Source organism: Lissotriton vulgaris, chromosome 4_1, assembly GCF_964263255.1.
Source record: "Lissotriton vulgaris chromosome 4_1, aLisVul1.2, whole genome shotgun sequence".
NCBI lineage: Eukaryota > Metazoa > Chordata > Amphibia > Caudata > Salamandridae > Lissotriton > Lissotriton vulgaris.
Window position 1 is genome coordinate 76,416,745 of NC_141691.1, and position 72,089 is coordinate 76,488,833.

Consider the following 72,089-nt stretch of genomic DNA (forward strand, 5'->3'; position numbering starts at 1 on the left):
CATGCACGTAACCTGGGCTTCATCCTAGACTCCTCCCTCTCGATGACCAGACAAGTCAACGCCGTCTCATCTTCATGCTTCAACATCCTTCGCATGCTTAAAAAAAAATTCCGTTGGATCCCCACCGAAACAAGAAAGACAGTCACCCGCGCTCTGGTCACTAGCCGACTGCATTATGGAAATACCCTCTACGCCGGAACCACAGCCAAACTACAGAAAAAACTCCAAAGCATCCAAAACGCCTCAGCCAGACTCATATTGGACATCCCCCGTCAAGCTCACATTTCCGGTCACCTGAAAGACCTCCACTGGCTTCCCGTCAACAAGAGAATAACATTCCGCCTCCTCACCCACGCACACAAGGCCCTCTACGACCTAGGACCCGAATGCCTCAACACACGACTGTCCTTCTACACACCCACCCGCCAACAACGATCATCCAATCTAGCCCTCGCCGCAATTCCGCTTATACATAGATCCACCATGGGAGGAAGATCCTTCTCATACTTAGCGGCCAAAACCTGGAATTCTATCCCCACTCACCTCCGCCTTACACAGAACCACCTCTCCTTCAGAAAACAACTAAAAACCTGGCTATTCGATAAGTAATGCACACTCCCTCCCTCAAGCGCCTTGAGACCCTCTGGGTGAGTAGTGCGCTATACAAATTTCTGAACCTGAACTTGAACTTTTCGACCTGGCCAGTGAACTTCGCTCCGTTCGCGGAGTTTGCAGAGTTTTCTGCACTTCGCACTCCGCAGAGTTCGCGGAGTGCAGAAAACTCTGCTTCGTGATGTACAGCGGAGTTTTATCCCCACTCGAGATAGCGAACGGTAGAACATGAGCTGCCGCTCGGGTGTAATTTCTAGCTGAGCTGCAGGAATACCAACACAAAACTGCAGTTCGCACTGCACTCCACCACTTGCGTAACTTCGCAGAGTTTTTTTGTAACTTCGTGGAGTTTTTCATAGCAAAACTCCGCAAACTATGTCCAGGCCTGCGTACTTTCTCAGCTGATGGGGTAAGATTCACGGAAGCACTACTATCCAACTATCGCATGGCTCAGACAAGGAGAGAGGCCCGGACTACTGCCTGTCCACCCCCTAACTGTGGCTGCCCCTGCCAGATGCACTCACGAAAAACCTGCCCCTGCAATGTCTAACTCATACCAGGGCAAATGGAAAGCAAGTGCATGAGCAAAGCCCCAACTGACTTCATGTGCCCTGAAGACGCAAACAATTTCAGAGATTTAGGTCAATTACTCTTTGGTCTGACTCAGGGTTGGCTGACAATGGAAAATCCCACATTCATGGAAGAAGTTCTAAGTCCTGAGGTGGAACCATAAGCAGAGTTTTGTTCATAATATGTATGGGATTTTGGAGGAAAATACACAGATGGATTTTCCATCAGATTTTGCACTCCCTCTGCAAATAAAAAAAGAACAGTTGTGGAAAAAGTGTGAGATTCTTGTAGTTTTTGTGCATAAAGTTCAGCTTTAAAAGACAGATTATATTGTAATCGTAATTGTAATTGTATAGTGGTTAGTATCCCTGACGAGGCGGTGAAGCGCTTTTTCGGCGAGTAGCACGCTAATCCGGAACCCAAAAAGGATTAGTGGTGAATTACTATAGTGAGATACGAAATTCATTTGAGCGGTAGATATGCTAGTCTGTTATTTGGATTGAAAAGGATAGTGGAGGAATAGAATAGGGAAGGGTCTAGAAAGTGTTTTTTTTTGGGATCAGTAAAGAGGAGGTGGAGGGGGAAAGTCAAAGGGAAGGGATTAGAAAGACTTGTTTGGTAGATCTAAATAGTAAAAGAGGTACGCGATGATGCAAGGAGGGGTAGAGAAGAGAAGAGTCTGGAAACTGTTATTTTGGGAATCATATTATTGGTTTGGGGTTTGGGATGAATGAGAGAGTGGAGGTAGAGGATATATTGAGAGCAATATAGGGTGAGAAATTGGGTATTGAATTGGAGAGAGTAGTAGAATGAGGTTTGAGATGAGTCAGAGTGGAGGTAGAGCATGTATTTGAAGGGATGTAGGGTGAAATATAGGGTAGTGCATTGGAAATGCTGAATTAGAAGCACCGTGATAAATATAAAGATACAGAACATGGAAGGTACATATGTATAAGAGAGGTAGTATATGTAGATTAAAGTTGCATTTAATACACTCAGACTTTCAAGTGTTCCTGTACGTTAAATTAATGTATCATAGATTTTTTTGTATTTCATTATTGAAGCAATTGTTGATCAATAGTTATATAAAAGATTTACTTATTTATGCGACCACTTATATTCTTGTTAAACACAGAATAAGTAATATGTACGTTTGTTAAGCAGAACTAACGATTATCTATATCTTTAAAACATAATTATAATTCATGTTTATACAAAGCAATACACATATGACGGTACAGATCTGTAGTCCAAATAAATGCTTATATAAAGAGGGATATGCTCTACATTTATGTTTGAATATGTTGGTAATGTGGGGAAGAGCCAATTCTTGATTAAGCTTCTAAAAATAGGGTCGTTATCCATGGATCTAATGTTTGGGGGTAAGGAGCTCCATAGTTTGGCTGCTTGAACAGAGAAGGATGTTTTTGTTGTAAGGTGGGATTTAGAGGCAAGGTGACAGTCTAGAATGGAGGTTCCATTGTTGACTGTATTTCGTGATTTTATTCCTGAGGAAGAGTGGTCCTGTTCAATGTATCGCTTTGCGTGTGATTCAAAACAGCTTGAATGTAGATCTTCTGGCAACCGGTAACCAATATAGGGCTCTCAAGACAAGGGAGATGTGGGCTGGAGGCTTTATGTGCAAGAGTAGCCTGGCAGCGGAGTTCTGAATCAGTTGTAGACTTATCATAGTTGTTAAAGGTGATCCGTGGGAAAGCCTATTGGCGTAATCGAGTCGGACAGAACAGCACAGAACAAGAGAGATGGTAGCCTGGACCTGTTGTGGGAATCCCAGGTAGGGGAAGATGCGTTGCTTAGTTTTTATAGTAACAAAGCATGATCTTGCTAGTTTGTCCACTGGGGCATTCATTGATAGCTTGGAGTCCATGGTCATTCTGAGGTACCTACTTCCTTTGATACTTTAGGCGGTGATCCCAGATCGTCAGGCCATGCGGTGAGTGAGTCGTAATGTTTCCAATCGCCACACATATTTCCATTTCAAAAGCATTCAATTTGAGATGGCTCCATGACATCCATTGATCCATGACTCTGAGACAACTGAAAATTGGAGAGTTTCCAATGTCATTGGTGCATTCCAGTTGAAGAAGCATTTGCATGACATTGGCATAGTTAGGTTTCTTCATAAATTTCGTGATGCTTCAGTCTTTTTTTCAAATGAAACACTCAAATCTTTCTTTAACTCATCATGTAGAATTTATTTAATTCCAAAAGGATATTCTTTGGCAAAATTGCTAGTCGAAATTCATTTCAGTCATGAATGATTAATTGCATTACTTCATGCCCGCCCAATGCATTTCGGGTTAAACGAAGTAACCCTTCGTCAGGGGCCTAAAATGAAAGCATACAGGACCTTAGCGTTCAGCATGCGAAACCTTAAGTAATTCAAATCAATAGTACATAATGAAACTAAACATATTGCATGCAAAGTTTTCAAACGTTAATCCACCCTCTCAAAATAATTAGCGATCGTCAAAGTAGATTATATAGAGTGTATGTGTTGGGGGAATCATAAGCGAGTGAAAGAAAATTAAACGGCATGACAACTATACATGTTGCACTGTAATGCGGGAAAAAATGCACTGAAATAAACAAGTTCGGGTGCAAAAGTAAAGATAACGGGTTTGGGTGCACAAATACGGGAAACTGGGTAAAGGGAACCCTGATGAACTTACCGAGAAGGTGACGCACGGTGCTCACACAGTTCCAAACGCGGAACCGGTCGGATTCACTAAGGACCAATCAGGTGGCATGTTATAGGCCTGTATTGTGGTCACGTGATGGAACGAACGCGGAGTGAAATGTGAAGAATTGAGTATACAAACCGAATATAATGCAAGTGTGGTTTGTGGAAAGTTAAACAATAAAATACAGTGATCCAAATACAATTGAGACGAAAGGATCAACGTTTTAAAACCACGGTTGCGATAACCGTAAAGAATATATACAACGCGCTCTGTGATAGGGTCGAAGTTAGTCACGTGGTCGGCCATCAGGATGTAAACAAAGGCTCGTGGAGAAGGCTAATGGGGAGTAAACAAACACTCGTGAGAAGATTATTGATCGAAGATCCGATCGGAATGAAAATGTAGGAGGAAAGTCGGGTGTGGGTTGAGAACAATAAAGGAATTAAACAAATACCATTGAACAAATACCATAAATTGCCGAAAAACACACACTGATGAAGAATGTATGTAAACAACAGATGTATATGATTCATGGGGTACATTGCCAAGGAAAAAACCAATGTAAATAGGCTAAAATCAAATGGAAATTAATAGAAAAACATCGTGAAGAACCAAAGTCTAGCAATCTGCGGTTCCAGCATATGTAATATGCAGATATACACAGAGGAGTGAAAAGTCTCTCATAGTACCAAGTGTTGTGCTCAGAGTTATAGGAAACATGAATATTCAATTCTGTCATTAATCCCTGTTGGTTGGAGGGAATTGAGTTTTTTGATCCAGTAGAATTCTGCCTGTAAACGTTGTTTGGTGGGTTCCATTGTTGACTGTATTTCGTGATTTTATTCCTGATGAAGAGTGGTCCTGTTCAATGTATCGCTTTGCGTGTGATTCAAAACAGCTTGAATGTAGATCTTCTGGCAACCGGTAACCAATATAGGGCTCTCAAGACAAGGGAGATGTGGGCTTGAGGCTTTATGTGCAAGAGTAGCCTGGCAGCGGAGTTCTGAATCAGTTGTAGACTTATCATAGTTGTTAAAGGTGATCCGTGGGAAAGCCTATTGGCGTAATCGAGTCGGACAGAACAGCACAGAACAAGAGAGATGGTAGCCTGGACCTGTTGTGGGAATCCCAGGTAGGGGAAGATGCGTTGCGGAGTTTTTATAGTAACAAAGCATGATCTTGCTAGTTTGTCCACTGGGGCATTCATTGATAGCTTGGAGTCCATGGTCATTCTGAGGTACCTACTTCCTTTGATACTTTAGGCGGTGATCCCAGATCGTCAGGCCATGCGGTGAGTGAGTCGTAATGTTTCCAATCGCCACACATATTTCCATTTCAAAAGCATTCAATTTGAGATGGCTCCATGACATCCATTGATCCATGACTCTGAGACAACTGAAAATTGGAGAGTTTCCAATGTCATTGGTGCATTCCAGTTGAAGAAGCATTTGCATGACATTGGCATAGTTAGGTTTCTTCATAAATTTCGTGATGCTTCAGTCTTTTTTTCAAATGAAACACTCAAATCTTTCTTGAACTCATCATGTAGAATTTATTTAATTCCAAAAGGATATTCTTTGGCAAAATTGCTAGTCGAAATTCATTTCAGTCATGAATGATTAATTGCATTACTTCATGCCCGCCCAATGCATTTCGGGTTAAACGAAGTAACCCTTCGTCAGGGGCCTAAAATGAAAGCATACAGGACCTTAGCGTTCAGCATGCGAAACCTTAAGTAATTCAAATCAATAGTACATAATGAAACTAAACATATTGCATGCAAAGTTTTCAAACGTTAATCCACCTTCTCAAAATAATTAGCGATCGTCAAAGTAGATTATATAGAGTGTATGTGTTGGGGGAATCATAAGCGAGTGAAAGAAAATTAAACGGCATGACAACTATACATGTTGCACTGTAATGCGGGAAAAAATGCACTGAAATAAACAAGTTCGGGTGCAAAAGTAAAGATAACGGGTTTGGGTGCACAAATACGGGAAACTGGGTAAAGGGAACCCTGATGAACTTACCGAGAAGGTGACGCACGGTGCTCACACAGTTCCAAACGCGGAACCGGTCGGATTTACTAAGGACCAATCAGGTGGCATGTTATAGGCCTGTATTGTGGTCACGTGATGGAACGAACGCGGAGTGAAATGTGAAGAATTGAGTATACAAACCGAATATAATGCAAGTGTGGTTTGTGGAAAGTTAAACAATAAAATACAGTGATCCAAATACAATTGAGACGAAAGGATCAACGTTTTAAAACCACGGTTGCGATAACCGTAAAGAATATATACAACGCGCTCTGTGATAGGGTCGAAGTTAGTCATGTGGTCGGCCATCAGGATGTAAACAAAGGCTCGTGGAGAAGGCTAATGGGGAGTAAACAAACACTCGTGAGAAGATTATTGATCGAAGATCCGATCGGAATGAAAATGTAGGAGGAAAGTCGGGTGTGGGTTGAGAACAATAAAGGAATTAAACAAATACCATTGAACAAATACCATAAATTGCCAAAAAACACACACTGATGAAGAATGTATGTAAACAACAGATGTATATGATTCATGGGGTACATTGCCAAGGAAAAAACCAATGTAAATAGGCTAAAATCAAATGGAAATTAATAGAAAAACATCGTGAAGAACCAAAGTCTAGCAGTCTGCGGTTCCAGCATATGTAATATGCAGATATACACAGAGGAGTGAAAAGTCTCTCATAGTACCAAGTGTTGTGCTCAGAGTTATAGGAAACATGAATATTCAATTCTGTCATTAATCCCTGTTGGTTGGAGGGAATTGAGTTTTTTGATCCAGTAGAATTCTGCCTGTAAACGTTGTTTGGTGGGTTCCATTGTTGACTGTATTTCGTGATTTTATTCCTGATGAAGAGTGGTCCTGTTCAATGTATCGCTTTGCGTGTGATTCAAAACAGCTTGAATGTAGATCTTCTGGCAACCGGTAACCAATATAGGGCTCTCAAGACAAGGGAGATGTGGGCTTGAGGCTTTATGTGCAAGAGTAGCCTGGCAGCGGAGTTCTGAATCAGTTGTAGACTTATCATAGTTGTTAAAGGTGATCCGTGGGAAAGCCTATTGGCGTAATCGAGTCGGACAGAACAGCACAGAACAAGAGAGATGGTAGCCTGGACCTGTTGTGGGAATCCCAGGTAGGGGAAGATGCGTTGCGGAGTTTTTATAGTAACAAAGCATGATCTTGCTAGTTTGTCCACTGGGGCATTCATTGATAGCTTGGAGTCCATGGTCATTCTGAGGTACCTACTTCCTTTGATACTTTAGGCGGTGATCCCAGATCGTCAGGCCATGCGGTGAGTGAGTCGTAATGTTTCCAATCGCCACACATATTTCCATTTCAAAAGCATTCAATTTGAGATGGCTCCATGACATCCATTGATCCATGACTCTGAGACAACTGAAAATTGGAGAGTTTCCAATGTCATTGGTGCATTCCAGTTGAAGAAGCATTTGCATGACATTGGCATAGTTAGGTTTCTTCATAAATTTCGTGATGCTTCAGTCTTTTTTTCAAATGAAACACTCAAATCTTTCTTGAACTCATCATGTAGAATTTATTTAATTCCAAAAGGATATTCTTTGGCAAAATTGCTAGTCGAAATTCATTTCAGTCATGAATGATTAATTGCATTACTTCATGCCCGCCCAATGCATTTCGGGTTAAACGAAGTAACCCTTCGTCAGGGGCCTAAAATGAAAGCATACAGGACCTTAGCGTTCAGCATGCGAAACCTTAAGTAATTCAAATCAATAGTACATAATGAAACTAAACATATTGCATGCAAAGTTTTCAAACGTTAATCCACCTTCTCAAAATAATTAGCGATCGTCAAAGTAGATTATATAGAGTGTATGTGTTGGGGGAATCATAAGCGAGTGAAAGAAAATTAAACGGCATGACAACTATACATGTTGCACTGTAATGCGGGAAAAAATGCACTGAAATAAACAAGTTCGGGTGCAAAAGTAAAGATAACGGGTTTGGGTGCACAAATACGGGAAACTGGGTACAGGGAACCCTGATGAACTTACCGAGAAGGTGACGCACGGTGCTCACACAGTTCCAAACGCGGAACCGGTCGGATTTACTAAGGACCAATCAGGTGGCATGTTATAGGCCTGTATTGTGGTCACGTGATGGAACGAACGCGGAGTGAAATGTGAAGAATTGAGTATACAAACCGAATATAATGCAAGTGTGGTTTGTGGAAAGTTAAACAATAAAATACAGTGATCCAAATACAATTGAGACGAAAGGATCAACGTTTTAAAACCACGGTTGCGATAACCGTAAAGAATATATACAACGCGCTCTGTGATAGGGTCGAAGTTAGTCATGTGGTCGGCCATCAGGATGTAAACAAAGGCTCGTGGAGAAGGCTAATGGGGAGTAAACAAACACTCGTGAGAAGATTATTGATCGAAGATCCGATCGGAATGAAAATGTAGGAGGAAAGTCGGGTGTGGGTTGAGAACAATAAAGGAATTAAACAAATACCATTGAACAAATACCATAAATTGCCGAAAAACACACACTGATGAAGAATGTATGTAAACAACAGATGTATATGATTCATGGGGTACATTGCCAAGGAAAAAACCAATGTAAATAGGCTAAAATCAAATGGAAATTAATAGAAAAACATCGTGAAGAACCAAAGTCTAGCAATCTGCGGTTCCAGCATATGTAATATGCAGATATACACAGAGGAGTGAAAAGTCTCTCATAGTACCAAGTGTTGTGCTCAGAGTTATAGGAAACATGAATATTCAATTCTGTCATTAATCCCTGTTGGTTGGAGGGAATTGAGTTTTTTGATCCAGTAGAATTCTGCCTGTAAACGTTGTTTGGTGGGGTCTGTGTCATATCGTTGCTGGAGTATCTCCAGTATGGTAAATTTAAGTTGTGCAATTTGATGGTTACATTCAAGCCAATGTGTTGCCACCGCTGATTTCAGGTTTTTAGTACGGATATTACTTTTATGTTCTGACATTCTTATTTTTATCTTCCTTTCTGTCTGTCCGACATATATTTTGCCACACGGGCATTTGATCGCGTAAATCACATTTTTCGTGTCGCAGGTACCTGTATATTGAAGATCAATTTTGTGGCCTTTTAAAGGGTGCATGAATGTGTTTTCGGGTATTACATTATTGCAATGTATGCAATTTAGATATTTCGACATGCCTTTGTGCTGAGTTTTGATTGCTTTTTTTTGAAGTGAGAACCTCCTTTAGGTACTTTGATCTCTTGAATGCGAAAGTTAATTGATCACTGTAGAGGTTTGTCAAATCTGGTTCATCCTTGATCAAGGCCCAATGTTGATTAATGATTTTCTTGATTCATGTAAAACCAGCGCGCCTTTCAGTGATTTTCCAATCACACTTTGGTTCCACAACGCAAGGCACTAACAGGCATAGTGCAACAAGGAAACGCGCCCTAATTTCCTCTAATTCAGACCCACACACAAGGAGTGCACGGAGATACAATAACCTGATTGGCATAGTTAGAGCACGTGAGGTGAAACTGATTAAATAGTGCCAGTAATGACTTCATGTAGATGTTGAAAAGCATGGGTGAATTGATAGAGCCTTGAGAGACACCTGCGTTTGTGCAGTCTGTTTGGAAGAGAAAGGTGGGGAATGGATTACATTAGTTCTGTTGGGAAGGTAAGGATGTGATCCAGTCAAGAGCAGTCCCCTCTATCCTGGCTTTGCAGAGTGTATCAGAGTGTCATGGTCAACCGTATCAAAGGCAGCTAAGAGGTCCAAGAGAAGTAGTGCGTCAACTCTGTTCCGGTCACCTGTGTTTTTAAGGTCTTCCCAGATGGCAACAAGGGCATTCTATGCCTCTTCCTGGACTGAATCCCGTTTTGAAGTCTGAAAGTATGGCATTATCTTCAATGAATTGTGACATCTGGGCAAATGCTGCTCTTTCTATCAGTTTGCCTAAGAAAGGACCATTTGTAATCAGTCTGTAGTTGTCGGGGTTCAGCTGGGTCCAGGTTTGTTTTCTTTAGTAATGAGCGTATGTATGACTTTTTTAGTTCTTCTGGAAATATTCCATAGTTAAGGAATTGTTGACGATTCTTCTTACTGGTGTGGCAGCATAGGTTGTTAGAAGAATTTTCTTGAAAGTTTGTGGTGGACAGGGGTCAGAAGGCCCACTTAATTTTACCAGGTCCATAAATTCATTGTGTGAAATTTGTTGGAAGGATTGGAGTGGCTGGGGTAGCGTATTCTTGAATTGTTGTTTTGGAAAAGGGGCAGTGCTGTTGTTTTTTCTTTGTTTAAAATAAAAATATGAGTCCAACATGTCTGCTTTGGCCGTGTAATGAATTGCCAGTTTGTCTGTAAATCTTCAGTAATGGGATGAGCTTCTTCTAGGCAATTTGGTTTGCGAAATTCAGTGAGAATGTTATTCAATTCTTTATTTGCACATTTAGAATTTTGAATTCTGTCTGAATAGTATCTTTCTTTAGCTTTTTTGATAGCTGACTTGTATAATCTGTTAAGTTTCTGTAGGCAAAGTTTGCATTGGTTGGTGTTTGTTTTGAGCCAGGCACATTGCAGCTTTCTAATTTGATGTGTTGTCTCTTTTAGCTCTGTATTTTTCAAAGGTGCCTGTTTTCTTTTGTTGTGTTGTTTTTAGCTTAGGATATCAAAATCTTCCAGTAGCCACTCATGTAGTTTTTGTTTGGAATTTATTGTGTCTAGATTTGTGCTGGATGTTACCTGTGTTTCTAAGTGTTAACACTGAGTTTGTTCCAAAATCCATAGGTGGATGCACATAACGTGGTTTTAGGTGTGTTGCTTAGTGTTGTTTTATGTTGGAAAGCAAGCAATTGGTGGTCTGACTATGTGAGTGGAGTCATTGTTTGAAAGTTACCTAGTTCTGTATTTGCGAAAATTGCATCTAAGATGTGTCCAGCAATGTGTGTGGGTTCGTGGACGATCTGATGCAGGTTCAGTGCTTCTAGGCCAGTGATGATTGTTTTTGGATGGCGAACATTGGGTTTATCAAATCAAATGTTGAGGTCACTCAGAATGCATAGGTAGGAGTGTAGTGTGATAAGGTTTGAAACCGTGTCTAGAAGTGTATTTGGGAATGTTTTATTGCTAGGTGGAGGTCTGTAAAGGAGCAGGAAGTTACAGGGGGATGATGGTGTGGGGTTGCATCTGGTAGAGAGGCACTCACAACCTTGCATGGAGATGTTGTCAGTTTTAGTGATATTTAATGTTTGCCTGAACACAACAGCTAGGCCACCTCCTCTTTTGCCTATACGATTTGGGTGATAGTTTGATGCAAGACTAAAGCCATATCCTCTGCCAACCATGATTCAGTTATGAAGAGGATGTCAGGTTGTGTGTAAATGAGAATGTCATAGATGTGATGCTTGTTTTTAGAGAGCGATTGAGCATTTATTAGTAGGCAGTTTAGAGAATGTGTTTTGGTGACGGGATGGCTTTGTTTTGTAGGAGAGTGAGCAAAATTTTGTGGGCTTGTAACTGGTGTGTCTTTAGTGCTAGTATTAGCTGTATGAGTAGAGCAATAGTGTAGCTCTTCTGTATTGTGTTCTTCGTCCAGCAGGCTAAGAAGGCATTTTGATGGGTGTATGTGTGTAGGTCGTGGAGTGGTGGTTGAGAGTGAGTTGGTGTGCTGTGTTGTTTTTGTAATGTAGCATTGTTGTGCAGCAGACAAGGGAGGAGCAAAGTTGTGAGGAGTGGCATGTTGCTTATTTTGTTTGCGTCTGTTTAAGGCGGAAGGTGTATGAGTTAGGGGAGGTAGTGCAGCTGTGAGTCATGTTGTAAGGTTCTAAATTGTCCAGTGGATGAGAGGCAGTTGAAAGAGAGTCACTGAGTTGCTGTATATGTGTTAGGTGTGGGGAAAATTTGGCATTGGCGTTTGTTCAATTTTGCATATCATTTGTGTAGTAAGGAAGGTGGGAGTGGGTGTATCTTTATAGTTTATGATGGAAAGTATTAGGAGCTGTTGTGTGTGAGAGACTCTGTTGTGCTGGTGTGTGTGTTATGTTTTGTTCTTGAAGAGGTGTGAAAGAAGGTGCTGATGTATTTGTTTTCTGAGATGGATTTGTATGTAAAGTATTGTTGGTGAGTGGAATTTGTAAGGTAAAGGGGTGGTGATGTGTTTGTGAATAGAGTGTGTGGTTTGTAAGAGGAGATGAACTAGAATTAAGAGTGTTTGTGTTTGATTTGATTGCTGAAAGAAGTCATAAATGTGGTGCAGTGGAGTGTAAGTGTTGTGTGAATATGTTATTGTGGTAGAAAGAAGAGGAGGGTGTTGGTGGATAAAAAGATGGAACGGAGAGCATACTTTTGTTGGTTACAAACAAGGGTCTGTTTGGAGTAATTTGAGCAGGGAGTGTGTGTCTGGATGAGATATAATTAAATGTGTGAATTTGGGTTGTGTTTGCAAAGAGTGAATTGATCTGTGGTATAGGATAGAGTGGTATATTGTTTGTAAGTGATGGTGCAAATGTGTGGTAGCTGGGGTGGGAGGGTGTATAGGTGTGGTTTATGGGGTTCTGTAGTGGGTGTTGATAAATTGATCTTTGTGTAGGGTTAGTTTGTGGTAAATGAGTGGAGTACATTTGCTGTGAGTGTGTTAATCTGGTTGTGGCTGTGGATGGGGTAGGATGGGTGCTGGTGTATGTTAATTTGGGCAGAATTTCTGGAACTAGGCCTGACCAGTCTCAAACAGGCTCAAACAGGAAACTTCCCTTGTCCTCTCCGCCCTTAGCCTCGATGTCCTGGCTGATGTTCACTGATCCCTCAGCTTTATTAGCCCTACTGATCAGGTGATCGATTTGGCCAATAGAAACTCTAGCCCTAACCAATAACAACATAAGCCCCAAGCCCTAGAACCAATAGGACACCAGCCTCGTACAGCCAATGACAACCCTAGTCCCAGCAGCCAATAAGGTACGGAACCCTAAACGCTATCTCCAATGGAAACCCTATGCCCAACACTAGTCCAAGCAGCCAATCAGGCACTAAACCCTATGCCCTACATCCAATAGAAACCCTAGCCCCCAGAACCAATCAGAAATTCTAAACTAAACCACCAATCAGAACCCTAAGTCCTTCATCCAATAAGACACTGACTAAGGGACCAATCAGAACTCTAGACATATCAGCCCAATCACAACCACAACCCTAAGCCCAATAGAAACAGCAGATGCAGCCACCAATCACTGAACAAAGGTAACATCCAATAGCATCTTATATAAGGGGTGTGTGACCACAAACACAGGCTACTGGGCAGGGGGCTGGCAGCTACTCCTCTATTCAGAATCTCCTTGGAGACAGACAGGCTCAATCCACACTCTGGAGTGCTGCAGGTAAGGGCCTAAAACCAGGCCTCTAAGACTACTGCATTTCCCACACTTAAGCAACTCACTCTCCTAGCCAAAACATTTGTGTTACATGCACTTTCTAAACACAGTTTAAAATCTGAGAGCAGATTACTGCAGTCATAGAGCGCCCTCTGATTAATCTCTGAAGTATAATATGACGCTCTGGTACTTGTGGGGAGGCAGGAGTTTAATCTTTATTTACTCACTTGCTAAGACAAAAGGGAGCTCAGGTGGATTGCTTACACCCAGGTCTGAGCACAGATTGGGGGAGAAATCAGGATTGAAAAGTAAAGCAGTCACAGGTAAATAAAAACACAGGTCATCAACAGTAAAATCCAACAACAAACAGGGGAAAGTGAAGCCTTCCCGAGCAGGTAAAACAACAGATTATCAACAGCCATGCCCACCAACAAGTAAGGGATATTGAGCTCTTCAGAGGCAGAACAACAGCAGATTATAAATAAGGCTCCCTTTTCCCCGTTTTTACTGGTTTTTACAGATAAATACATTTATTTTCGTGTCTGTGTTTATTTTTAAATGTGGATAAAAAACAGAAATTGGTTTGATTTTTGAGTAATTCTAAATACTGTCTGCCATGAGTGCCAGACCAATAGCTGTGTGGATTTATAGGTAGAGGGGCTAAAAGAGAAAGGACTTTTAGTAAATAGGCTTCAACAGCAGTAGATATGCACAAGGTTGATATTGAAATTTGCATATTTTCTTATAAGTGCATTGATTTATCTTCTGCAGGTGTTTACAGCATTGAAACCCAGTAAGCATTCAAGCATAAGTGCCTATTTACCAGGTAAAATAAACATGGAAATATTCTAATTTCAGCTTAATTTTTCCACAAATCCTCAAATAAATATGGATGAATGCAGATAAAATTAGCAAAAAGTAAATATGGGTAAAGACAGCCGAAATAAAAAAATACCATAAACCCGGAAGCACTAATTATAAACTACAAGGCCCACAATGCAACTGGTAAAATAGAGGCAGTCATGGGTAGAGGAAAATCACTTTTTAAAGTATCAAGGAAAAGACAGCACAAAGACTGGTCCTTCAAATATGTAGTATTATTGGGTATTCGTCTAGTGTCTCTTTGCCAATTGCTTGACCTCTAGGCACTTTGTACTTTATTTCTGCAGCTGTGATTCATCCAGCAGGGTTCTAAACTATAATATACCTACATGAATCACTGTTCATAGGTGCTCCACTTTCTCGTTGAGTGAGGAATGAGGTGTCTCTGCTTGTATTCCTGGCATGTTTGACCAACTTCTTACCATTGACATGTGTTGTGTTCTTTAAATCCAATCTCCTATTAAAATAAAATACCAGCTCAGCTTTTTAGCAGATAATAGCCTATTCCTGGTGTCAATAGATAGCACTGGATGGTATTTGACAAAATAATATTGTGATACAAAAATATTGTAAAGCAGAAATATTGTTATCAAGAATATTGATTTTTCAGGTAAGTAATATTGTTTTCAATAATATTGTTGTTAATATCATTTTCAATAATATAGCTGTGAATATATTGTTGTTTAATTATCTTTATATGTGTTAGTTAATATAGTAATATTATGAGTTATTGTTTGTATAAATGTTAATAATATTTTTTTAATATAGTTTGTAATTTTAAGTGACATCAGTTTTTAATTAAATTGCTAATAGGATGGTATATTGTCATAGCAGGTTGCTAGATTTGTAGGGGTGGGGGGTGGGAAGGTAATTAATTATAATAAATTAATAATTAATGTATTATTTAATTGATTAATAAATTGAAAATTAAGTAATAATTATATTTTATGGTATTTATTAGGTGTGGGCAGGTGCAAATGTAGGGGTATAGGGTGAGAAGGTAAATAATATTTAACAATTAGTTAACAATGTATTCATTATTTAATTGATTAATAAATATGTAAACTGTGTAAATTCAATGTTTTAAGTTATATATTAGGTGTGGGCTGATGGGTTTGTAGGGGTATAGGGAGGAAGTTAATTAAATAGTAAATATGTAACCATGTATTATTGCTTATTTAATTGATTATTAATTATGTTAATTGTGCAATCATTTATTTTTTATGTTATATATTAGGTGTGGGTTGCTGGGTTTGTAGGGGCATAGGGTGGGAAGTTAATTATGAATTAATAATCAATTACTAATTTGTATTGAATTGAATAATAATTATGTTAATTGTGTTACATTTATTTATTTTAGTTATATTTAAGTGTGGACTGGTAGGCCTGATGGGGTATAGTGTTGTAAGTCAATGAAGTAATAAATAAATGAAACATTTTTAATTGCTAATTAATTATTTGTTTATTTACCAATCATGTTTATTGTTTAGTTGTTAAGGTTCATATTAAGGGTTTTATATTTGTTTTAAATTAATAGGGTTATGTTTTATATATGTTATATGTTTGAAATAAAGTACTTTCCGTACTGTTACACAGACTTGAGTGGGAATAGTAATTGTTACCCCTCCGAAGTCCAACACTTTCCCTACTGTTGCACAGACTGGAGTGGGAATAGGAACCTTTACCTCTCCGAAGTCCAACGATTTGCCTACTGTTGCACAGATTGGAGTGGGAATCGTAAATGTTACCCCTCTGGAGTCAAACGCTTTTCCTTCTGTTGCACAGACTGCAGTGTGAATAGAGAAGTGTACCCCTCCGGAGTTCAAAGGTTTACCTGCTGTTGCAAAGACTGGAGTGGGAATAGTAAATATTACCCATTCGGAGTCCAACACTTTCCCTACTGTTGTACAGACTGTAGTGGGAATTGTAAAATTAACTCCTCCGAAGTTCAACACTTTCCCTACTGTTGCACTGACTGGAGTGGGTATATCTATTGTTCCCAGATTGTAATATCTTTTTATGTTGTTTATATATATTTAATATTATTAGTTGTTCATTTCTATTATTTGGGTATATATATATATATATATATATATATATATATATATATATATATATATATATATATATATATATATATATATATATGTGTGTGTGTGTGTGTGTTTTTTGTATACATTTCTTTTAAATATTTTTGGAAATTGTTTTCAATATTTATTTTAATTTGTAATGTTTTTTATATTTTGCATTTGCTTTCTTGATGTTTTCGATGTTTTATGTATTTACATAAATATGCTTTTTATAGTGGTACATTTTAAAAAACGTAATATAATGTAAAACAGAATTTAATAAGTGTTATATTATATATATGCATATATAAAAACACATGCATATATATAAAATACCAAATCGCACTGGTATGTACTAATGTTTTGCTACCGAAATGTGGTTTTAAAACATTCGTACTTTACCACCAACAGTAAGTTAGAGGTAACCCATTCACAAATGGGAAGGGGTTTCCTTGGGACCCCTTCCTCTTTAAGAATGTTTCAGAATAATATTTCTTATTTTTAAACGCATCCCTTTTAGGGGTGGGCGGAACTTCTGCGGTGTTACATGAAAACGCACGTCACACTGCTCGCACTGATTTTTAGCACTGGGATCTCATTCTGCGCTGAAAAGTTAAGTTAAGCTGATTTATAAAGCGCTCGGCTGCCCCAGCAAAGGGGCGTCCCGGCGCTGAAACCAGATTATCGCAGCTGGTAACAACTGAACAACTTATAGCGGAGTGAACAAAAACCTTTTAATAGCTTTACGGAAGGGCAGATAAAGCTTTAGGCTGCGGATGGAAATAGGAAGGGAATTCCAGAGTCTAGAAGCCAGCATCCGGAAGGAGCGGCCACCTGCACGAGCCCTCCTCACTCTGGGGACAACCACAAAATTCTGCGTGAACGGCACCACGCGGCACGCCAGAGGGTGCCGCTTTTTGGGATGGTTTTGCTGAAGCTCTAGTAGATTTTCTACTTGGGGGCAGCTTTCTCACCACAAACGGTTGAGACAGCCCGAGTTGGGAAAATCTAGGCGAGTGCCCTCCTAGCTCCCAAACATCTTGCTAGGGACACAAATTCTCGCTTGCTAACTTACAGTTCATGAGCCACGCTGAAGAAAAAGCTCCCCCATGTGGCGGTTGGCAGAGTTTGGATGGAACTCTGCGTTACAAGCATACTGTGGAGTGTGCAAAACTCTGCAAACTCTGCCAGAGGAGCAGAATTCATCACCGACCATTAATCCCAATTACTTTAAGGAAAATGGCTTGCATTAAAAAAAAATGTTTATTTTAAAGCAATCACAGACATGGTGGTCTGCTGACCCTGGCAGGCTACCATCTCTGTGATGGCAGTAAATCCTAGTGTTTCACAAATTGCAACCCAACACCAATCGGGAGTTTGAAAAACGACCTATTAGTACACAGGTTCGCTTTGCAACTTAACACACTGGTCGCAAATTGAGACCAGTATTTTGCGACCAGTTGTAGGTACAACTAGCCCTGATGTCTGGGGTACTGGTCTTGTGAAATACGCATCAAAGTTGGTGGCAAATATTTTGATGTGTTCTGCAGGCAAACTTTCGAAATGGATTTCAACCCCTTTTCATTAAAATTCGCAGCAGTCTCGGTCGGGGTCAGGGGAGTGCACTGGTGAGAATAAGGTTTGGGTTAGTGCCTGGGACGGGCTCCAGCCGCTAGATTCCGGTCTAGAGTTTCTCGTGGATTTGATTTCGGTCCAGAAAGAACTGTACATTTTCCATCTGCTGCGGATTTTTTTTCTTTGAACGCTGGATATAATGCATTCTGTATTAATGTAAAATAAATCTGACAATATATAAAATATCACCAACTGGACAACTTTCATAGGATTAAAAATCCGCAGAATTGCACGATGCATTCTGAATTTCTGAAGTCCTGCAGTGTTCCTCCCCCAGACGCTGCCTAAAACGTCTGAAAACAAAAGTGCAGCTCAACTCCCAGACATGGAGGATGCTGCAGGTTTCAAGAGCCTGGAGGCTTCTCTGAAAACATGACACCGTGCCCGAGTGGAGGTCTTAGGCAGGACTTGTAGGGGGTCTAAGCTGCCTATGCCCCAGGAGCACAGACACCGCCCTTCTCGGCTCAGCTGGGAACTTGTACATTTGAGAAAGAGCAAAGAAGGAACAATATTCACAGATGCGTTCTGGGTGCTCCGTTTATGACGTGACACGTCAAAGAAAGAGAAAACACGTCCCCCTCCTGCCTGGGGCCTTTTCTCTCTTTTCTAAAGTCATGTAAGGGGTTTCGGATCATTGCCACCTTCTCTTCCACACCCTGCTTTTGAGGTGGCATGAAGATGGCGCCCAAAGCCCTGGGAGACACCCTCACTGGAGACCAGATGATGTCACAATCGGTCAGGTCATCATTCGGTAGGGTGCACGCACCCCAAGAATGTATGTGGGTGAGAAGATGGCAGGTAGGTAAGGCGGTCTGCCAATAAAGTCCTCAGTAAGTAACTGCTCCTTAGTGAAAAGGGAGGTGGTTGTGGGGTGGTGGGGGAGGGGGGAGGACAATGCTTCAGACAGGTAGAAGAAAGGGATGTCTTCTATTGCAATCTATGGCCCTGCTTCTATCATTGACCTTTTCCGGGCTAAAAAACATCAGAATGAGAAGATGCTCTTACACAGATGTTTACTTGTCATTAATGGCGGACACAGTTCATCATGAAACATATTCCATTATAAAACTAATTAAAAAAAATAAACAAAAATTTTTAACATCGAGTTTGTGGGCGGGGAAGACTAGTAACGCCAACATGGATCAGGGTGCTCTGCGAGGTTCTGGGAAGATCTGGAGTGAGGCTCTTACAGATGAACACAGGATGCTACAGGATGCTGTCACTTCAAAGCTGTCACTGGTGTGGATGCCTCTAGCAGGAGATCTGGATGGCTGGACAGCACATGACAAGAATGTGTCATATATCTAAGAAGCGTTGAGCACTGAGTGAGAGGGCCAGAGTTGTGCTCCAAGTGTGTCGCATGCGGATAAAGTTAGAAGCGTAGCATAGTATTAGAGACAGAAAAGTGCATGGGGGAGGGGAGTGATCAATGGAAGTGCTAAGCAGCATGCATGATGGCCAGAGGTCTTGTCTCATCAATTTCGCAGCAGATGATGTGTGTGATCAGATGGTAGAGACTTTTACCTTTATATCTTGGGTAGCCCTATGTACTTAGTTAAGGGGTCATGTAACCACCAAATTAGATTTTGCACCAATATACGACCGTGAAGGGGCTAAAAGAGTGTGTGGTATAATAGATAAGAACATAAAACTTGAACGTCTAGAGAGGAGTACTGGTCCAGATAATATAGGAACTAAACATATATCTTGGTATGTTTTCCATCTCTATAGATCACATATGGTTAGCATCTCGAGGACAGAGGAAAAATCCCTTATTTATTTACTGTCCTGAGGAAGGTGGTTTTTAGTAGCTATACCCACCGAAACATGTCGACGCTGAGCACTGCTGAATCCGACCACAAGGAACTACTAGAATTAATGGACTCTCACATTCACCAGGACATAAACTTGATTTGAACTGTTGGATCAGCAACTGCAACAGCTTTTTTTGAACTGTGCAAAAAGGGTTCCCCGTTAAGATATTCTTCTTTGGTCATTTTAGATATTTAAGAACAGTGTTTTTATATAAGGCACACATTGTTTTTAAACTGTATACTGCATGTCAAATATTCATTTTATGAAATTTTAAAGGTTTTGACTGTAAGAAGTAAACAATAACAATCTGATATAAAGTAAAAAAAAACTTTTTTTAAAGTAAACACTTAAAAAAATACCCCTTTATGCTTGATATCATAATTGGCGGTATACAAGGCTGGAGGGTGGGTTCCACTATACCTTTATGCTAAGTCTATTCACAGGGAATAGGTAACTGAAGGTAATTTGTGTATGAGTGTGTTTGGTGTAGGGTTTCCAAGGGGAATGGCTGAGATGGGGATGGCTTTGTAAATGATGCCACTAGTTTTGAGGATTGTGCGGGGTAGCAAGGGGATCCAGTGGGTTTTCATCAGAATGGGGTAATGTGATCATATTTCTTCAGGCCCTGAATGAGAGGTGCTGCTCTACGTGAGTAGGATGCCCGTAATGGTGGACAGTGTTTACTCCGAGATCCTATGTGCATCTTCAGCATACACAAGCAAGACTACAGGTGAAAGAAGAGCAGTTCTGAAGTCGCTTTTTTGGAGGAATAGTTTCAATTTCTTCAGTAGACACTTAATAGCTTGCTCCTTGGGGGTGAGGCAGATGACTCGGGTTAATCCAAGTGACCTGTCTCTATGTGAAAGTTGGATTTTGAAGCAATGAAGGTTCAGGTTATTGAGCCGGATAGGGTCAGTTTCTTTAGGATTGGGAGGATCTTGCATGATGTGAGAGCTTCTATGAAGATGCTGTGAGTGATGGCGGCATTGGAAATGTCCAGTAGAGGTGCTAAAGCTGCTGGGTCAAGAGTTTTGATCAATTACAAGGGGGAGATTTATGATCTTCATAGGCAGATGCCTTTAGGAGGTTGAATAAGTCAGCAAGATCTGCAAGAGATAGAACTTTGAAGGACAATCAGTGTTGGATGCTACGAGAGTGGGTGGGTCTACTGTGATGAGTTGTCTACATGTTGCCCAGAGAGACCCCACAAGTGTGAGGTCATTGGGTGATCTGTTTTTCTTCTATTTCTTTTCCTGTCTGCAGTTAGTGCATTTGTTGTTGGTTAGGTCTTGGTAATGCAAAGGTGCTGAAAGTTTTGGCTTGCACTTCATGTTTTAATTGGAGCCTGAGTGTTCACAAGGCTTGCCAAAAAAGTGTTAATGTTGTTTAGATGGCTGTTGGCTTTAAATATGGAGTTGTCAGGGCGGGAACTGAATTCAAGCTTTAGATTGTCGATGGGAGGTGTTTGAAGGAACTGTAGGTGTGGTGTTTTTTATTTTGGACTGACATCAGTTTGTTGGCTGGACACCGAGCAGGGAGGTAGTGATGGAGAGGTGGTCAGTCAGTCCTGAGGCACGGGTGATTTGTACTGGATTGTTGAATAGGTTGAGAAGACAAGGTCAAGGATATGGCCTTTGGAATATGTTGGCTTGCTGATGTGCTGTACCACATAGAGTGTGTCAATGTGGTTGAAGACAGCGTCTATGTTTTTTTCCGATCATGCACTTTCTGTGAAGTTTAAGTTACCCAAGAGAACGGTGTTGACGTGTCAGAAAGATGATGTGGAAAGGAGATCTGAGTATTCTATAATGATATCCTTGTCTTGCCTCTACGGCCTGTACATGAGATGGACAACAGTGGACTGAGTTGCAGAGAGTGAGAGGTGGCATGTCAGGATCTCCATAGAGTTTAGTCTTGCTTGCCTAGGAGGTAGGACCAGGAGGACTTAAAGATGAGAGTAAGGCCTTATCTCTTCTTATGCGCACGATGCATTGGAACCATATTGCTAGGATGCGTAAGGGTGAGGAGAAGGACCATGTTTCTGTGATAAATAGCATGTCAAGTTTGTAATAGGTGATCAGGTCTGAAATACCTGGAGCATGGAGTGTGGCAGACACTCCGTTAATGAGCGTGAGCTGGAATACATGTTTTGTAGTCTGAGGGTGTGTGGTCGTTCATACATGAGGAAGAGTGCGTATGTTGTGAGGCTGCTATCTGAGTGTGGTCTGGGTGTGATTGTGGGGAATGTGATGTGCGGGGTGCTGAGTGAGGCACAGGATGGTATCTTACTTGGGTTGCAGGAAAGGAGGTTCTGGTGTGAAACATACATTTAGGAAAATAAGATTAATAATTCTGAACGTAAACAACCAGCACGATACAACACAATCAATTACAGTGTAAATACAGCTTGTCTAGTGCACAATGGACAACCATAAATACTGTTTGTTTCCTTATTTGAATTTTCTTTTTATTATAAATAACCAGTAGAAAAATTATCTTAGCAGTTACACTTATCAAAAAGTTTTTTTGTTGCCCAATACAAATGATATAACTGTGTTTCAATGTTATTGCTTATTTTCACAGTTTCAAAGTTCAAGTGTAACTTTCTAAATTCATTAAACTAAATAACACATTTACAATGTCAGAACAATATTCGATGATAGCATGGCTTTACTTTTGGTAGATCTAAGGCATGTTTCGGCTATCAGCCTTCATCAGGAAGCCATGAGTATATTTCAATAGAACCTTAACAGGGTGCAAATAACCAGAAATCCATATCAGTGCTGGGAAACGGTCCTATATACATAGAATAGCCTCTTTGACAACATGAGGTCAATGACAATAATCACAGTCAACTACCATTAAAAACTACTAGTCGTTACACATTCATTAAAAACAACCTAACTAAAAAACTTAAATAGGTTTGTGACACTTAATCTATATCACCCACATACCATCACCAAGTGAGCATTTCATTGCAAATTCATTAAATGAAACCTTTTAAAACATATATATATAACTTCTTAACCAAATGAGAAAAGATATTAGATAAGAGGAAAGCAGGGATGATAAAAAGATCAGAAAATGAAGAGAAATTAGTGAACAGTGTCTCCATGATCTTAAGAGTGGTCAAGTCACCCAATAGCCATATGGCCACTTCATGATACCTTGCAATAGATGTAGAATGCTCTAACATCAGGGTAAAATACCCGGCTCGTGTCACATTTCCAGTATATTGATGCCCAACTCTACCAAAAGAGAAACCAACAATGTAGGAAATTGGGCCATCAATTGTCATGGGTACCGAAAAAACAACAAGGCCCTAATTATTGTGCTAAGTTGATAACCATGTTGCGACTTAATAAATAATACAGTGATGAAAAACCACTTACCAATAACACAGTGCAAGAATGTCACTGAAGGAGATGAAAAATGCTTGTGATGGACGCTCGCGGCGATGGTAGAACTGGAAGGCGGCAGTGACTTTAAACCTACACCAGGCACAAAAAGGTAATGCCCTCGTATGTGTCCCCCGTTTGCTGGGCGCCAGGCTTGTGAGAGGTCCTGAGAATGTGACTGAAGTAGGGAGAAGATAGGAGGCAATGTCACTTCCTGAAAAGGGGGATACTGGGAAATGCAGTTGAATGATGGAGGATGAAACCGGTGTGCCTGGATACTTCTTTTAAAGATGGTTTTGGCTAGAAATCCAGTGATGTTGATTTCTGGTTTGAGATGGATGTAGGTAAATGTAGTGATGTTGCTTACTGTAGCTTTGGAGGTTGGGAAATGCAATAGTGCCACTTCCTGTGGAGAGGTTGTATGTTGTCAATACAACGCAGTGTTTACACCGCACTACCATTACAACGCTGGTTTTACAACGCAAGTCGTTACCACGACTTGCGCTGTAGGGTGCTGGACTTAGGAATAGTAAAATTTACTATTCCAACACCAGCCTACGTACAGTAGGGAAGGTGTTGATATAGTATATCTAGTATTCCTTAGCCTAGAGCGCCCTCCAGCGCAAGTCGTGGTAACGACTTTCATTGTAAAACCAGCGTTGTAATGGTAGTGCGGTGTAAACACTGCGTCGTAATGGATGTTCCCCCTGTGGAGATGTAGTGGGAGGCGAGCATTGCTTAATCTACTTATCCTCGTGTATGAGATACTTTATACAAAGGCAGAAGTAGATTACTTAGGCCATCAGTCCTTTATTAGGTGACCCAAGTGACAGTTACCCAGAGGAGAGACTCTGTAATGAGATCTGCTGAGAAATATTGAGGCATGTGAGACCTACACTCCACAAAACCTGTGCTTAGTTTTGTTAATGAAAAATAAAAAGAAACAAACAAGCAATAGCAACAACAAAAGATCTTGCTGTAGCAAGATGCTCAGATGTTTACAGTTTTTAATTACAAATTTATGTCGCAAAAATTAAAAATAGAAGAAAATAAAGAAAAATGCCACCACTTAAACATGTGGTACAAAAGGGTGTGGTGATGGACGGAGCATCTGAATCAATCAAACACTCACACCCAGTCAAAAGATCTGGGTTTAATCCATCACCGTTCTTTAGCCCACTCTGCCACCCTAGTTCAGACATGGCTATATGCAAATCAGTCTGACCCTGTGCCTCATGGGAACAGTGCAGCCCGAACTACCAAGCCACATCTTCCCTGGACCGGAAACAAGCTTCCGAGGACCGGTTTCTGGCATTCCAGCCGTCTTCAGCCCGGCTTGCTTGAATCCATTGGCAAAGTGAGCAAGGGACTCACGTCTGAGCATACCCTGCCACACTTATGGCAGCCAAAAGTGGTACAAAAGGGGGTGGTGATGGACGGAGCATCTGAATCAATCAAACACTCACACCCAGTCAAAAGATCTGGGTTTAATCCATCACCGTTCTTTAGCCCACTCTGCCACCCCAGTTCAGACAGGCTATATGGAAATCAGTCTGACCCTGTGCCTCATGGGAAAAGTCCAGCCCGAACTACCAAGCCACGTCTTCCCTGGACCGGAAAAAAGCTTCAGAGGATCGGTTTCTGGCATTCCAGCCGTCTTCAGCCCGGCTTGCTTGAATCCAGTGGCAAAGTGAGCAAGGGACTCACGTCTGAGCATACCCTGCCGCACTTATGGTGGCCAAAAGTGGTACAAAAGGGGGTGGTGATGGACGGAGCATCTGAATCAATCAAACACTCACACCCAGTCAAAAGATCTGGGTTTAATCCATCACCGTTCTAAAGCCCACTCTGCCACCCCAGTTAAGACATGGCTATATGCAAATCAGTCTGACCCTGTGCCTCATGGGAACAGTCCAGCCCGAACTACCAAGCCACGTCTTCCCTGGACCCGAAACAAGCTTCAGAGGACCGGTTTCTGGCATTCCAGCCATCTTCAGCCCGGCTTGCTTGAATCCAGTGGCAAAGTGAGCAAGGGACTCACATCTGAGCATACCCTGCCACACGTATGGCGGCCAAAAGAGGTACAAAAGGGGGTGGTGATGGACGGAGCATCTGAATCAATCAAACACTCACACCCAGTCAAAAGATCTGGGTTTAATCCATCACCGTTCTTTAACCCACTCTGCCACCCCAGTTCAGACATGGCTATATGCAAATCAGTCTGACCCTGTGCCTCATGGGAACAGTCCAGCCCGAACTACCAAGCCACGTCTTCCCTGGACCGGAAACAAGCTTCCGAGGACCGTCTTCAGCCCGGCTTGCTTGAATCCAGTGGCAAAGTGAGCAAGGGACTTAGGTCTGAGCATACCCTGCCACACTTATGGCGGCCAAAAGTGGTACAAAAGGGGGTGGTGATGGACGGAGCATCTGAATCAATCAAACACTCACACCCAGTCAAAAGATCTGGGTTTAATCCATCACTGTTCTTTAGCCCACTCTGCCACCCCAGTTCAGACATGGCTATATGCAAATCAGTCTGACCCTGTGCCTCATGGGAACAGTCCAGCCCGAACTACCAAGCCACGTCTTCCCTGGACTGGAAACAAGCTTCCGAGGACCGGTTTCTGGCATTCCAGCCGTCTTCAGCCCGGCTTGCTTGAATCCAGTGGCAAAGTGAGCAAGGGACTCACGTCTGAGCATACCCTGCCACACTTATGGCAGCCAAAAGTGGTACAAAAGGGGGTGGTGATGGACGTAGCATCTGAATCAATCAAACACTCACACCCAGTCAAAAGATCTGGGTTTAATCCATCACCGTTCTTTAGCCCACTCTGCCACCCCAGTTCAGACATGGCGATATGCAAATCAGTCTGACCCTGTGCCTCATGGGAACAGTCCAGCCCGAACTACCAAGCCACGTCTTCCATGGACCGGAAACAAGCTTCAGAGGACCGGTTTCTGGCATTCCAGCCATCTTCAGCCCGGCTTGCTTGAATCCAGTGGCAAAGTGAGCAAGGGACTCACGTCTGAGCATACCCTGCCACACTTATGGCGGCCAAAAGTGGTACAAAAGGGGGTGGTGATGGACGGAGCATCTGAATCAATCAAACACTCACACCCAATCAAAAGATCTGGGTTTAATCCATCACCGTCCATCACTTAAACATGCCTGCTATATGCTTGCAATGGAAGTTTTATATTAAATAAATACATTGCAAGAAGTTCAGTTCAAATAACTTTATTCGATTCTTTAGAATCATAAAAGTTTATATATATATACATAATAAAAACTGTTAAAAGCATTTACGAAGCTTGCACATGTTCCCTTCCATTCATCTTAGTATGCCAACAGAAATTAATCAACTTTAAAATCATCATACCCTTCCCTAACACAATTTATACAATCGACTAATTCTTAGTAGTGCCTACAATAAGTATAAAATTTAGAATCCTTTCACAATTCATAGCGTTTTCTGATTGAAAATGCAATTCTAATAAAACTAAGCACTGCACTTGAAATTGCAGCCCTAGATAATGACCTCAGGTAGTCAAAGCCCTCCTGATAGGAATAGGGTCGAATAGCTTTCAGTATAGGCTTAATAAAGCGTGCTCTAGGGTCTGTATAAAGTGAACAAAACAGCATGAAGTGCATTGTACTCCGTTTGGCCAGATTGTTACAAGGACAGGGGGCTAGTCTCCCACACCAGCCAACCTGTTTAGGATAGGCCACTAAAAAGTGCAATGTGCCCAACCGAAATCTAGTTAACAAAAAACGTGATTGTACATGCAAAGTAAAAGACAGGTAAAATTGCTGGTGTCTTAACGCCCCACCATCTAACATTCCCCGGTCCTGGTTAGACATACTTAATTCAATACAGGATGCACTTTTTATAATCGTTTTCATGTTAGATTGGATGGTATCTGGGTTATTGTAATATTCATCTAGGCCAATTTTATAAATGGTATCCTTAACATAAGGTATCTAAGGGAGTGACATTGCATTATCCAAATTCATACAATCTTTATGGATACTCCTAGAGAAAGTCGAATCTACTGAGGACCAGATTTTCCCCCATAAAATAAGTGCTGCAATATTTATCCTGTCTTTCACATATTCCAGGCCCACCTCAGAATGACAAAATAATGTTGAAGAGCTACTAGGGATCATTAATAATCTGTTTTTAAATGTGTTCTCTAAAACCTGAACCTGATAACTCTTATGGTAACCCCATACTCAGGCCCCATAGGTAGCTACCGATAAGCATTTTCACTTGTGTAGATTCATCATTTCTGCTACCGGCTTGTGTCTTAATTTACAAGCAAAACGAAACAGCCCCTCTAATATTCTATTGGTCTATTATGCCCTTGTCATGACGAGCTCATCCCACTTCAATTTATTATTAAAAACATTGCATAAATAAGTAAAGTTGGACATCTTCTTAATAGTTTTTCTTTTCACAATAAATTTCCTAGTTTTTTTTTTTTTAGGACCGCAGACGATAAGTAAGGATTTATTGAAATGTACTTTAAGGTTCAATGCTAGCATGAAATCAGTGAAGGCGGTCAGGGCTTTTTGTAGCTATTAGCCGTAAGAGTCATTCAGACCGTATCATCGGCGTATGATAACAGAGGGACCAATTTACCATCTATTCTTGGAAAATCCAGTTGCTGTTTAATCAGGAATGATTCTAGGCCATTAGTATATATAAGAAATAAAAAAAAGGGTGCCAGAATGCAACCCTGACGAACCCCCTCCGTGGAGGCGATGGGCCCAGTCTTCTCCCCTCCTGGACCAAAGCGAACAGCTACAGTGGTAGAGTCATGCAACCTACGTAACAGGCTAATGAGGGGTTCTTCAAAGCCTATTTCCCCCATCATAGTCCATAGCTTTCCCCTACTCACAGTGTGAAAAGCACTGGATAAGTCCATGAAGAACAGGTGAATCAAAACATTGCAAGTAATTTTAATAGAAGAGCATGAATATTTCCTGGAAGGCTGGCATGAAAACCTCATAATTCTAATCAACATAAAAGGAAAATACGATTGTTATTGCATAGTTCAAGCAATTAAGCATGACTGAAAAAAGTATAAAGATTGGACGGAAAAAAGGCTTGGCGAAGTATTGGCCTATCATCCTTGGCACAAAAGTGAACTTCCTTTAAGGTAGATATGAAAATGTGATCATGGAAATGCCATCAATCGCAGTGCAAGCGAGCCAATGGCTGAAATGGGCTAATCCATTGCCTCCTGTTGTATACTTTGGAGGGTGGCTGCAAAATGTAAATAACAGTTGATCAGACCAATTGATGCAGCACACTATGGGCATGATTACAATGTCAGGCCGACTCATGTACTTTCGACACTGTGGTGGTCTCCGGACGGACCGACCTCTGGTCGGCGGTCCCGACACTGCAATTACAATGCGACCACACATGGTGCAGTCGCATACTCCTATTTCTTTATGGGAGCTTGTGTGGCGGCCGTACACTGGCGTAGCACAAGCTCCCATAGAGAAATGGGAGCCTGTGTAAATCCCTGCACCATGAGGCCCCAATAGGGGCCCCCATATGCACTTTTCGATAGCAAATCCATGTTGGAATGGCCGACATGGATTTGCTCTTGGAAAGTGCCATCATAATCGTGAATCTGGAAGCGCCTTCCTCACGGGATTATGCGGCCCTTCGGAGAAGTCAGCCGGATTGATAAGTCGGTTTGAATTCCGACCGCCGTAATTGTAATACGGCGGTCTGAATTCAAACCAGGAATGTCGGCGGGAAAGCCTTCGACCAGCGGTTGCAGGCTTTATGAACCGACATCCTAATTAGCCTGTATATATTTTTTATTTATGATTAAAACGAATGTTTTTATATTAAATGAGGCTAGTGAAACAGAAAAACAGACGACAGAGTCCTGATATAATCAGAGGAACAATTGAACTGGGGTGGACACGCCATGCTCAAATCCTGGCCCCTGCATCAAGCTCTACATAGCGTTGCACAGCCGGCAAGTGACCTAATGCCCTTCGTACTACTCTTAGTAAACGTAAGTCTAAAAGTACCAGAATGCAAAGTGCTACACAACCAGGGGTGTCTGTCGGTGGCAGACATCACAAGGAGCCTCCATGTGATGTCTGCCACCGACTATTGCAGTCACTCACACAGCAGCCATGATGTAGGCTGTGTGAGTGAATGCACCAGTTCAGTTTATTACAGTTACCACTATTTAACTACCTCAAACTACTGTCAAGAGTAAACAACGTCAACAAAAGTTACAAAATCAGGCTTTTCCGTCAGGACTGTAGTCATGTCAGCTGCAGGTCAGGCAGAGACCCAGCCCTACCAGCCTTTCCGCCCATTGGCTTGTTTAGAACCCTGCATGATCTTACTTAACCATTCGACATTTGGCTTTTCCTCTTCTTTAATTAACATTTATAAATATACTCACGAAGCGCACTCTAGAGTTGCAGTCAGAAGCCTCCCCAGGCCTGGCCTGTCGCCTCTTTCGAAACAAAATTAAATTTCCCTTCGGAGGCGCTCCCATTTAAATCAACTGGGGCCTCACTGCGCATGCCCGTAACTGGGGCTTCACTGCGCATGCCCGTGCCACTGTCAGCCATGGTGAGCAGGAAGTGTGCACACGGGAAAGCGGCCCGGGCGCTCACCTCTCTGTGATTAATGACACCCCGAGCTCGGTGACTTCTTCACCCCCAGCCATCATTCAAAGAGTCTCAGAAAAACCCTGTTTTCTTTCCTCTTTTGGTCTTAATTAATTACACATGCCTCTCCTTTTCTTCTAATGCTGGGGGAAGCTTTGGGGAATACTTGGCAGTAACCTTCAAACACCTCTTGCAGTGGTGAGAAATGTGGCTGGGGCAGGGAAGGTTGCAGAATTTACAGTCTCGCCGGCCTTAGCCGCCTCTTTCGTAAATAAAGTGTTACGTAGGTGTTGCTACAGCTCTCACCAACAACCCACCCACCTTTCTCTTCCACCCTTTCTTCACCACCACTGATCAATTATGCGACCTCCCCGCTCTCTCCTCCTCCCATGGACCTCACGAGCTCCTAACTTCTACAAACCTGCTGGTGTTATTGTAAGTTGGAGGTAGCAGTGCTTTAACCCCATCCCTGCTGATGACGGAACCACTCCGTCATCAGCCGCGGTCGCGCTGTGCTGATGACGGAGCGGTTCCGTCACGGCCCGCTCGGAACGCCTGCGCGGTGCAGATTCCGCGCCTGCGCTGAGCGTTCCATTGAGCGGGCGGGGCGTGACAGAACCGCTCCGTCGTGAGCACAGCGCAACCGCGGCTGGTGACGGAGCGGTTCCGTCACCAGCAGGGGCGCAACTAGGTCTTAATTTCGGGGGGGGGCTAACATGGCAGATGAAGGGGCGTGGCTAATGTAAATCAATGGGGCGGAGCTAAAATGGCAGATAATCAGGATCGGTTAATGCTCAGGTCAAGCTGAGAAAAAAATGTGGTGAATTCTGCATTTGAAACTGGACAACAATTAAAGCACACATTTTTGTTAGTTTGATGCATTGCCCCCCAAAACCCATACTCACCCTGAATCTTAAAATTACCCCTGGCACACCAAAACACATACCCACGCTGAACCCTAAAATCAACCCCCTCACACCCTAAAACTCATACCCGCCCTGAAATCTATAATTACCCTGGCACCTCAAAACCCATACCCATCCTATCCCTAAAATTATCCCTCCCCGGCACCCCAAAACCCATACCCACCCCACACCCTAAAATTACCCCCTGGCACCCCAAAACCCAATACCACCCTGAACCCTAAAATCACCCCCCTGGAGCCCCAAAACCCATACCCGCCCTGAACCTTAAATTACCCCTGGCACCCCAGAAACCATACCCAGGCTGAACCATAAATTCCGCCTTGCCCCCCAAAATCCAAACCCACCCTGAACCTTAAAATTACCCCAGGCACCCCAAAACCCATACCCGTGCTGAACCATAAATTCCCATCTGGCACCCCATAACCCATACCCACCATGAACCCTAAAATAGCCCCCTGACATCCCAAACCCACACCTGCCCTAAACCCTGAAATTACCCCTGGCACTATAAAACACATACCCACGCTGAACCCTAAAATTAATCCCATGGCACCTCAAAACCCACACCCACCCTGAACCTTAAAATTACCCCTGGCACCCCCAAACCCCATACCCATGCTGAACCTTAAATGCCCCCCGGCAACCCATAACCCACACCCTCCCTGAACCATAAATTCCCCACTGGCACCCCATAACCCATACCCATCCTGAACCCTAAAATCGCCCCCTGACACCCCAAAACCCACACCTGCCCTGAACCCTAAAATTACCCCTGGCACACCAAAACACATACCCACGCTGAACCCTAAAATGTCCCCTGGCACCCCATAACCCATACCCACCCTGAACCCTAAAGTAGCCCCCTGACATCCCAAAACCCACACCTGCCCTGAACCCTAAAATTACCCCTGGCACACCAAAACACATACCCACGCTGAACCCTAAAATGTCCCCTGGCACCCCATAACCCATACCCACCCTGAACCCTAAAGTAGCCCCCTGACATCCCAAAACCCACACCTGCCCTGAACCCTAAAATTACCCCTGGCACACCAAAACACATACCCACGCTGAACCCTAAAATGTCCCCTGGCACCCAATAACCCATACCCACCCTGAACCCTAAAGTAGCCCCCTGACATCCCAAAACCCACACCTGCCCTGAACCCTAAAATTACCCCTGGCACACCAAAACACATACCCACGCTGAACCCTAAAATGTCCCCTGGCACCCAATAACCCATACCCACCCTGAACCCTAAAGTAGCCCCCTGACATCCCAAAACCCACACCTGCCCTGAACCCTAAAATTACCCCTGGCACACCAAAACCCATACCCGTGCTGAACCCTAAATTCCCATGTGGCACCCCATAACCCATACCCACCATGAACCCTAAAATAGCCCCCTGACATCCCAAACCCGGACCTGCCCTAAACCCTAAAATTACCCCTGGCACTATAAAACACATACCCACGCTGAACCCTAAAATTAATCCCATGGCACCTCAAAACCCACACCCACCCTGAACCTTAAAATTACCCCTGGCACCCCCAAACCCCATACCCATGCTGAACCTTAAATGCCCCCCCCCCCCCAACCCATAACCCACACCCTCCCTGAACAAATTCCCCACTGGCACCCCATAACCCATACCCATCCTGAACCCTAAAATTGCCCCCTGACACCCCAAAACCCACACCTGCCCTGAACCCTAAAATTACCCCTGGCACACAAAAATACATACCCACGCTGAACCCTAAAATGTCCCCTGGCACCTCATAACCCATACCCACCCTGAACCCTAAAGTAGCCCCCTGACATCCCAAAACCCACACCTGCCCTAAACCCTAAAATTACCCCTGGCACCCCAAAACCCATACCCATGCTGAACCATAAACTCCCCCCGGCACCCCATAACCCATACCCACCCTGAACCATAAATTCCCCCCTGGCACCCCATAACCCATACCCACCTGAACCCTAAAATTGCCCCCTGACACCCCAAAACCCACACCTGCCCTAAACCCTAAAATTACCCCTGCCACAACAAAACACATACCCACGCTGAACCCTAAATGTCCCCTGGCACCCCAAAACCCATACCTACCCTGAACCCTAAAATTGCCCCCTGGAACCCCAAAACCCATACCCGCTCAGAACCCTAAAATTACCCCCTGGCACCCCAATCCGTAACCCACCCGTAACCCACCCTGAACCATAAAATTACTCACTGGCACCCTAAAACCCACACCCACCTTGAACTCTAAAATTACCCACTAGCACCCCAAAAAAAAATGAACACTACAAACTTACACTACATTTGCATATTTGGAGGGGACTGTCCTCTTTGACGTTTCTATGTATGTAAGTCAAGAACAACATTCACAGTAACCTAGATATGCAGGCAGTAGGCAATGCTGTGCTGAAAAATGCATTAAAGTTACTGGAACTTACACAAAAAACTGCTGCCTGCTCTTCTGATACTATACTGTGTAGTCTGGCTGATCAGCAGCACTGTGTCCTGGCATCCAGCCCCTCCCGAAGGTCTCACTGTGTAGATCAATGTGGGTCAAATGCACAGACAGCAGGGGGAAAGGGATGGCCAGTGCAGGTGAAGCTTTTCCTTTGTAAATTAATTCCTGCTGGCGTCATAGGGTTTGCTGTCTGTGCACTTGTATGGAATACACATCTATACAAGTGCACAGAGAGCACACCCTGGGCTAAGATGCCAGCAGAAATTCCTTTACAAAGGAAAAGCATCACCTTAACTGGCCATGCCTTCCCCCTGCTGTGCACATCTTCACACCCCATGCTCACAACCCATCAAGTGCTTAGGTGAAATCCCTGCCTTCAGGCAAGGATTTCACGTCTGCCCCACTCTAAAGGAAACACAAGAGGCCAGGGCAGGGGGGTTCACACGCTGAAACTGTTCAGAGGCTCGCTGTCTGGCTCGGGCTGCTGGGCCTCTCAGAAAGCATTTAAAAAATCACATTCTCGGATCGGAAGCGCAGCCTTCTTGCACCATTTCAGTGCGTGTAATCTTAGCCCGGGAAGAGGAGGCGACGGGGGGGGGGGGGGGTGGTGGGGGGGGGGGCTGAAGCCCGGTGAGCCCAATGGGTGTTGCGCGCCTGGTCACCAGCATGCGCCCGCCGCTCGGTCCCCCTGCCCCCTTAGTACTGTGGCGGAATAGCCGCCGCAGTGAAGGGGTTAATCGGGATGCAGGGGGTGGTGAAGGCTCTGTGATTAAGGTCATGGATTAAACACTTAAACTACATTTTTTTGACCCCTATAGCGTGCCACCCAACTGGTATTTTGGTTCAAGATCAGGCTCGAGACGGTATCCCCCCACTTATTTTACCGGGAGCGCGATAACCATAAACTGCAACTGTGTGCAAGCCACCTTTTGTGACGTCACTTCCTGTTGTGACGTCAGCGTCCCCCCACTTCTTTTTTAGGGCTTGTGCCCTGTTCAAGATTAAGTAAATCGTGAAATAAACAGGAACTTAATTAATCAATTATTTTAAAGCCTGACTACCCACCTGTAAGGGTCTCAAAGCGCTAGGAGGGTGAGGTTTGGGGCCGTAGAGGAGAGGGGGAGACTGCAGATTTTTAGCAAGGCACTGCGGTTCAGTCGAAGAGCCAGGTCTTGAGGTCCTTCCTGAATTATGGCAGTGGCGGTGATTGCCTGAGGTGGAGAGGCACGGTGTGCCAGGTCTTTGCCATGAGGTAGGAGAAGGATCTTCCCCCGGCCGCGGTCTTATGGATACGTGGAACAGCAGCCAGGGCCAGTTGAGCAGGTCGGAGGTCTCTGGTGGGTGCATAAAACGAGAGGTGGTGGTTGAGGTATGCAGGTCCGTGTCGTGCAGGGCTTTGTAGTCATGGTAAGGAACTAAATCACTCATGGCTTATCTTAGCGTTTTTTACATGAATTGGTCAAGTAGAGTAAAGGCCATGAATATAGGACCTCATAGGGACTCATTACATTGTCCCCTTTTAGTTACTACTGAGTCTGAGACCCAGAGGGACCCGGCCCACTTAATGCCCCGGAGGGTAGACTCGACCCACTCACATTTTTTAAAACCCGAAGAGGGCTGCCAAGTGGCCTCATGTCATGTGTGACGCATTCAGAGTCATGGCTATTTTGCATAATAGCGATTTGCTTTCTGGGAATTCTAGTATGGCTTTTAACATTTTACTTATGGGCTCACAAATGCCAGTGTAGAAATAGTCATTGGCTAAATTCCTAAGACTAGCTGATGGCGTCACAGATGACACAGTGGTATGAGGCTGCTGTAACTTAATCCATATTTTCAGGGGAGGGCTCGCTCACGTGGTTGTTGGGGTTCTGCCCTCCCTATTGGCAACAACCCTTTTCTACTATTCTGCAATGCAAACTCTTAAACTATTATGCACTAAAATTGCCCTACCTCTTGGAAGCGAAAGCTTTCGGATGGCTGGTGCTTGTACCTGAAGGCCTCCAGTGGAGTGGTATGGCTCACTGGTTAGAGGCGGCAGACCCGGAAGCAGAGGACGGCCCGGGACCAGGGTTCAATTCCCGACGCGGCAGGGTCGTGGACCAGGGTCAGTGGACAATAATTCTCGCCTCGGTGCCTACTCTAACCAGGGATCACATTCGGCAACTCTGGGCATTAGCTTGCCTCATCTCCACAATGGCCCCCCACATACGCCGGGGATGCCTGGTTTCACCCTGGAGATACCCAGTAGGGTCCATCTCACAGGGAAAGCCAGGACGGGTTCCCCAGCGGTCTACAGCGCGGAGATACCCCATGTGGGGTGATTCATGCGCTTTACAAGACATCATTACATTACATTACATTACATTGCCTGAAGGCCTCCATCACACAGATTGTCCGGGGCGGGCGAAGTCCTAGCCATGCCTTAGGGCCCTGCCTCACCTTAGTGTCTCTCCATATGTGATGTCATTGATAAAGGTAGCTCCAGGTTCTTTAAGCTTCAGCCATGAAGTGTTCGGGGCTAAGCACCAACCAGCTGGTCACCTCACCCTTTCTCAACGCGTGAGGCGAATTAGGAAAGGATTAAGTTAAAGAGTGAGAAGCTGAATGCTGGGGTCTGCATAGTGCACCAGTATGGACCCTGTGATGTTGGGTCCCTGCTGATGCACTGCTCAAGCGACAGCTGTTGGTTTCCAGCTGCAGTGCTTGAGCCGGGAACTCCGACTGGGAGGGAGACGGGGGTCCACGTGGAGGATCCGAGGGGCTGAAGTAGGACCCGTGCAGGCCGCGGAGGAGGTAAGAAAAACAATGCTCTCAAATGCAGTTTGCATGTGTGGAGTAAGAGACTCTGAGTGTGCATGTCCGTATCCGTGTGTCTGTCTGTGCTTGCACTTACGTGTGAGTGAATGAGTGAAAGTGAGTGTGTGAGTGGACGAGCACTTGAGTGAGCTTGAGTGAGCATGTGAGATAGCATTGGGACTGTGCGCAGATGAGTTGCACAGTGTGTGAGCATGTGAGTGAGACTGTTGGAAAGCGAGACAGAGAGTGTGGCAGTGAGTGAGTATATGAGTGAGACTATGTCAGCTAAACATTGAGGGCCTAATTTATGGGTTTTTGGCGCAGTGCAGCAAGTCACCAATGTACGCTGCCCTACGTCAAAGGGCAGGAATACACCATATTTAAGCAATACGGAGCATTCCAGTCCTTTCCCCGTTTGCTGGCGACATTTCAGCAGCCTAGCGCCAACGCGGGCACACTTGCACCATTGTGGGAGGGTGCCTGTCTTGTAGGCAGGATGGCTAATGTGCAGGAAGGGGCACCTTCCTGCACAAAACTATCATGAAAAGAAGTTTCTTCTTTCCATGTGTGCTGCAGCACAAATGGAAAGAAGAATAAATGAGAAGAAATAACGTTATTCCTCTTTGTTACGCCCCAGCTCAGGAGGCGTAAGGTATGGTGCACCCCCAGATTGACATGGTCTTGTAAATCTGGGACAGTGACAAATTCCATGGCTGTCGTGTGGGAACACTCGCCGCGCCGCCCATCGAACGCCTCCCTTGTACCGATTAGGCAACCCAGCGATATGTGCTACCTTGCCTAAATCGACATATGTGAGTCCATTCAAAGGCCACGCAGCGTGGCTTTACGTGGCCTCATAAATATGATTACAAGGTTTGCCCCGCCGAAGCGTCACAAAAAAAGACGCCACTCCGGAGCAAGGGGGTCAAAAATATGCCCCTGAATGAGCATGTGCGTGAGAAAGTTTGTGAGTGAGACAGCGAGTGTGATGTGAACATGCTATCACTGACATATTGGAGGTATAAGGGGTACCCACAGCTACATACTGGCACTAGCATACTGAAGGTAATCTTAACATATGGAAGAACTACCTTGTCATATGGGAGGGAAACCACGACAACATGCTGGACCTCACACAATACAGGTTTACACGTGCTATATAGACAGCCTGAATTGCAACATTCTGACACTGGCATATTGTAGGTAATCCTTGGTATAATGGAAGCAACCGTGGCATATTGGGGGCAGCGATGACAAGTTGCTGGCCCGCGGATGCTGAAGGAAATTCTTGACATATGGGGATACCCGTTGCACACCTTTTTTTTCTTCTAAAATGAGGTCAACTGTTGAGGAGCCTCATGCTTCATTGGTTTGGAACACCATGACATGTATCCAATATTTAGGAGCTGTGCTTTCAGAACCTACACTCTTTTAGATTTTTTATGTGAAAATGTGCTTTAAAATGCACTATTTGACCACCATAATATTGGAACTTTTCTCATAGGAGAACCCCCAAGCAATCGTACTGGCTTCTCTCACTCACTAGAATTTGATTCACTTGTTAAAGCCCCTCCACCCTCAAAGATCCCCACCAGTCACTGCCTGTTTGAACCCCTGCAGTCCCATCTAAGTTAACTGAATCTTAACCAAAACAACTCCCTAACTTTTTTAATATACTGATTTTCAGTTTTAGAGAAAACTCCTCATCTCTCTCTCTGCCACGATTTTCATTAAAACATTTCTCAAGAACTTCCTCTAATTGCACCAAATATGTTTGGTTCCTCTAATAAGACATGCCAATTCTGCCCTGCTTGAAGTTTTGCTGCAGCAACACATGATGGATGGATGCTGAATAACTCAAACATTCACCTCCGCCACCCCAGTTTGTACCCAGCCTTATGCAAATCAGTCTTGACCCAGCACCTCATGGAAACAGTGCAGACCAAACTGCCAAGTGGGGTCCTCCCTGGACAGGTAATAAGCATCCTGGGACCGGTTTCAGGGTATTACCCCTCATCAGCCAGGCTATCTTGAATCCAGTGACACAGCGAGCAATGGACCCACGTCTGGGCATACCCATCCCACTTAAGGCAAAAAATGCTGCAGCAACAAACGATGGATGGAATGCTGAATAAATCAAACATTCACCCCCAGTCAAGAGATCTGGGTTATATCCATTGTTCTTTTCCTTGCTACGCCACCCCAGTTTGGACACATTCATATGCAGATTAGTCTTGACCCTGCTCCTCACGGGAACAGCCCAGCCCAAACTGATAGGCTGGGTACTCACTGGACCCAAAACAAGAATCCTGGGACCAGTTTCAGGGGATCGTCCCTCAGCAGCCTCGCTAGCTTGAATCCAGTGACACAGTTAGCCCGGGACCCACATATAGGCATCTCAGGGTGCACTTAGGGCAAGAAAGCAAAAGACACACAAATGATGGACAGAATGCGAAACAACTAAAACATTTACCCCCAGTCAAGGGATCTGGGTTAAGTCCATTGTTCTTTCGCTCATCATACCACCCTAGTTTGGACCCAGCCATATGCAAATCAGTCTTGACCCTGTTCCTCATGGGAACAGTCCAGCCCAAACTGCCAAGCTGCAAAATCAACTAGAGTATCTGCACTCTCCGCTACGGCACAGATTTTTCTGCGTGAAACACACTACCGACGCTAACTCACTGTGCGAGCAGCGCAGCGTGCCTATATCTGCCCGTTGGCGGAACTCTATTGAATCTCGCAGAGTTTTTATGTAACTCTGAGGAACTCCATGGAGTCAAATTCCGCGAGTTTCGCCCACCTCTAGTTTTAATACGATTGTAGAGGAGGGACATCACAACCCACTCCAGATTTCTCCTCTTGTGAGTCATGGCCTCTCCCAACACTCAGCAATAGTTAGAATACATATTACACTTTGCAAATCTGCACACATATATTGTATGTATATACATGTAAGTACCAGTGAAAGGGGTGAACCATCAGGCTCTTGACATGATACCTCACTTGAAGGGCTAAGATCTTGTCTTCTTTTAACCTCTGAGACTGTCCCTCCTAGTAAGGATGTACATTTTTTTATAGTTTAGTTGTGATCACCACCACACATAATTCATGGCCTGTCCATACCATAACAATGGCAGTAGATGGGTCCAACTGCATTAACACCACTAACTAAACCGTATCTTTCACTGCTAGCAGCTGCTACCTAAGGTCTGCTGGGGCACTTAATGCCCGCAACCCAATTCAGGTCCTGTTTTTTTTTACTTGTTTCGTGAGCTACTAGTTACTGCTTTTTCTAGACCTGAATATCCTTAGGGCCTCATTTATGAGAAATGACGCATCGCTGCGTGAAAGCAGCGATGCATCACCTCTCAGTGCGCACTCCTTGCATCATGATTGATGCGTCATATTTATAATATGACGCATCATGTCGCAAGGAGTTACAGATACGTCAGTATTTCTGACGTATCTGTTGGCGCAAAAGTGATGCATTGCAAAAGTGACGCATCTAGCGAGATGCGCATTTTTTAAATATGTCACAACAAGGTGCATTTCTTACGCCATTGGTGCGTCACAAAAAGTGACGCACCGGCTGCGTAAAAGTGACGCACAGCCTCATAAATGAGGCCCTTAAAGTGCAGCCTCTAATAGACTTGCAGGCAATTGCTACAAACGAATGCATTCTGGGACTTGTAGTTTCACTTGTTCTGTCACGGTAAAGAGAGCACGTTTGAGTGGCAGCTCTTTTTGATATCTGACTGCTAACCTCTGGAATTCTCTTCCACTGGAGCTGAGACTGGAACCATCAGAAACCAGTTTCCGAAAATAACTTAAAACCTGGGGGTATATGTACAAGCCCCTATCGCCACCACAACGTCACTTTTACGGATGTTGTGGTGGCGATAGGGGCTGCGCCTTATGTACAAGGCAGTGTTGTATTTGACGCTCCTCCTATATATCTAAGGGTAGCATACTTAGAAGGCAGCGCCAAAATTAAGCCCAGTAAAACCCGGGTCTTAAGTTGTCGAAATGAGGTGAAATGCAATATTTCTCTTCGTTTTTGTTTTTTCCATGCATGCTGCCTTGTGCAGCACACATAGGAAAAGCAAAATGTCATGATTTGTTTATGTACAGGGAGGTGCCCCTTCCTGTACATAAACAAACCTTTTAATAAAATGCCATTTTGTAACTTTCATGTGTGCTGCATGAAGCAGCACACATGAAAGTTACAAAATGGCATTTTAGGATTATTTATGTGTAGGAAGGGACATCAATCCTCCCCTACACGCAAATACCCTTGCACTCTGGTGGGCGGTCGTTCTGGGAACCGGGTTCGAGTCTCGGCAACGATGCTGAACATCCTGTAGTTCTGGGCAAATCACTTAATCTCCCTGGGCCTTATTTATGAAGGCCTTGCGCCGCCGGTGCGTCACTTTTAGAACGGGAAAAAGTGACGCTCCGGTGGCGCAAGGCCTTCATAAATAAGGCCCCCTGTGTCTAACGAAAATGAACGTGTCCTCATGTAACGCAACTGGTGCTACGTAAAGCGCTCTGATACCCGATACCGAGTCAAGTTCGCGCTACATAAAGCTCCGGGGGAAAAAAACAATGATGCCTGTGTTGGCGCTAAGTTGCCAAACTTTGTGCCACCGCAGGGGGAAACGCAAGGCTGCACCACATTCTTGTAAATATGGCGCAGCCTTGTGTTACAGAAGTGGTGCAGCGCGGCGATAAGCCAAGACGGCTAACGACACGCTCCACTTCCTTGTACATATCCCACCTGTTTTTTAAAACAAGCGGAGTGAACAGAGTGGGCGTGGCTACCTGTGGATCTCTTGGAAAACTAGCGGGGGACACTCCGATTGGAGTAACCATGCACTGTAAAATTGTAAATTGATAAATTGATACTTGTATAGCGCACTACTCAACCGCAAGGCTGTACAAATTAATACCATGACGTAAGAAGATCCTGATGATTCTGGGCTGATTTGTACTGGATGCAGGTGTCACACAGGACACGTCACACATATCACTGGTCCACTCGTCAGCTGTATCAACTGCAAATAAACAATATATTAGGGTAGCATTGATAAAAGCAGATAGGCCTATGCTGACATTCCCTAGAGCTGATACCTATGGGGTAATTAGCTCCACACAGCAAGCACCGGTAGTTTAATAAGTGTTTGTAGTTTATTGCCCCACCATCCTAGCTCCCACCCAGCGCTTAAGGCGCTACCTCTATTTCTTCGAATGTCATGCCCAAGTCTTCGAACAGCTCGTGCGGGTCCAGAAAGGACCCGAAAACGCAGCGCTTTGCAAAGCCCCAAAGCGAGCGCTTCCCACGCCTCGACCAGCGGTGGCCACGGAGTAATTAGGGGGGCCTTATTTGCAATGTCTGAAAATAAGAAAGAACAGAAGAGTCGATAAAGCCCCTGGGGGGCGGGGGGCTAATTGTGAGCAGCTTGAAGTGGGCTTAGCCAGGCCTTCTTTAATGGGTCCCGGGTGCTGGGCTGTGTTTCATCACACAGACAGGGTGTCCTGCAGAGGCCGGGAGGCTGCCCCCCCCACCCCCCCGCACTGGACCACGAGCCAGAATGGCCATTAGAAAGTCCCCCAGCAGGTAAAATGGTTCCTCACGACGTTCACCAGTGCGAAAATAGGAATCAGAGAGATACGTTTTAGGCACCTTTTCACTGCTTGTGCTGTAAGGAACGAGCAAACGGGCTTTGCACCAAACTTAGAAATCATATGACTTGGAGATTTGAATGTGGCAAAGGAAAGCTAACCGTAGACTGCAACAAGATTGCACTATTGTGGTGCCAGTCGCCACTATGTTTTGCACAAAATTAAAACATTTGCATCAGTTGACACTGTCAAGAACAGTTTAAGCATCCACTGGCCGGTGCAAAAAGGATGTTTAGACGTGGGTTGGTTGGTGCATATGTTGTTTTAACACTAATTCGTACTTTCAGTGCAACATTGCAGTGCACTTGTACAGTGATCTGGCTCAGAGTGTCCACCTCACTCAATGCGGAGTGAAGTAAATACCCTTTTTTCACGTTTAAATGTGAAAGATGGGACTAGATTTGATGTAAAAAGATTTTTTTAATAGCCCTTAAGAGAACTTGGGTGTTGAGGGAGACGAATGCACCAGAAGCCGGCGCAGACACGGATACCGCCTCAGAATGTCGGCAAACTGGAGCCTGACTCCGGGAAGAGGATGTGGCGTTACGACCAGAGCTGCCGCCCTTGGACCACGGGAACCAGGGGCCTCATTAATGAGAAATGACACATCGCTATGTGAAAGCAGCGATGCGTCACTTCTCAGTGTGCATTCCTTGCGACATTCCTGATGCGTCATATTTAATGTATGACGCATCATGTCGCAAGGAGTTACAGATACATCAGTATTTCTGACGTATCTGTAAGCGCAAAAGTGACGCATTGCTGGAGTTTGTCACAAAACTGACGCAACTCCAGCAATGCGTCCTTTCACATGCGGCAAACCCCATGTGAAAGGGCATGCGTCAGTCTTACGCCTGCTGTGAGGCAGGCGCAAGATTTTGACGCAACGGCGCCCTAAAAGTGACGCAGTGAAATCTCATAGATTTCACTGCGTCTCATAGATTTTACTGCGTCACTTCTACGACCCTTCCTTGCGTCAATACGCCCCCCTTGCATACATTATACCTGGCGCAGGTATAATGTGGCGCAGGGGTTTACAAAGTGACGCATCTACCTAGATGCGTCACTTTGTAAATATGGCGCAACAAGGTGCATTTTTTATGCCACTGGTGCGTCACAAAAAGTGACGCACCGGCGGCGTAAAAGTGACACATGGCCTCATAAATGAGGCCTTAGGTGCGACTGGAGTTCGTGCTATATAAAGCTGCAAAAAAAATAAAGATGCAGATTGAAGACTCTTTCTGCAGAAATTCAGGGCTTCGTTACCTCAAGTTAAAACAAAAGTCGGCTTTTTAGACTCATTTTGCTTTGCTTTAATAGGACTCAGTCGGGGTTTGTACAAGAGACTTTCAGAAGAGGACAAATGATCAATTCATAAACGACAATGGAGGATAAAGTGTGATCACTTTCTTTGGCGGGGGAAGCTGGTGTCCTTGACACTCTATTCTTGCATGGGGCGTTGGGATGCATTGGTGTCCACATCTTCTTTCAGCATGAGTGGGTGGGATGCGCTGGTGTCTGCAGCACCTTCTATGTGAATGAGACTGCAGTATGCATTGGTCTCCACAGCATCATCTTTCAGCATGAGTGGGTGGGCTGCACTGGTGTCTGAAGCACTTTCTTTGATGGTGGTACACATTGATATCTGCACCTTTTTCTGCATGAGTGGTTGGGACGCATTTAGGTGTCTGCAGTAGCTTATTTGTGCATGAGATGGATGTATGCATTCCATTCCTTCATTCAAAAAAGAACCTTTCGGGTTATTTACGGGCATAAACAATAAAACATCTCACCTTGGAATTGTAGTGTACCGATAGGGTCTTCTTTCAGCCCAATACATTTTAACATTTATGTAAGTCCCTTGGCTGAGATTATCAAAAAATATGGCTTTACTACTATTTCTTATGCAAACGACACTCAAATTATCATAAGTCTTTCGCAACAGATGGACATTACCTATATCCTCCTGGACAAATATCTGAATCACGTAGTGAACTGGATGGCTGCCAGCAGCCTCGAACTAAATGGAAGTAAAAGAGAGGTGCTGGTGGCAGGAAAAAATCCTGCGCAGTGTCTAGACCTGAAATGGCGAACATGCATGGGCAGTAAACCCACACCTGAGGAAGAGGCGAAAAATCTTGGGGTCTGGATCGATAAGGGGGTCACCTATGCAACACAACTTAAAAAGGTTTAACCTTCTTAGCACTCTCCGGAGATTACTGAGGTGGCTGTCGTATTCCATCTGTAGAATCGTAGTACAGGGTCTGATTATGTCTTGCCTAGACTATGGAAATTCCTCATATCTCAGCAGCCCCAAATCAGTTATTAAAAGGCTGTAAATGATACCAAATGCAGCAGTAGGTACAGTGCGGAACATCCCTCCGTTTCAGCTGGTAACTGCCGCAGAACCTCTTTGCACTGGCTTCCACTGCACAAGAGGGTACACTTCAAAGTCCTCTGGTTGGCACACAAAGCAATGCACAACAAAGAATCCACATTGATCCAAAACCACCTGACACTTCATCAGCCTACAAGGCATCTGCGATCTTCCACTCAGCAACGTCTTGTTCCAAGATCCATAAAGCCAGAGCTGGCGGCCGCTCCTTTGCTGTCATTGTTCCTAAGCTGTGGAATGCCGTTCCTTTACAGATAAGGAAGATGGAATCCGAGCTTTCTTTTAGAAACTTCTTTAAAACGTTCCTGTTTGAATAATATAGGGGCATATTACCAAGCAATAGCGATAATTATCGTTATTGCTTGGTTAGAGACAAAAAATTACCGCTGACCTGCGGCGATTTTTATCGCAAATAAACCTTGGTATTACCAAGGTTTAACGCAAATGCGATAAAAATTGCCGCAATGCATGAATATCGCTGCAAAGTCAGCGATATTCATGCATTACCGAGCTAATGTTCTTAGCCATGTTATCCACCTCCCATTGGATAACATGGCTAAGAACTGCTCAGGGCAGGTGTTAGCTTCTAGAGATATTCGTGCTTGGCGCGAATATCTCCAAAAGTTGGTAATAGGAGATAGCGATGTTAGCGACTGTTTCCAGTCGCTAACATCTTGGCACGCCCACTTTGCATGTCATTAGTGATAAATATCACTGACATGCAAAGTGGGGCTCAAAATGGTCGCTATCTCCTACTAGCTGTTGCTAACTGGTGTTTGCGACAGCTAGGTAATAGGGAGATAATTTTATCTCCGCCTTCTTGGCTTTTAAAGCCAAAAAAGCGGAGATAAACCCCCTTGATAATATGCCCCATAGTTTCTTCTTCACTTGGTCTCTGCTTAGTGCTGGGAAGCCCTGTTGGGCAACCATGCACTTTATAAATCCTGGAGACTAGACTAGACTTCATTGTGGAGACAGAGAGATGCATTCATGTACATGACAGCCTCTTTGTCCACCAGATAGTAGCATTTCATGTGGGGATGGAGTGATGCATGGGTGTCTCTGACACCCTGTTCATGCAAGAGACGGTCAGACACATTATTGTCCAAGACACTCTGGGGTATACGTACAAGAACTGCTGCTAACTAACGCAAACGCTAGTTAGCGGCAGTTTTCTTAACGTGGCCGATCACCAAAAACTATTGCCCAGATAGTGATGTATTTACAATACGTCGCTACATGGCAATAGTTTCAGTTAGCCGCAGTGAAAACTGCTGCTAACACTGGCGTGAAGGCAATACAAATTCTGACGTTAGCGGGCGAAAACTGACAAAAGGCCCATTAGTGGCAAAAAAAACCTCAAGTTAATCAGTCCAACGTGGCTTTTTTGCCTCTAGAGGCAAAAATAGCCTATGAGTCCACCTCCAAGGAAAAATAGGAAACAAAACCAATGGAATGCTGGTCCCCTGGGGCCAGTCAGAGTCACAGGGGAAGAGGAAATTCAGGGCTACAATCCTGAAAAGAGGTGCCTCGCTAGGGAAACCAGTGATGCATCACTTATCATTGCGCGCTCCTTGCAACACCATGGCATCTAAAACCTTGTTAGCACGGTCAGTCCCTGGGGCCTGGAGACCTTTCTGAGCCTGTGTCTAGGACCCGGAGTGGGATGCGGAGGTGCTGTGGAGTTGCTGGGCTGTGGTGGTAGACATTGAGGTGTCGCCCTTACCTGGTGGTGAAGTCTGCCAGGTCGCATGGAGCCACTTTGCTGACCTGTGTGAGAAGACCGCCTGATGCCTGTTGGAGATGTGAACGGTAGATGCGCTCCTGTGCACCAACGTAGATAGGTCTGCATCGCATATCAGGCGCCACCACTTCACCAGCGCGCGTGAAGGAGATTACCAATGGTGAGTCGCGCCTCTCTGCATCTCAGGACGGAGGATGTTGCGCTGGCCGGACGCTGGGGAGAGTGAGGCCCCTGAGCTGTGCCAAAGTTGTCTGGTGGGAGCATTGCAACTTCACTCCTAAGGGGGGCCTGTTGCATCACCTGCATCTGGAGGTTCCCCAGCAGACATGGCGGCGACTGCTGGACCCAGGCTTATGAAATCCCCCCTGGCAGAGGCTCCTGCTGGCTGAGTCACAGATTTGGGGAGAGGGGACTGTGCCACGGTGTCAATGTCCAGGTGAGGAGAAAGTGGTACGCGTAGTGGAAGAGGCCCGGGAGTTGAATCGGGCCCAGGTCTAACACCTGTGTGTTATGCACCCCCAGTGGCGGCTCATCCGCTATGGCGGAACAGCTTCACTGCACTGCTTTCAAGCAGTGTAAGAAGAGGAAACATAGCATAATAACTTTCTGATGTACTAATTCTATGTTTCCTTTGTGGGCGGGAAGGTGAGTGGAGCTGCTCTACTCATGGAGTAGGGCAGGGGCAGAGTGGCATGCCCACTCAAGTGTGCAATGACTGTTTGGTCGGCACTCTCAAGCCGCCCAAAGCAGTCATGCGCACTTCCCTGTTTGCAATGCAAGCTGCATTACAGCGTGCATGGAGAACATGCCCACCCCTCCAGCCCCTGGCTGAATGCCTTATCACAGCGCTCAAGAACAATCACAACGCCGCATTGCAGCTTTGTGAATGGCTTAAGGGAGGGAGCCTGGCTGCCTGCTTCGTGTTCCTGAAAGCCGACTCAGGAGAACAGGAGCACAGAAGATGCGGGACCCAGCCTCGATGTAAGAAATAAACATATAGATATTTACAACCACCATTACCCCGCGAACCACCCCCTCCAGTGTCCTTTCCCGCTTTTCCCACCTCCCAGCTGTCCAGTACCCCCCACAATCCTACATAAAGGCAGCCGCTGTGCGGCCATGCGCAGCAAGTGTACCACTGATGCCAAGGCAAGCCCGTCTGCGTCCATCTGCCCCTGGACCGCACCCAGCACCACGGACCCTTCCTCTCGGACACTCAACCACTACGACGCCAGCACCCTCCTCGCCATTAATCCTGGACGCCACACCGCCTACCATCTAGCAACACTGTAGAATTTTGTTGCACCAGCCACCTGTCAAAACTGCAAACGCACCTTCTGCCACATAAGCACACCTGCACCTCCTGCCGCCCAACCGACAAACAGTACAGCTGACTGGCTTAACTGCATCCTCCTCAATGTGCGGTCCCTCCATAATTACGCTTCAGAAATCTGGGACCTCTTCTACGCCACCTCTTCAGACATCGCCTTCTTCATGGAAACCTGGACCAACCTCTCCCCCGGACCGGACATTGCCATCACCATCGAAGACGGCTACAAATTCACCCACATAGACCACCGAGTGGCCAGGAGGAGGCATTGCCATTGTCTGAAAAAGCACACTCCAACTGACCACGCACTCTAATTACCCAACAGCGACCATGGAACACCTCCACTTCCAGATCCGGACCAACACCACCCTTCGCGGCACCCTCATCTACATGCCCCCCGGGCCATGAACCCCCATTCACAGATTATTTGGAAAAGTTTTTGCACCGGGCTCAGTGCTGATTTACTATAAACACTGGTGAAAACTCTAGACACACAACAACATAATACACATTATAACACATAACATTGAAAAATATTTTTGATTTTATTAATATTTTTTGTTTGTTTTTATGATTAGAAAAGGTATATATATATATATACAAATAAATTCAATTGATACACAGTTAGCTTCAAAAGATAAATAAGTATACATTTCAACACTCATTGCACTGGTTAGATCCACTTATCGAAATAGATTAACGAGTAACCTGGAAGAAGTATATATTCATGTATAGTACGAGCGCACCAACTTATATGCAGTAGATGTTCAAGCAAAACATTACATTCATCATAATCTCTATAATTGTTACACAATTTAACATGAAAATTTAAAGTCGTATATGCAAACACTGGTAGTGATTTGTAGAATACCAACGCGTTTCGGCAAATGACTTCTTCAGGATTTTCTTGCCAGTGGTTACTAAAGTAAAAAATATATAAACAACAGTTGTAATATAGAGTTTAAATGCACTAATTGAATATATTTTTTAGTACATACATTAAAATCAAACTGATCATCCTGGAAAAACGATCTGAGACAACTGAGATTACTCAGCAAGATAGTGGACAGTCCATCATGGCGGATACGCTAACCACATATTCCCCCAGTTCTAACCACGCGTCATCATGACGTCAGGGCATAAAGGCCAGAGGTCGCTGTAGAATACTTAAACCGGAAGTAAAAGTAACAGGCTTCATTTATCGGATAAGTATGTGTAAAGTGGTCAGGGTCTATTAATTACAAACAAGAATTCATCTTAGGAACCTATACCTAAATGAATTGTTTCAGGATTCCTTCAAAGTAGTACACAAAGAGTATTTATTTACTCAAACATTATAGTAGACAAGTTATTTGAAAAGTGCCACAAAGTGATACATAACGCAAGACACCAATTACTTCATTGGAACAAGCAAAACCAAAACGGGCATAAATCTCCATAGCCTTAGTATCAACATTTCCTTGTGGGTTCAATTGACATATATTGTCAGTGCAATAAACAGTGTTATGTGCGCTCACACAGTGATCGGAAAGGGAGACAGTTTAGGTAGGATGGGTGTGGTTGGGTAGAGGTGAGCACTGGGTAAAGGATGTTGTGACTATATTCAATCACAGTGATATTCAGTGCAACCTTTACAGACTAATTTCGTTCATTAGTTCCATAAAACTGTTTAGCATAGGATCTGTATGTATCCACGGGTTGCTTCCTGTGCTAAGAGGATAAGATATAATCCGGTCTACGTTTCGACCCCTGGATTAAGGGTTGATTGAAGCCTCATTCTGGGGTCTTCTTCAGGACTTAACAAGACAGGAGAGCCTGAAAGTAATGTAATTGAGGAAAGGAATGTATCAAAACTTAAGTTCGAGACATACTTAGTACTACCACTACTTAGGTATAGAACTAGGCTTCTTACTTGATGTTGGGCCGTCATTTATCGGATAGCTGGTCGGAGGCAGCAAAATAGGATACCTACACAGGTACGTTTGTTCGGTTGTGACTTTGCATCAGAATATGTAAAGATTTGAAAGTTTATTAGCAGATGAAATCCGTATCGAGCGCTGGGCTAGATGTGCAACATATGGGAGTCCTGTATCGTAGTGTACAGATTATTTGTAGATGACACTGGTATTGAACTCTATGTTAGATGTATAGTATATGGGGGTTCTGCATAGCATTATACAGATTCTTTCGATCCGCTCACGTAGGCATATTAGTTATTCATAGCTTTGGGTGAAAGAATGACTATTATAGATGGTTGTGCTTGCCCAGTTTTAGAAGGCATGAGGGGGATGTATGGCTGTATGCCTTGTGGCGATGAGGCTAAGGAATATAAGAGAAGCAAATAACTGTAATGCCCCGTAACCAGAATCTATTATTAGAAATCTCTCGATATGAATGCAATGTCCTTTAGCTCTCTTTAAAAAAAAATTATTTTAATGTGTTTTTTTTAATGTTTTTTAAATTAAATTCTGTATGTACTTTTATGGTATCTTTCTAAGTGCCGAATAAAGAAATTTGAACTGAACTGAACTGAGCCTTGTTAATCCATTAGCCGTAGCCCCCTATTTACATCCGTTGTCAACTACATGTGGTATTTAAAGGCTCGTGTTTAAGCGCTAAAGAAATCGGGGAGCCAATATAAAACAGAATTAGGATAATAACCTGCATAATTAAGCGAGCTATTAACAACTATTCTACTCATGACTCTAGCAACGTAGTTGACATTTATCCATAGAGGCCTCAGTTATAAAATTAGGGTCCACCATGGGTTTCCAATTAGGGTTTTGATTCTGGCAATCGTCCGTCGTAGAGCATCTGAAATAACAGTACGTTAATGTCTATGTAGTTTGCGGTAAATATGTACTTGATTGCAATATTGTTGAAACACGGACATTCTGAGATTTTCACAAAATAACCTAGGTTTTCCTTTCGCATGTAGGATCACAGTATCTTATCACCCCACATTATCCTGCTGTGGCAGTAGGAAAATAGCAACAAGTGACTGTTGACAGGTTCGACAATAGAATGAGTTTGTTGTCAAACTAAACATTAGTACACTAATTGTCAACTTATCATTGTTTTAGAAGAGACAATAAATTGTGTAACAATTATACAGATTATGATGAATGTAATGTTTTGCTTGAACATCTACTGCATATAAGTTGATGCGCTCGTACTATACATGAATATATACTTCTTCCAGGTTACTCGTTAATCTATTTCAATAAGTGGATCTAACCAGTGCAATGAGTGTTGAAATGTATACTTATTTATGTTTTGAAGCTAACTGTGTATAAATTGAATTTATTTGTATATATACATTTTCTAATCATAAAAACAAAGAATAAATATTATTAAAATCAAAAATATTTTTCTATGTTATGTGTTATAACGTGTATTATGTTACTGTGTGTCTAGAGTTTTCACCACTGTTTATAGTTAATCAGCACTGAGCCCGGTGCAAATTTTTTTCCAAATAGTTGATTTCCCTGTTAGGGTTTCATCCTTTTTTCAGGGGCCCTTGTGTTTCCAAAAGTCCCCATTCACTGATGCCATTGTAGACCTCATCACACCCAAGGCTCTTCCATCCACAGACTACATCCTACTTGGAGAGTTAAAGTTCAACCTGGATAACCCCAGTGACCAGAACACCACCTCCCTCCTGGAGAACCTCGCCAACATCGGACACAAGCAGCTAGTCACCGAACCAACCCACACACCCCTACACATGCTGAAGCCCATCTTCTCCACCAGCGGGAACTTCAACTATAGCCACACCACAGGACTCTCCTGTACCGACTATGATTGGCTACATCATGCCTTCACCACATCCACCATACACCATCGACATCATTGCCCGCCCTTCGCTGCTGGATCAAGGCCCTGAAGAACCTCCAGGGAACTCCCTCGGCACCACCAATCGGCACCGATTGATCCCCAACTGTGCCGACACCCTAGTACCCCCCAAGAAAAGACCAGGCAAACAACACTCCAAGAAGGCCAACTGGTTCACTCCTGCCCTCCACTAGTCCAGCGCCATCTGCCGACGTCTCAAGAAGAGATGGAGCCACAACATCTATCAACTCCGCGACACAGTCACCCTTGCACCATGGCACAATGGTGCCTGCGTTAGCGCATGGCAGCCATTGTGCGCGAGAATAGGGGAAAAAGACAGGGGGCTTATTTGTGGGCCCTTTCTGACAGTTTCACCCCGCCAGTCCGCTATTTTCTTGACGTACTTGCAGCGTGATTCTTGCACCACGTTGTGCTGTGTTTGCAAAGTGACGCATCTGGGCATGTGCATGACCTTGTGAAACCTCTGCCACATTATACCTGCATCCGGTATAATGTGTGCAGGGTGGGCGTTCCCATGCAACAAAGCCTTATAGATCATCAGATTTAAGTGCAACAATTGTAGGAAGCCACTGCGTCAGTACCTTTCGCCTGCCTCAAGGCAGGCGAAGGGGGCGTGGCTTGGGCGCCGATGGCGATGGTCGCCTGAGAGCTCGGCTCCGGGACTAAGCCCGGGATTATCCTGAAAATCGGAGGCTGCGGGGCACCCCGGACCCCGCATTCTGCTGAGTGTGCTGACGGTAACCTGCCGAGGCCCCTGGTGGAGATCGGACAAGGATTGCTCCGGAGTAGGACCGAAGTTTGCGGAGTTGCGGAGTGCGACCCAACATGGCGCCCGGACTCCTTTGTCCCCCTGTGAGGACCTACTGACTTGGAGAAGAGCCGTGGGCAGCGACTGGCGCCCGGCTTCGCCATCCCCGGCTGTGCTGGGCATGGGGCATTTATTGGATTGGACCTTTTACAACGGTTTTGCACTCGGTTGGACGGCCGGGTGGGTGCCCACGCAGTGGAGGGCACCGGGAGCGGACGCCCTGCGATCCGAGCGGTGGCCCGCCTCGCGACTCCGCAACTAGCTACGTCTTCCCGGCCAGTCCACCTACATGGGAGGCGCGACACTCTGGCGCCACAGATCATCCGAGGGAATTGGTGGCCCTCACCCCGGGGCAATAGTGGGTGAACGGGTCTGCCCGACTCGGCGACGGCTGTCTCCGCCCCCCCATCGGTGCCCTCGGACGCCGTGGCGGTGGCGTGAGCCGAAGCGGCGGAGTCTCCACAGGCTCTGGAGAAGGAGGTCGCCCATACCCGAATTGAGGACAAGCACCCGGGAAGGTCGTGATCGACACCTGTACACGGAGACACCTACTCCGGGACCCTCACGGAGTGCCCCTAGCAGCATGGGGAAACCTAGAGGAGCCAAGGGATCCACCCAGACCACCTCGGACTCTGAAGCCCAGGACAAAGAGGAGCATGGGGACCCGAAAAGCTCTGGTAGCGCGCCGCTGCAGCAACAGTTCGACCGTGTCCTAGAGGCGATAGAGGCTACGAGATCGGCCCTTCAACAGGACATTGCTCAGGTGGCGACGAGCCTGGGCCTCCTCAGGGCGGACCATGGTAAACTTTCAGACCGGGTCAAGGAGGTGGAGGGCACGGTGAAAACTTTGGAGCCGGCGCAGCGAACCTTGGCTGCGACGATGAAGGACGCCTTATCCCGAATTGAGACCCTCGAACGGAGGGCGGAGGATGCGGAAGGCCGCAACAGGAGGAACAACATCCGAGTGGTGGGCCTGCCGGAAAAGATCGAGGATGGCGACATGGTGCGATACTTGGAGACTTGGCTCCGAGACACGGTGGTCCCGGAGGGTCTGTCCTCCTTCTACACTCTAGAACGGGCCCACAGAGTCCCAGCACGGCCCCCACAGCAGGGACGTACCCCGAGGCCGGTGGTGGCGCGGTTGCTGCATTTTCGGGACAGGGACTTAATCCTCAATGCCGCCAGGCACAGTGGCCCGTTCCAAGTTGCAAACAGTCAGGTGAACATCTTCCCTGATTACACCTACGAGACGCAGCGCAAGCGGTTCTCCTTCCTAGCGGTTAAGCGCGAACTCAGGAGCGAGGGCATTCAGTATTCACTCCTATATCCTGCAAGGCTCCGCATCATTGTCGATGACAAAACCCAGTTCTTCGACACCCCGGAGGAGGTCTGTGACTGGCTCGAGCTATACCGGACAGGGAAAGATGGTTTTGGCTCCTCGTCCCAACAGGCGGATGAGCCGGAACAAAGGAGGCGATCCAGGAGGGTCAGGAATCGCCGCGGCCGCACGGGAGGGCCCTCGACTGCGGAGACATCGTCGGAACGGAGGGGAGTGTTGGAAGTATTGTCGGAACTGTCGGGAGCAAGGGACGAAGTCATCGAGGAGGAAGAAAACCCGGGTGCTCAGGGGGCACCGTCGGACTCGGAGGATTCAGTGGCAGATAGTACACATACACCGGTGATCACACCGAAATCGGTGGAAGACCTTCTAGATGGACATGGGTAACGGGGTATACTGCTTTGTTTTGGGTGGGGGCCCGGCAGGGGGGAGGCGGTTGCCGTCCTTTATTGCTGACGACGCGGGAGAGAGGGTTGGGGGGCCTCTGCTTTTGCCCCGGAAGGTTTTGACACTGTTTGGGGCTTGATATAGTCCTGGTGGCCTGGGCGACGAGGGCCCACTGCCTCCGCCCAGCCCGCACCTGGCCCATAAGGCCTTCCTACGGTGGCGACCGTAGGATTAGTGGGGGTTCTGGGGTTGATGTACGACAAGGTTTGGATGGGATCTAGATGGTGCTGTTTGGGTCCTGTTCTGGGGTGGGTGGGGGGGGGCTTTGTTGGTTCTTGGGTGGTTTGGTTTTGGTTGGGGAAAATGGCCGCCATCAGCGCTGGGAGGATTGATGCCTTTGCTTTGTGGGGACCCGGATGGGGGGACTGTGCAAGAACAATCTGGGACAATGGCTGATGTTGCTAACTTGAAATGTGTTACTTGGAACGTGAGGGGGCTTCATACTATGTCCAGGCGCCACAAGGTCCATGCTTATTTAGTGCGTAGGGGAGTGCAAATGGCGCTGCTGCAGGAAACGCATCTGAACAAGGCGGAAGGGGCGGCGCTTCAGCGTAGATGGCGGGGGCAGGTCTTTTCCACGTCGTACTCTGCTTATGCCAGGGGGGCGCTAATATGGATCAGGGCTGGGGTCCCCTTCCAGGTCACGAGGACAGTGTTGGATCCAGAGGGGCGTTTCGTGGCCATCTCAGGCACTCTAGGAGGGAGGGACCTGAACGTTTGCTGTGTGTACGCTCCTAATGTGGACCAGACTGCCTTCCTTTCCAGGTTATCGGGCTCGTTGGCCCACTTTTTCGCCGGGCCCCTCCTGTTGGGGGGAGACTTTAACTCCGTAGTGGATGTGGACATAGACCGCTCGCATCCCCCGCTCCCCGATTCCCCGGTCCGTCGCACGGCTAAGAGTCGTCAGGATTGGCAGACCCGCTGGGGTTTGACGGACATTTGGAGGGCGCATCACCCCGCATCTAGGGATTATTCATATTACTCGAGCCTCCATGAGCTGCATGTCAGACTGGATGGCTTTCTTGGTTCGCCCGAACTGGTTTCGGCAGCGGTCCGATCGGAGTACTTATCGAGGACCATCTCGGACCATAACCCCCTCCTACTGGACATTCGCTGGTTTCCTGGGACACCGGCGGTGCCCACCTGGAAGATGCGACCCGAGATCCTCGAGGACAGTGTATTCAAGGCGGACCTGGGGGAGAGAATATCGGATTATTTTGCGTCCAACGGCGGCTCCGCGAGTACTAGGGCGTTAGAATGGGACGCTTTTAAGGTAGTGGTGAGGGGCTACTGTATCTCTAAAAAGGTGGGCATGAGGCGCGTCATACTGGCTGATTTGGACACGGCGGACCGGGCACTCCGCGAGCTTGAAGTTAGCCGCCCCGGACACCCGGAATTACAAGCACAAACGGCGGAGGCGAGGGAGAGGGTAGCGGTGGAGGTCAAACGGCTCCGCTGTTTTGATTATAAGGCCTATACGGTCCGGTCTATCGCGGAGGGAGACAGGTCGAGCGCGTTGCTGGCGTGGTTGGCCAACCCTACGCGCCAGTCCCAGACGATGACAAATATGCGTGGGGCTGACGGGACCGAGGTATGCACCCAACCGGAGATTCTTGGTTGCTTCCGGCATTATTATGAATGTTTATACCGCAGTCGCTCCGCACGCGACCCAGACCGGCTCGATAATTATCTTCGCCCACTGGAGCTCCGCACAGTGGGGCAGGAAGTGGCGAAAACTCTGGGTTCCGATATCGACTTGGGGGAGATCCGCGGGGCTATCAAACGGATGGCGAGGAACAAGACCCCGGGCCTAGATGGCCTACCAGTGGAGTTCTATGCAGCTTACGCTGACCTCTTAGCCCCTCGGTTACTGGTGGTCTACAGGGAGGCGAAGAGGCTGGGGCGGCTCCCGAGCTCGATGTGTGAAGCGTTGGTGGTTCCTCTCCTCAAACCGGGCCGAGACTCATCCGACCCGGGGTCCTACCGTCCCCTATCAATGCTGACGGTGGACTACAAAATATTGAGCAGCATCTTGGCCTCGAGGCTGATGGGACATATGAGTTCCCTGGTGCACGAGGACCAGGCCGGCTTCATCCCGCGGCGGAACACGACTATGAATATTCGAAGGTTGTTCCGCTTGCTAGGGGAACCATTTGTGGATGCCCCGTCCCCGGTAGTTTTGTCGGTGGACCTGGAGAAGGCTTTTGATAGCCTAGAGTGGGACTACCTCTACACGGTGTTACGGAGCTTCGGCCTCGGGGAGGGATTTGTCAGATGGACCGCGGTTCTTTATGCTTCTGCTTCGGCCAGGGTCCGATCGGGCCCATTGATTTCATCACGGTATCCGGTGGAACGAGGCACGCGGCAAGGGTGTTCCTTGTCCCCGCTTCTCTTCGCGCTAGCGGTGGAGCCACTGGCGATGCACCTTCGCTCGGGAGCCCACTATACGGGCTTATGGACGGCTGCGGGCCCGCATTATGTCTCGCTATATGCAGACGACCTGTTGCTCTTCCTGGAGGACCCGGCCGACGCTTTACGGGGAGCGGAATTGGCGCTCACGGAGTTCGGAGCGGTCTCGGGCCTCCGAGTGAATTGGTCTAAGACCTGTCTTTTTCCGGTACGCAGGGGTACCCCCACCCCTGCGCTAAGTAGGGAGATTAGATGGGAACCCGACTGCTTTAAGTACCTTGGGGTATTCGTTTACCACGACCAACCCGACCTCCTAGATGGGAACATTGCCCGCTGCATTCGAGCACTCCGAGGTTGCATGGACTTTTGGGCCACGCTGCCGCTCTCAGTGGCGGGACGTATCGCCCTGCTCAAAATGGTGGCGCTTCCCCGGTTATTGTATTACTTCCGAACTTTGCCGATCTGGGTCCCACCGGCCACGTTTCGTCGCTTACGCTCTATAGTGGTCGGGTTCCTCTGGGGAACGGGCCGGCGGCGGGTGGCCCTTAATACCTTGATGAGGCCGAAAGACGAGGGGGGGCTCGCTGTGCCGGACTTCGAGAAGTACTATCTGGCGGCGCAGCTCCAGACCTTCACCCAGGAGATCGCCAGGGAGTTCAGGGGCCCGGAAGACGGTAGAGGGACGGGTATGGCCAGGCATGTTCTCTCCTTTATAGCGCTGCGACAACGCTTGGTCCTGCGGGACTTGTCGATGGAGGAACGGACTATCCGACTGTGTTGGAATCGGGCTCACGCCAGAGGCCAACTGAGAACACCATATGCGCCTGAAATACCGTTGGGGATGCTGACGGCCCTCCCCCATGGAGGGGATTGGTCACGATTGGCGGCCTGGGAGGATTCCGGTTTACAGCTCGTCGGTGATCTGTACGAGGACGGTGCGCTCTTGTCCTTTCAGGATCTCATTGACCGCTTCGGGATCTCCCGGGGCGACTTTCTGCTGCACTCGGCCATTGTGCGAGCGATCCAGGCACACTGGCAGAACGGGCCGGAGGAACCCCACTTGTCTCAGGTGTGCCAGTACGTAATGATGTCGGCGGGCACGGTGAAGGCGGTCACTTGCCTCTACGGCAGGTTGATTGCCGAGGGATTGGCTCCTCTCACCACATTGAGGACCCGCTGGGAGGAGGACATTGGTAGAGAGATCCCGGAGACGACCTGGGCCCAGTTGGTGAGACGTGCCTGGAAGGGCACACGTAGCGCCCGTTTCCAACTGGTCCACTATTATGTTCTCCATAGAGCGTACCTGACCCCGGTGAAAATCAGGCGTTATTTTGCCACGGCTTCAGCGGAATGCCCTAGATGCCCGGCTCAGGAGGCGGACCTCCTACACATGTTATGGGCCTGTCCGGGACTGACGTCCTACTGGCAGGAGGTAGCGGCGACTCTGGAGGAGGTGACGGGGAGGCTCTTATCATTCGACGCGGCGGTGGGGCTCTTACACTGGTTCCCCCACACCCCCCGGAATAAAATTTCCAGTAAATTTATTGACCTGGGGCTCCTCCTTGCTAAGCGAGAGGTGACCAGAAACTGGAAGGCACGAACTGGTCCGGTGGGCAGCAGATGGCACAGTGAGCTTTTGAAGTGGGCGGCGGGAGAGAGCGCGCTGAGATATCAACTGGCTTGGAGACAGGGTAATGAGAAGGCGCAGGAGGCCGCGTTGGAGTGGGAAATGCTAGTGCAGGCCCTCAGGGATTATTGTGCCCCCAGCGACTCCGAAAGTGAAGAAGCGACTCGCCCCGAGTCCCGATGAACGTCAGCACTGACAGTCTTATTACCTTCCCCGTGGGTCAAATAGCAGATCCTATGTTGATAGCTCCCTGGCGCTGGTGGTGGGGGGGGAGGGGGGTTTTCTCAGTTAGTAGATATTTTGGGGGGGGGTTTATTTTGGGGGTTTTGGGTTTGTTTGGAAAAGCAGATGACGGACAGTGTATTATCCGGACCAGCTCCAGCATCCTACGGACCCCTGTTGCATTTTGCCGCCCGACCCCAGGGTTGTGGGCCGGTTGGCTGTGTACAGACTTTACGGAGGGGGGCCAGAGGGCTTTATTCTGTATATGTTGCTTATAATACAATGCTGGTCGCTACTGTACTGATTTACTGATTCCTGCAATAAAAATATATTTAAAAAAAAAAAAAAAAAAGGCAGGCGAAAGGATGAAGCAGTGCTACAGGGATGAGCTGGCCACATGCATTCCTGGAGTTGCGTCATGCTTGTGACACAACTGCAGCAATGCGTGACTTTAGCACTGACAGATACGTCAGGATTCCAGATGTATCTGTCATTAATTGTGTCAGGGAGAACCATACAGTGAATGCAGCGCATCCATGGTGTTGCAAGAAGGGCGTAGTGAAAAGTGTTGCAACGCTGTTTTGTCGCAGTGATGCAACACTTTTCATGAATGAAATCAAGGAATGCGCCCTATCTTATGGATAGTACACATTCCTGCCCTGTAGTTTTGTTGCAGGGCAGCACAGCAACATTCCTTGCAGGGCTGTCCAGAACCAAAACCTTCTAAAATGAGGCCCCAAGCGTTTGCACCATTTTTAAGACCAGCTATTTTCTGGTCTTAAAGAACTGCTTGTAACTTGAGTTAGAGGCAGTTTTTGGGGTTTTGCACCATACAAGGAATTCCTGGTAAATATCGCAAAGTGGGATTAGCAGCAGTTTTTGCACTTGAACGCCTACCTTGCATCTCATTTTTGTAAAGTCCCGCTAACAAAAGTGATGATCCTAAAAATTCATGTTTACGCCGGAAAACTGCATCTAACTGCAGTTAGTGGCAACTTGCAAATACAGCAATAAAAAAAAGCTGCAATAACGTAAACAAATTGAAGCTACAATTGCGTTAACTCCTTGTACATATGCCCCCCTGTTTGTGCAGGAAATGGTGGGATACATGGATTTCTATGACGCCCTCTTTGTGCATGAGGTGGTGGGATGCATTGAGTTTTGCGAAACTTTCTTTGTTTAGGTGATGGAGACACATCGGCAGCCATGATAACCTCTTCATCCACGAGATGGAAACATGAATTTGTATCAGTGACACATCTTCTTGCAGGAGATGGTCAGATACATCATTGTCCAAGACCCTCTGTTTTCTAGAAGATGGCGGGATGCACTGGTGTCTATGATGCCATGTTTGTGCATAAGGTGGTGGGATGCATTGGTTTCTGCAGCACCTTCTTTGTGCGCGAGGTGGTGAGACACATTGAGGTTTACGATTACTTCTTTGTTGAGGAGATGAAGACACACTGGCACCCATGACAACCTCTTCATCCACGAGATGGAAGCCTGACTTTTCATCAGTGAGACCTCTTGTTGCAGGAGATGGCGGGATGCATTGGTGTGTTCAACACCCTGTTCATGCAAGAGATGGTTGGACGCATCGACGTCGAAGACACACTGTTTGTGCAGGAGATGGTGGGATGCATTGGTGTGTCCAACACCCTGTCCATGCAAGAGATGGTTGGACCTATCGACATTGAAGATACACTGTTTGTGCAGGAGGGGACGGGATGCATTGGTGTGTCCAACACCCTACTCATGCAAGAGATGGTTGGACGCATCGGCGTCGAAGACACACTGTTTGTGCAGGAGATGGTGGGATGCATTGGTGCGTCCAACACCCTGCTCATGCAAGAGATGGTTGGACGCATCGACGTTGAAGACACACTGTTTGTGCAGGACATGGTGGGATACATTGGTGTGTCCAACACCTTGCTCATGCAAGAGATGGTTGGACGCATCGACGTCGAATACACACTGTGCGTGCAGGAGATGGTGGGATGCATTGGTGTGTCCAACACCCTATCCATGCAAGAGATGGTTGGACCTACCGACATCGAAGACACACTGTTTGTGCAGGAGAGGACGGGATGCATTGGTGTGTCCAACACCCTGCTCATGCAAGAGATGGTTGGGCGCATCGGCGTCGAAGACACACTGTTTGTGCAGGAGATGGTGGGATGCATTGGTGTGTCCAACACCCTGCTCATGCAAGAGATGGTTGGACGCATCGACGTCGAAGACACACTGTGTGTGCAGGAGATGGTGGGATGCATTGGTGTGTCCAACACCTTGTCCATGCAAGAGATGGTTGGACGCATCGACGTCGAAGACACACTGTTTGTGCAGGAGATGGTGGGATGCATTGGTGTGTCCAACACCCTGCTCATGCAAGAGATGGTTGGACGCATCGGCGTCGAAGACACACTGTTTGTGCAGGAGATGGTGGGATGCATTGGTGTGTCCAACACCTTGTCCATGCAAGAGATGGTTGGACGCATCACCCTTGAAGACACACTGTTTGTGCAGTAGCTGGTGGGATGCATTGGTGTGTCCAACACCTTGCTCATGCAAGAGATGGTTGGACGCATCGACGTTGAAGACACACTGTTTGTGCAGGAGAGGACGGGATGCATTGGTGTGTCCAACACCCTGCTCATGCAAGAGATGGTTGGACGCATCGACGTTGAAGACACACTGTTTGTGCAGGAGATGATGGGATGCATTGGTGTGCCCAACACCCTGTCCATGCAAGAGATGGTTGGACGCATCGACGTCAAAGACACACTGTGTGTGCAGGAGATGGTGGGATCCATTGGTGTGTCCAACACTCTGTCCATGCAAGAGATGGTTGGACCTATCGACATCGAAGACACACTGTTTGTGCAGGAGAGGACGGGATGCATTGGTGTGTCCAACACCCTGCTCATGCAAGAGATGGTTGGACGCATCGACACGAAGACACACTGTTTGTGCAGGAGATGGTGGGATGCATTGGTGTGTCCAACACCTTGTCCATGCAAGAGATGGTTGGACGCATCGACGTCGAAGACACACTGTTTGTGCAGGAGATGGTGGGATGCATTGGTGTGTCCAACACCTTGTCCATGCAAGAGATGGTTGGACGCATCGGCGTCGAAGACACACTGTTTGTGCAGGAGATGGTGGGATGCATTGGTGTGTCCAACGCCCTGCTCATGCAAGAGATGGTTGGACGCATTGACGTCGAAGACACGCTGTTTGTGCAGGAGATGGTGGGATGCATTGGTGTGTCCAACACCCTGCTCATGCAAGAGATGGTTGGACGCATCGGCGTCGAAGACACACTGTTTGTGCAGGAGATGGTGGGATGCAATCCAGGACACCTTCATGCACGAGAGAGAGGGAGGCTTGGGTGTGCACGACACCTTCTTTGGCATGAGATCTTAGGATAAACTGATTACTGAGATAGCATCTTTGCGCGTGGAGTGATGCATTGTTGTCTATGTGCCTGTATCTAGCGCCTGGATATACGAAGCAGACACCTAACTTGTCTATGTCCACAGAGGGCTGTCCATTACCAGAAGCAAGAAATGAGGCCTCATTCGGCGCGCTCCAAGTTGGCGCTTCATCTTAGGTGTCTAAATTCACTGCACCAGAGTAGGTTAATGTGACATGTAATTTCACATCCTCAGTGGTACCTTTGCAGTATGTCAATGTCACACGATTTATTCAGGGTGAAAGGTCAATGACCCGTGCTGCTTCCTCCTCAGCCGCTTGAGAGCCGTCACTTCCGGTTGTCCTTGCACCAGAAGGCGCAGACGCTGCCGCCGCCGCAGGGAGCCATTATTTCGGATAACCATCACAGGCCTGGTTCCGCAGTCACACTTTCTTATCTTTCATTTCTCTGCAGTCTGGCGCTTGGGGGCTTAGCTCACGTGTGATAACAAATCAAGCCATATTAGCCTTGAAATGAGAAACAACACTGTGCCCTGATCTGGCCCCGTTTATCGCGGAGAGTGACATGCACTTATGTGCCCAGAAGGCGGGGGAGGGAGGGGTGGGGGGTGATTCGCCGCCTGTCTCAGGGTTATTAGAGGGCTAGGAACCCATTGCATCTCCATCGGCTGGGAGGGGTAGGGCAGGCGCACATTCGCCCCTTCCTGCAAGCATTTATTTTTTAACTTTCTTTCCTTCAGTGTGATTCTATAAACCACCCACCAGGGCTTTGCATTGTCACCACGGGCGCTCGAGGCACAGATAGTGCCTGCAAAAAATATATGCCGCAATAGATGGACTGAAAAGTTTTGGCCATGCAAATGTTTATCGATGCCAAATGTCTTTTTATGAAAGGTGTCCAATCCTAAGCCAACTCACGTCACAGATGATGTAAATTTGTGTTAATCAGCCTCCTAACTCCTGTTTTTTTCTTATTTCAGGGTAAAGGCTTTGAGGTGGCATTAGTGACACGTAGATATTTGTTTAGAGGTGTACAACAAAGCTGTTATTCTGTGTATTATTTTGCTCACTAGTACCATCAGGTTTGATTTCTTTTTCTCACAATATTCTCAGCTGAGCTCATCAGGAAGCCATCTACAGTGCCAGAGATCTGAACTCTGGCTAGCCAGGTATGAATTTTTAAAGCTTTAAATGAAAAAATAGCTCCAAGAAGCACAAAGTGCGAATAATAGTCAATGGTTGTGTTAGAACAGAACCTAGGCCCAATTTGACGCAGACCCCAGGGAGTGCAGGTCAGGTACGGTAACCAGGTTTGTCCGGGTCAAAGATTTTACCTTCTAAATTTAGTCCTTGAAATCTCATTGCACGACAGGAGTGTACGTCTAAAGCCCCCAAGGACCTTAGATAGGCACGTAGAGACTCACATGTTGGTGGCTAGAAGCCTCAACCTGGTCCATTCTATCTCCAGTTGTCACTGGTCGGCTGGGCAGTTGCATGAAAAGGACTCTGGTAGCTTATGCCCTTGTAGCTTTAACAGGAGGTTCTCGTTATGACCATTGGGGTCCACTCCTTTGTCCTGGGTATAAGGTGGACAGCAGGTCCAGTTTCAGGGCTCTTCCCAGGTCTCAGACTGCACAACAGTCCAGCTTCTGGTTTTTTAAAGTCCAGAGAGTGTTCTGAAGGAAGTGCGTGCCTGAAAGTACAACACTTGTTCTTGGCATGAGCAAGTGGGTAGGAATGCCCCTTAGAGACTTCCTAACCAAAGGGGTTAAGGATTCCGGGGCTAATCCTACTCACTTTGGCCATTTTCAATATGGCAGAAGTCTTCTGCTGCATTAAACTTGGGCTCTGAGTGTTCGAGGTGTGAAGGGGAGTATACAATGGTAATCCTAGTGTACTCGCACATGTAACACTAGAATCCAGTTTGAGGTAGTTCTAACATACGCCAGAAGCTCAGAAATAAGTCTCGGTAAACAGAAACTGGCCTTTCAACAGCAGACAGTGAATATATAAAATCTGTTTTGGTCTTCTGTCCTTGCCCTTTGTAATGCATGCCAAGTGTTAGATGTAAACCTCCTGCAGACTTATCACTGTAATGTCAAAACGTGGCCTGCTGTGATTGGACCCTGACTGGCTAGCTAGACAAAAAGAGAGGGTAGGCCTATGTGTCAGCTGCATCTGCCTGTGTCAGGTGATGCATTCTTCAAAATGTAACTATTCCCAGAGCACAGCAGCACCTGCCTACACCCAATCCCTTTGTTCTCTGTCTGGAATCAATACATATACACTCTGGGGCAGCCATCAGGGGTAAGGTGACACTGGAAATTGAGAGTAAAACCGTTCATATTTAGGCTGGAAAATGACTACTTTATAAAATTGCCATATCCAAAATAGTAATATAAAATCCAACTTAACCATTAAGTTGGATTTTAAATTACTATTAAAATGAGCATTTGAAATATCTATGTAGCTGCTCCCAAATTGAATTTAGCCTTTATTAAATGTAATAGGGTACACAGAGAATAGGGAATTCAGCACACGTAGAAAAAGGAAAAAAACAAGGAGAAATAAAGACATTTCTCCTCGCTACTCCTCAACTGTGCGTCACATGAAAACCATAGTTCAAGACAATACACAAGGGCAGTCCTTCCGAGCGGGTCCCCCCCCCTTACTGTTGCAACCTATCTGTAAGGTCCAACAAGGCGGTAGTGGGAGACAAGATTATGAAGGTGCTGAGTCTGGGGAGGGTAGCTGGGCCATTTAACGAGGTACCGGTAGAAGGTTTTATTTGCTCACCGCTGGGGGTGGAGCCCAAAAATGACCCAGGAGAGTTCTGCTTAATCCATAACTTGTCCGCTCTCAGGAGCCAATCATTGAGCGATGCTATCGATGGGGCATTTTGCACTGTGAAATACGCACCTTTGGATCCGGCGATCAAATACTAAAGGGGCTAAGATTTATTCCTTTTGACCTATTACTTTGATGCAAGCAGTATATAATTGAAAGCTGCTACTCCTCACGCTACAGTTTGTTATACTTTGTGTACACACAAGCTCTTCTGGGGATTACAACGATGCCATCGTTTTGTTGTACCATTCAGTAATACTACACTCGCTGTGTAGTAAGTGATCCTTACAAAGATACCATACTCAATCTGCTGGAAGAATTCGGTACAAGAATCTTACATTCAACCTGTAGCAACAGATCCAACAAGAAAACAACACTCCCTCTGTGGAAAAATATCCCTACAGGGATCCCTACCAGAACGCTACACCTACATTGCATGACAGGGATCCTGGAAGAATACTACACTCACTCTTTGAGCAGGGGTTCTACAGGAATATTACACTCCGTCGCGAAGGATCGCCAGAGGAATATTACAATGACTCTGTAATGTGGGATTCTTCTGGAATATTCCACTTACCCTGTAGTAAACGATCGCTAAATGAATATCAGATTCACTCTGTAATGAGGATCCCTAAAGGCATATTACACTACTAAAGGAAATACTACACTCCTTAACAAGAAATAATTGTAGACCACTCCCTAGTGAATCTTTTAAATTGGTCGGTTTCTTGTAATGCTTTGCAGATCTCCACTTTCAAGGGAGTTAGGACAGGCCTTTCAATTATTGATTATATTTTTGTTTCTTCTTGTCTTTTTGCTTCTTTAATTGTCTTCAAGGTAGTCTTTCACCCTTGGAGCTATCATAACCCACTGTTGGCCACTTTCAGATGGTTTGCGAAAGAGACAAGGTGATTCCCTTTTTTGGGAACTGGTCCTTCCTGTTGCGCAGGGGCAAAGGCTCAAATCGGCCAAGGTGGTTCTAGCCGATTTCTATCGTTCCTTACTTTCCACCTGCTATCAGGATTTCAGCATCTGTTTAGACAATGGGGCTTCCGATTCTAACATTCTGATGGGACGAAGGCAGTAGGGCCCGAGATTGCTATTGGGAGAGAGGGGTGGAGGAGAGTGAGCAGACCATGACAACCAATAGAGTGTGAAAAAGGCCGCTTTATTGGAACAGGTGCACATTTCAAATACCACAACCTCGGCAACCGCCTAACAATCTAAAACCATAACCAATTTTGTTTGTTATATTTTTAAATCCCCAAACCCCGCCCTCACCCCTCACCCTCCATCACACCCGCCCCCACCCGTACATACCCAAACACATAATAAACCATACAAAACCCCAATAACATTATAACATCAAATTACCAAAATCCTAATTACAAAACCCCAATTACAAACCAACTGATCCATATCCCCCGACCCATATTCTCTGAACACAACCTCAACCTGTATAAAACTTCCCCCAACAGAATCCAACTTCACAACTAACGGGTCCAAACCTGGCCCAAACTGACAATTACAGAATAAACCGCCACGCACCTGTCCCAAGCGACAAAGAAACAAAGCTAAAACCCTATGTCCACCTGTTACAATCAGCCGCCAAATAAATAATTAAACCAGGAAGAAAATCAGAAAAGAAAAGCCCAGAAAATAAGGGAGGGAGGGAGGGACAAAAACTAGCTAAGGAAACAACCGGCCACCAGGTCACCTAAGCCCAAAATGGTGCCCAAGAAAGGGAGCCCCGCCCCTTTATAAGCTGGGCTCCCAATACAACCAAAACCCGCCCAAAAGAAGCCCAAATGGAAACTGCTAGAAGGAAGGCCCCACCCAGATCTCCCAAACCGCCCGGGGGAGGAGACCTCCCAGGGGTCGGCTGCCCTCCCCCATGCCCCCCTTGGTAGAGAGGGGTGGGGGAGAGTGAGCAGACCATGACAACCAATAGAGTGTGAAAAAGGCCGCTTTATTGGAACAGGTGCACATTTACAAATACCACAACCTCGGCAACCGCCTAACAATCTAAAACCATAACCAATTTTGTTTGTTATATTTTTAAATCCCCAAACCCCGCCCCCACCCCTCACCCTCCATCACACCCGCCCCCACCCGTACATACCCAAACACATAATAAACCATACAAAACCCCAATAACATTATAACATCACATTACCAAAATCCTAATTACAAAACCCCAATTACAAACCAACTGATCCATATCCCCCGACCCATATTCTCTGAACACAACCTCAACCTGTATAAAACTTCCCCCAACAAAATCCAACTTCACAACTAACGGGTCCAAACCTGGCCCAAACTGACAATTACGGAATAAACCGCCACCCAGAAAGCAGTGGGGAGAAAGACCGAGTAGGGAAAGAACCCCACCTTTCTGCCCCCCACCCACAGGCACGAACGGGGGAAAACCAGGGAGAAGAAGGGGGGAAAGGAAAAAACAGCAAAACAACTAACCAACGCACTATTCACCTACAAAATGCTGAACCGTCAAACAACGAGACAAGACCTCGCGCAGCTCCAAGAGGTACAAATCCATCCCCATCCGGGACAAATGAACACCATCACCTCTAAAAAATTCCACCGCATCATACTTAATATCGCTGTGAACAATACGCCCAAAACCCAGGTCTCTACAGAACCTAGAAACTTCCAAGTTAAGCTTTCTACGAGCTTTATCGACCGCCTTCGGCTTCTCAGCGTTCCTCCAAACCCTCCTGGGGACCAACTCTGTCCATAAAACATGACACCCAGACCACTCCTTGTGTATCAAAGAAAGATCTTTCTTCATTGCCCGGAGAAGAACAACGCCCTTCACTGAACCCAAATCGTTCTCACCCAAGTGGAGAACTAGCACATCAGGACAAACCCCACCTACCATCCAGGAATTGAGAGCAGGGATCAATTCTTTCCACAACATGCCCCCTTTACCTTTCCACACAATGTTAAATAAGCGGTCATTAAAACCTAACAATGTTCCAAAATAACTTTGTCGAGCTTGAACTTGCGCCCGTTTAATGAACGAATGGCCCACGATCCACACCGTTAGAAAAGCAGCGCGAGGACCAGCCACGGAACCTGAAAAAGAAAACAGTATCAGACAGGCAAAACAGAAGAAGACGCATGTGCGCCACTAGATTCGCTCCTGACATAGCGCTGAAAGCAGTTTGAAGTCCAGCGCCCCAGGCCCATGATATCTTCCCTCGACCAACCCCTATTAAAAGCCTCTGTGGCCGCCCCAATCCTGAATGAGTGTGTACCATACAGCGTATCGTCCAAGCCAATATGACGCAGCGCTTTTCGCAGTACCATGCGCAATTGATAGTTAGACACCAAGGAACCATTCATATGACGAAAAACCGGGTGATCCAAAACCCCACCCGACAGTTCCTTCCAGCAATGAGCCCAGCGTAAAGGGCACGTCTCCGGAGGGGAAACCGCCTCCAACCAAACCCCTTTGCCAGAACTTCTCTGATCCGTTTTCGAATGAGAGAGCCAAACATGGACTCCCCTAACCGACAACTGAACGTCCCCCCACAGAAGGCCTCGAGAAGCTTTATTACCCAGCAGCTCAGACACCCAAAACGCACCAAAAAACATCCACACCATCAATGTGGCAAACAAACAAGCTTCTACACGATCAGTACATACAACTGGCAGTACAGAAATAACATGGAACAGTTTTTGCCACGATAAAGGGGACCGAAGGGTTCGAACACAGCCCCGCTCCCGAGACCACCCTTCTAACATTCTCCTACCCAACTCCCCAGCCGACGGGGCATATCCCCACAACAGCTTTCCCATAAATGAAACACCTGCCAGCTTGCCAGCAATGGTAACTCTGGATAAATCCCTGTCCATGAGACGCAAAATGAACTGAACAACATCTTCAGACCTTTGCCAAGCCATCTCTCTCTTACAGGCACCCAACGCCAAAAACTCATTCCAGGCCAACTCATACGCCAATTTAGTGGAAGGAGCCAGGGAGCCTAGAACCAATTGAATAACCCTGTGTTGCCTACCGTCCACAGATGGTCCGGCATGGGAGTCGGCTCCTCGTCTGCCTCCAAAGCAAGCCCACGGAATCTCTCCCACTGTGAACGAGACAAAGCATCCGCAATGTCATTGTCCATGCCAGGAACATGCAGGGCCCGAAAGCAAATATCACCCTTCCGACATCCCAGCACAAACACTCGAAGGAGTTTTAGGATTTGAGGGTCCTTAGCCGACTGTTTATTAATCACTTGAACCACAGCCATATTGTCAATGCGAAAAAGAACCTTTTTGTGGGCCAAATCCTGACCCCACAACGTAACAGCCACCACAACAGGGAACAATTCCAAAAAGGCAATACTCCTGCCTCCATTCTTCCAGTGTTCCGGCCACTGCTGAGCACACCATTTTCCCTGCCAATATAGTCCAAAACCCTCACTGCCTGCTGCATCAGAAAATATTTGCACATCCCAACACCAGTCCACCTCACGACATAAAGGCACACCGTTGAAGGAATGTAAAAAGAAAATCCACATACGCAGGTCCTCCTTGACCCCCGCTGACAGCCTCACTCGATGATGTGGTAGGGAATGACCAGACAGCGCTCTACCCAACCTCCTACAGAAAGTCCTGCCCGCCCTGACCACCCTGCAAGCAAAGTTAAGGTGCCCCAGCAGAACTTGAATCTCCTTTACCAACACCTTTTCCTTACCCAACATTGCACCCACCAAATCCAACATTTTCTGTTTCTTTTCAATGGGGAGATGAGCTTGCATCAAATGCGAGTCAAGTTCAATTCCCAAAAAAGACATGGTCGCGCAAGGACCCATGGTCTTTTCGGGAGCCAATGGTACACCCAAATGATTCATCAATGACTGAAACGTTGTCAGAGAATTGTGGCAGTCCAATGAATTCGCTGCACCCACAAAGAAGAAGTCATCCAAGTAGTGCGTGACCAACTCATGTCCACTTCGTTGAGTAAAAAACCATTGCAGAAACGTACTAAAGGTTTCAAACAATGCACATGACATAGAGCAACCCATTGGCAGTGCTTTGTCCACGTACCATTTACCAAGGAAATGGATGCCCAGAAGACTCCAGTCTTCAGGATGGACTGGAAGCAGTCGAAATGCAGATTTAATATCGCATTTTGCCATTAAAGCAGCAGGGCCTGCCATTACAACTAGTTGCATAGCCACATCAACAGAAGAGTAAGACACAGAGGCAGCGTCATTGTCAATAAAATCATTCACAGACTCACTCTCTGGCCAGGAAAAATGCGGTAACTGTCCAGGCTCCTTCTTGGGGACCACTCCAATAGGGGACACAATCAAATTCACCAAAGTCCAATCATCAAAAGGACCTGCCATCCTACCCTCACACACTTCTTTGTCCAACTTTGCTTGCACTATAGCAGGATGCTCGCTTGCCGACTTCAAATTTTTTGACCAACGTCTCAAAGAGGTCCCTCATAACCCAACCGAAAACCAAATTGGAAACCAGCTAACAAAAACGACCGCAGCCTCGCGGGCACATAGTCCCGCAAAGCGGCAGCCAAATTAATGACATTAACCGGTGTACGAGCCTTTGGGCCCAGCACCGGCTGATGACTTCCCTCCCCTGGGAGCTGGGGGTTGCTGTGGCGCGACATAAGCTCCTCCACCCTGCTGTGAACCTTGTGGACTTCCGGAAGGCCTGGGACCCCAACATCTGGACAAAGGGTGATTTTTCCTGCCACATTGGGAACATTCGTGCTGGAACTTACAGAATTCTCTGTTACACACCCCCTTGTTAAAATCCCAGCACGTGCCTGTAGTTGACTGCGTGGTAGAACTGGCTCCCACCCCTCCCCGGGTGGGACGAGCCTGAAAGGGGCGATAAACTAAAGGAAGACCGCTGGCCGTAAAAATAGTTCTACCACTAGCAGACGAACCCATGGTATGCTGCCAAAGGTCAGTGTCCAACTCCCCCCATTTTGCCTCAGGGTCCCAAGTCATGCGCGCCCTAAACTCCTCATCATACTGAGCCCATGCGAAATCATTTCTTGTGATCTGAGCCTTTCGAATCACATCCATATATTTAAATAAGGACACACAGCGCTCAGGAAACTTCTCACAAAAGACGCTGGCATATATTAAAAAGGCCGCCGTTCAATTCTCAATATTTAACGGAACTTTAGGGCGCTTAGCCAGCTCATACTCTTCCTCCTTAGAGCCTTCCTTGGCCCAAACCTCCCTATGTAACAATTTCAGCAGTTCAACATACTCACCGTTCCAAATACGTTCTTTAGTGCTGAGCATTAAATGAGCCCCCAAGGGCTTAGTAACCCCCATATACGGCAATTTTTTAATTTTCAGCTCTTTACTGTGTAACACATTTTTAGAAGTGCCCAAACCAACAGTGGAAGTGCCACTATCCACTTTAGAGCTTGTACTTATATCATCACCGTTTGTGCCCACACCTTGGTCTTTGACCATACGACCTTTACACATTTTACCGTCACTTTCACTAGAGACCAAGTCCACACCAATCCCAATAGACACAATTTTTGGTTGCACAGAATGTACCACATTCTCACCTGGGCGTAATAAAGGAGGCTGACTGGATTCCGTCCTCCACTCCATACGATAACCGTCGTCCGCCCTCCGAGGAGCCCTCACCGAGGGGCCGAGCACTCGTGGCCTTGACGACTCTGCACGCCTCCGCACCACTGGTGCCTGCAACACACTGTGAGAGACATTAGAATGCCCCCCCCAGACACCACTTCCCGCACCTCGCCCTCCTCGGGGCTGTCCTCGTCATAATCCAAAATTAATGATTCATCCAACTGGGAAGGAGCAGGTACAACCACCGTATTCTGAACTGTGTCAACCGTTTTAGAACGACCATGGGCCTTACTAGCCCTCACACTTGACCTTGGCGGGGAGGCCGACTGTACTCGCCGGTACGCTCCTCCGCTATTACCACTTACAACCTCCTGGTCTCCTGGAAAAAACAATGCAGGATTACGAAAACCACGAGGCACAAGAGAGGTCGTGCATGACCCGCTCTCATGAAAGGCGCTGGGCTCCTGCGTTGAGGCTGATAAGGTCGCGCTTGACCTGCTTACACCGCCTATGCTGAAATCCCTCGTTGGGGCCATTGAGGTCGTGCTGAACCTGCGTGGGATGGCCACGCCGGGATCCCTCGTTGGTATGGGACGTGCCGCGCCAGGCTCCACCCGCACTTCTCCTCGGTGTGATTGGGCTGCCTGCCGCCCTGCCAAGTCTGCTGCTCCCGGGCGAACTCCAACCTGCAACGAAAAAGGCCGGACTGGTGTGCCGGGTCCCTTACTAAACACAACACCCGGAACTGAAGACAAATCACCTACTTTACCACCAAAACCTTGCCCAGCCTCCCTATAAACCACAGAACCAACTGCGCCTTTTCTTTTCAAAGCAGCACTTAACCTGGGAGGGGAAGGAGAAGGCCCGCATACGTCTTCATCAGAACTAACATCTAACAATGCCTGTATAAACTCTGACGCAGGGCCCTGAGCTGTCGAATCTTGAACCCCCGACTCCCCCAAGGCACCCCTCGCTCCAACCCTCCTATCCACATGCAATCCAGGAAACTGAAACTCACCAGACACCCTATGAAAAGAACCACCCTCACTACAACCCCGCTGAAAAGAGGCATCTCAACGCCCCTCCCCCCAAGAAGGTAAACCCTCCAAAACTCCTAACGAACGGAACCTCGCTGCAGGAAGACCCACACCAATAGAATTCCCCACATGAAACGACCCATCCCCACGCCCTGCTCCCTCCAAAATCCCCATCTGCGCCCATTCACCCTCGCCCAGAGAACCACTACAAACTGAAACCACTTCCCCCCTAGTAGAAACCGTAGGGGAAAACAACAAGGGGCTACTTTGGTCCCTATCCGTCGCACCACTCACAACCAAACCAGACCTCTCCGTAATAACAGGACCAGACAGCAAAGACAAAGGCTGTGAAAT